This window comes from Schistocerca americana, chromosome 3 (assembly GCF_021461395.2).
Source record: "Schistocerca americana isolate TAMUIC-IGC-003095 chromosome 3, iqSchAmer2.1, whole genome shotgun sequence".
Taxonomy (NCBI): Eukaryota; Metazoa; Arthropoda; class Insecta; order Orthoptera; family Acrididae; genus Schistocerca; species Schistocerca americana.
Window position 1 is genome coordinate 480,643,336 of NC_060121.1, and position 72,089 is coordinate 480,715,424.

Consider the following 72,089-nt stretch of genomic DNA (forward strand, 5'->3'; position numbering starts at 1 on the left):
CATGATTTGTATCTCCCAAGGAGTTCGCCTTCGATCTTGATGGTGCTAAGCTTTGTTATCAGTGTGGCGCGCCATTTTTCATTCTTTGGTCATCATGAAAATCAGTGGTTTGATTTTAATATTTTTTACGTGTCGACGATGTCCATTTTGTGAAGTGTAATACATTCATTCCATAGAACATTGATCTCTGCACCTCCATGACAAATTCTGTCGCCCTCCTGGTGCATATGATGATTCAGCAGCAGCTAACATTTCTCCTGCCATAAATGTTAACACATTTTCAAATAAGCGTTACTCAAGATTGAACTTATGACCTCGTACTCGACGGGTTCCTTTGTCAGCTAGTTGGGATAACAAACGTACTAGTTCGTACTTGCAGTTTGACGAGCCACTGGAGGCTACTCGTCCATCAAAATAGAAAATATGTCTCAACAACCTTCAAAATTTTGGCGTTTGTTCTCGATTTCATCCTGTATAATGTAGATTTTTACAGTAGAAAAATCTTTGCCTCTATGCTGCAGCAATAGTTGTTTCAAGGCAAACGACTGAACATGCTGTACATATTACGTCCACACCTGCAAGGTGGAGCTGTGAAGTAGAGGCTACTGTAATCGGGTCACAGGTTATTAGGTACCACTGTCCTAAGTTATAAAAGACAGACTGTTCCATGCACTGCGTGGTGGGAAGGAAGAGAGCAAGAGGAAGGCGTGTACTCACCGTGACGCTTCAGGGCGTCGGCCGCAGCGGCGTGTGGTCGTAACGCTCGGCTGGCGTGGGTCGCGTTGCTGCTCGGTCTGGGGTCAAGTGTCTCCTGGCAAACACTGTCTTAGAACTCACCGACCTCAAGGACGCGTCGAATTCTCCAGGAATAATGACTCTGTTCTTTGTGATTGTATTTACGTGCCCTCCGATAGGGATGCTCGGTGTGCGAACTCGACCACTAATTACGAAACAGGTTAGCAAAGACGACAGTGGACTGTTCCATGATATCATCTATTGGAATCCGAGGTACAACAAACACTTAACCATAGCACTCACAGTATTACGCAGACTAAACACTCGTAATAAATTTTATCCGTATGACCACTGAACATGAGTATCAGTCAGTTTTATTAAGAAGTAAGCTAAGCTGAGTATGTTGCACACACACAGAAAAAGTGACCGAAGAGCTATAACTAAAACATATAGTTTTTTTACATTATTAGTTGTCCATTTTGGTTAAAAGTACGTAATATCTTACGTAATGCTTATATAGGTGCTATATTTATGTCGTGGCCTAGCAGCTAGTGAACAAAAGTACATGTATGAATTGTTTATAACAGCCGAGGATAGTTGTAACTTTATAGTAAACATACTGAAGTCTAGAAAGATGTGAGCTGCAAATTCTGCCAAAGTCACACCATGCTGGTGGTTGTAAAATGCTTTATATTCAGTTAGAAGTCTTTATTTCTTCACATATTATATATTTTCATTAGATCTAAAACAGTAAGTATGAACTTGTATCTTTCCGTCGCCTTAACGAGCCATGACCGGAGATGTCTGTCTTTACGTCACACGATGGCATCCATAGCAGTAATTAGGAAGTACTGAGTGTAGGAAGGTCTAGGATAATATGTAGTTTACTACGAGAAGAGGCAAGCGTGCTGTCGCCATAGCGAGATCTGTGTACATGGCCTATAATCGAAGCGACGCAAAGATTACTCGTAAGAGCACGCGACGGAACCTGCAAGCAGTCACACGCGACTATTAGGGGGAGAGCCGGACTCGACGCTCCCTCCTGGCGACAGAGGCTGCGTTCGGCCCATCCCGGGCGTGGACTGTACCAGAGGACAAACGTCGGGACGCACTCGACCTGGCCGCACAGTGCGTTCGGGGCGCGGCTGCGCGGCTGGTGGCGGTTGCAGCTGAACTGGTGGAGGCGGCGGCGGCGGCGGCGGCGGCGGCGGAGGCGGCGCTGGACCACCGGTGGCCGGGAGGGGCGCGCCTGCGCACTGCCGCCTGCCAGCGCTGGACCGCCAGTCGCGGCTCCCTGCGCGGCGTCCCGTGTGCGGGCAACGGGGCTCAGCGCCCCCATTCGGTTACTTCTTTACTTGGTTATCTTGCTACTGGCGGCCAACCAGCAGCTGGGTTTTTTACATTTAAAGTCAGCCTCTACAGGCGATCCTGCCTACACCACGGCGGCGGTTACTTGGTATCAATACATTTTCTCCATTTTTATTTATTTATTAATTTATTTCGCACGTGCATGTTCACAAACCACACGCCACAGAACCGTAGCAGGAAGATAGAGGTGCCTAAACATAGTGGCAACTGTCCATCTGCTGTACTGTGGCGTAAGAAGATTTCCTATATGTAAGAGAACGATAGTCATTCAATGCAATATATATATATATATATATATATATATATTGAAGTCCCTTACTCCGTAACAGAGCGTAGGGGACGATGTGTACTAGGCAAGGTCCTAGTGGAAGTAGTTTGCCATTGCCTTCCTCCGACAGTAATGGGGATGAATGATGATGATAAAGACGACACAACACCGAATCATCTCGAGGCAGGTAAAATTCCCAGACCCTTCCGGGAATCAAATCCGGGACCGCGTGCTCGGGAAGCAAGAGCGCTACCGCGAGACCACGAGCTGCGTATTAACTGCTCTACTACAAGTATTCGAGATCATAACTCTGTGGGTGTGAATTTCTAACGGACCAAAATGCTTAGGTCATCGGTTCCTAGACTTACACACTACTTAAACTAACTTAACTAATTAATGCTAAGAACAACTGACACACCAATGCCCGACGGAGAACTCGATGGTCCGGTGGGAGGGGCAGCTCAGTGACATGGCGCTTCTAACAGCGCGGCCACTCCATGAGGCTCGAGATCATAACTAAAACTTTAAGACTTTCCCTCGAATTGTTGTGCATCGACTTGGAGTTTGGTTGGCCATTCAGTTTTACAACGAGAAAATGAAAGATACCAAGATATTTAGCAGAAATCGCCTCCGTTCAAAGTGATGTGTGGGAATTGTGAAGGGCCAAACTTCTGAGGTCATCGGTCCCCAGACTTACACATTACTTGAACTAACTTATGCTAAGAACAACATACACACCCATGCTTGAGGGAGCACTCGAACCTCCGGCGGGAGGGGCCGCGCAATCCGTGACATGGCGTCCCAAACGGCTCGGTTACTCCGCATGGCTCGCCTCCATTATTTCAGTTGTCTTTTAAATTAGTGTAAGCCCCACATCTTATAACACGCTTAGTCATAATTACCTAAATTTAAGAGTTCGTCTTTTCGCGACTCCTGAAACCGATTTTACATTTCCGATACTCTGGCGAATGGTGTACAACTACATCGATACTGAACTGAAAACAAATAAATAAATAAATAAAAATAAAAATTAAGGAAACACAAGTAAAGTATCATAAAAAAATGAACAACTCGGTAGCAATGAATGAGAGTTCGGGAGCATGTTGTCAGAAGTCCGCCAGTCGCTCACGGAAAACTGGACGACATACTGCGTAAGGCACTGTAGCGCCGAATGGTTTTAGTTCCGCAACACGAGTCCGCTGAAGGAAAGAGGAAGACAGGGTGTGTCAATCAACGAGCACCTACGGTGCACTGTGCTGCTGTTCTTCATAGCTACATGGCCCAGAGACAAATTTGGAAGACGTCACGTTGGGAAGAATTTTCGGGATACCTGGAAGAACGGTGAATAGCGTCGAATGTAGCCCAGGAGATTGTTATACTCAAACCATTGTTGCACGTGCGTCAGGAGCGATCCGAAAGAAACGTACTACTGCCCAAGGAGAGGAGGTGATGGACCACGATCAATTACAGCACCAGATAACTGCTACAACCAAGAAGGGACCCACGCCAAACAGCGGCGCACCGTGCGCCCGCGTTAAATTTCGCATAATTCCCGCGGATTTTAAATCATTCTGGCCGCAAGTGCGCATGGAGCGTTACTGTCGTGGGTAGAGGGCAGAACGGAGGAGAATGGAGTTGAGGGCTGCGTCGACCTGGAGAAATGGAAAGTGTGACACGGGTGGCGAAGAGCGCAAGTGAGGCGGCGTGTTGTGGTCAAGCGTCTGCCGTGGCCTGTTGGCAAGACATGTGCCTTTGCTCAGTGCGGGTTTGGCGGGGCCGAGTGGTGGTCACAGCAATGAACATGGGATGCACAGTACTCTGTGTGTCCTCTGCTACGGAAGTTGCAAGCAGTTTGTGTCCATTGTGGTGCCGGGTTAGAGTCCGATCTGACCTTTTCAAGTACTGGACGCGGTGGGGTCTGCTGGATGATATCCGTGTGTTTCTGACTACGAATAATCTTCCTTACATCCTTTTCTCGGCGCTCTCTAGATAAGGGTTTGTCAATGGGTACTGGATTTTGCGAGTAAACACGGTGAGCATCCTATTAGTGTGCACGTCACTTGTTGTCGCGTTGTGGCTGTTTTAACTTCGTATCCTTATTTCCCGTTGTTATATATACATAAATGTGTTACTTATGAGGGTTTTGTGTGGTACTATTTGAGTTGAGTTCTGTCAATGTGTGTGGGCTTGTGGCTGTCACTATTCCAAACTGATTTTATAATCTAAGTTTACATATCGCGGATGTAATTCTTCTGATTTACGAACTGTACTTTATAGTCAGTCAAAATTGTTTAATCTATCTACCTTATTTCTGAGGCATATCTATCCTGTTGGCCATTATCATGAGCTCAAGCTGTTTACTAAACTGTTTGCAACTACTAAAGAAAAAGGAAAAGAACTAAAGGAAAATTTTATGCCTTAATAATCAAGTCAAAGTTTTTCGTAAAACGTTGATACTTTTCTGCATTTGTAGTATGTTTAATTTTTACTAAATAATTAACGGGTCGACTCTGTGTCACAGGATAGGTGATTGTATCTCTTGTTACCTGTGGTCTAGTTAAACATGCCTGTGTACCATGACTGAAATTTTTAATGAAGGTTTCTAATACTGTGGTAGCGGCTGCTGCCGTCCTGTGTTAGTAGCGAAGGAAGAATTATTGCTAGTGGCGTTGCCTCTGCCACTGCCTCTATCATCATGAATTTGAACCACATTTATCAGTCATTTTGGCTATTTCGAAGGCAATGGTGTTTTGATAATTACTGGCAATCGCCGATGGTCGATATTTGTGACATATTAATATGATCATATGTTTTTCTGTATGTAATTTCAATATATTTTTACTTCATTTAGTGTTCTTATTTGAAGGGAAGTGATTTTATACTGTGGCAGTTTTGAGGTGTTTGCTATCAGTTATGTTACTGAAATTTAGTTTTCTCAGTTCTGGAGGCAATTTGTTGATGTTATTCTTGGACTACATCTTTTTAAAAATAATTTCATTGGTATTTTTAGAAACGTTAATGTATTCATTATGCCTCAGTACATTTCCATTCAATACCGGCTCCCTGCCGAATTTCAAGCGGGTTCAACTGCAGCCACATTGAACATGGCTGTAGAGCATGGTATCTCTTGTTCCACAGTGGCACGGTGACTGCATGGAGGTGGTCTCTTTGGCTGGCGACCAGTACACTTTCATTGATTCACACTCACGGGTCAAGAGAACCATTTGCGAAGGTTCCGAGAACACAGCGACTGGACCAAGAAGATGTGGGGTAGCGTGTTCTTCTCGGATAAGAGCAGATTCATTTTGAGGAATGATTCAGGATGTACTCTCGTATGACGAGAGGTGGGAACATGTGATTCACTCTCGAACACTGCCGAGCGTAATAGTTTTGTGCACCACCCGTTACGATGTGTTTAAGCGTAATGCTGCCAAAGGCGTACTGCTCTCAAAATCTATGAACATTGTACACTGTCTGGTCAACTTTGGGCCGTGTGAGGCTTTTCAAGACTGCACTCCGCCTACTTCATTTTTAGAATGAAAGAACGCAATCGCATCGAACAGCACAGATGGAAGCCGTCTTAGAGAGAGCTCATTGAGCGAATGGATTGACCTGCCGTTCCCAAGGCTTCATTCCCATCAAGCACATGGGGCATGCGTAGGGGAAATGTGTTGGAGCACATCCCCACACACCAGTGACCAGGCAGCAGATGTCAACAGCACTGGTGGAGGAATGGAACGCCCTGCCACAGAAACTCGTTACCAATATTGTGGCTAGCATGGGAGCACGTTGGAGAGACTGCACTCCTAACCGTGGTCATCACACACTATTAAGTACCATAATGCACATTTTATAATGTCCAGGGGACAATTATGTGTCTATTTTAATTAGTCAATGAAATATGTAAATTTTTCAGTTTATTTTTCGTATTTAATGACAGTGGCGTCAACTCTGTTTTCATTCTATGAGCAATGCTTCGCATCTGTAGATTCGAGATTTTTCAAACAATGTCTTTAGTAACCGGTATGTTACGCCACAGATTTTCTGAATACAAGCTATGCGATCTATGGTTGTCAGTAGCATTGTCGTTGCCAGTGAGCATTCGGAATGAAGTGAGTGAGTCAGGTGATGGTAATGCTACTAAGTGGTCTGGAAATAGCTAACGTGCATAGAGATACACATGCAGAGGACGTTGAAGTTTGGAAATATGATTTTGTAGAGACTGAAATGAGAAATGTGAAGATTTTTATTTTGTTGCCGTATTACTTTTTCACGCCTAATTTAATATACCAGGTGATCAAAAAGTCAGTATAAATTTGAAAACTGAATAAATCACGGAATAATGTGGATAGAGAGATACAAATTGACACACATGCTTGGAATGACATGGGGTTTTATTAGAACAATATATAAAGTTCAAAAAACGTCCGAGAGATGGCGCTTCATCTGATCAGAATAGCAATAATTAGCATAAAAGAGTAAGACAAAGCAAAGATGATGTTCTTTACAGGAAATGCTCAATATGTTCACCATCATTCCTTAACAATAGCTGTAGTCGAGGAATAATGTTGTGAACACCACTGTAAAGCATGTCCGGAGTTACGGTGAGGCATTGGCGTCGGATGTAGTCATTCAGCATCTCTAGAGATGTCGGTCGATCACTATACACTTGCGACTTAAGGTAACCCCAAAGCCAATAATCGCACGGTCTGAGGTCTGGGGACCTGGGAGGCCAAGCATGTCGAAAATGGCGGCTGAGCACGCGATCATCACCAAACGACGCGCGCAAGATATCTTTCACGCGTCTAGCAATATGGGGTGGAGCGCCATCCTGCATAAACATCGTACGTTCCAGCAGGTGTTTATCAGCCAGGCTGAGGATGATGCGATCCTGTAACATATCGGCGTACCTCTCACCCGTACGGTAACAGTAACAAAACCAGAATCACGCATTTCCTAGAAGAAACAAGGCCCGATAACGGTAGATGTAAATCCAACCCATGTCGTGACTTTCTCGTCGTGCAATAGAGTTTACACGACAGTTCTAGGATTTTCGGTAGCCCAAATTCTGCAGTTGTGGGCGTTGACAGACCTTCGGAGCGTGAAATGAGCTTCGTCGGTCCACAACACGTTACTCAACCAATCGTCATCTTCCGCCATCTTTTCAAACGCTCACACAGCAAATGCCCACCCCTTCACTAAATCGCCAGGTAACAGTTCATGATGCCGATGGATTTTGTACGGATAGCATCGGAGGGTACGCCTCAGTGTCAACCAAACAGTAGTGTATGGAGTGCCGTTTCGCCGTGCGACTGCACGAGCGCTAACATCCCCGTGCATAGACGAACCCGCTACAGTCTCCATTTCTTCCTGAACTCTCTCAGCAGCATTACGCCTTGTGCTCGGTCGGCCACTACGGGGTCTATCGTTTAAACAACCCGTGGCTTCGAACTTCGAAATCATTCTCGCCACAGCTACAGTTGTCAACGGACCTTTGCCCAATCCCCTTCCTATGGTGATAGGATCGTAACGCTGAACTAGCACATTCCCCATTCTGATAATACAGCTTCACTAAATGCGCCTTTTCAGGTAACGTCAACAGGCTGCAACTGCTGGCGCATCCGATTCTCTCTCTCACTACAGCTCCTTTTATACACGATTGTCATGCGCAATCACTGACGTTTTGCTGTCCAGAGCCATCTGTCGGACATTTTGTGAATTTTGTATCTTTTGTTTTTTTTTTTATTTAACCCCATGTCATTCCAAGCATGTGTGTCAATTTTTACCTCTCTATCTATATTATTCCGTGGTTTATTAAGTTTTCAAATTTATACTGACTTTTTGATTACCTGGTATTTTGTGAAAGGCACATTCTCTGATATTTTTCTTTATTGACTATAGGGTGTTAGTTCATTTATCGAGACGCGAGTGAGAAAAATTATCTGTTCACATAGCTTGCTCTCAGAGTTATAGATACACGACCCCTTTACCGTTTCACTAATTGATTTCATGGCAGGGTTTATTTTTGTGAATAAGATGCGTTTTTTGTACAGACGATTCTGAGTGGTAAGAAATCAGAGTTACCGTATAGTTTTTCAGTGCTTGACTGTACCACATTGTTCAGTAAATGCTCTTTCTTCCATGCTAGACTCCTTTTTACATCCTCCTTCCTCCGTAAATCGTAGGTTATTTTGCCGTCTAGGTAGCAGAATTCAATAGCTTCATCTTCGTCGTGATTCCCAGTTGTGATGTTAAGTTGCTAGCTGTTTCCATTTTTGACCTTTCTCGTTACATTCGTATTTCTTCGATATAATTTCAGTCCATAACCTGTGCTCATTAGACTGTTCATTCTTTTCAACGGATCAGGTAATACTTCTTCACTTTCAACGAGGATAGCGCTGTCATTAACGAATCTTATCGCTGACATTCTTTCACCCTGAATTTCAGTTCCACTTTTTAACTTTTCGCTTATTACCATCATCGTTTCTTCGATGTATTAACTGAACGGGAGGGGTGAATGACTAAATCCCTATCTTAGACCCATTTTAAGCCGACCACTTCGTTCTTGGTCTTCCAGTCTTATCGTTCCCTCTCTCCCTATAGCTCATCCTATTTTTCTCAGGATTTCAAACATCTTGCACAATTTTACATTCTTGAACGCCTGTTCCAGGTAGACAAATCCTATGAACATTTCTTCATTTCTTATCAGTGTTGCTTTCGTTATTAGTCACTACATCAGATCAGTCTCTTATGCCTTTAGCTTTCCTACAGCCAAACTGGCTGTCATAGAACAGTCCCCAGTTTTCTTTTCAATCTTCTGCATATTATTCTTTTCAGAAACTTGAGTGTATGAGCTGTTAAGCTGACTGTTTAATAATTCTCACCTGTCGGCTCTTGCTCTCTTCGGAACTGTGGGGATGATGGCATACTGCCAGTCTCATACAATTCACACATCCAAATCCTGATGGAATGTTATCTATCCCTTATGCCTTATTTGATCTTAAGTCGTCCAAAACTGTTTTAAATTCTAGTACTAAATCCCTTTACTCTTCCCTGTATACTCCTGTTTTGTCTTCCATTGAGTCAGCATACAAGGCCTCCTCTTCATAAAGGGACTCAATGTGCTCTTCTACCTACCCGCTTTCTCCTCTGCTCTCCCATTGCACTGTTAATTTTACCGCTGTTGCTTTTTGCTTCACTGAACGCTGAACGCTGCTTTGACTTTCCTATATACTGAGACAGCCCCTCCAATAATCTTTTCTCTTCCGTTCCTTCACATTTATTGTTTAGAAATTTCACCATAGCTCTCTGGACGTCCTATTTCTTTCAATTCTCAGTGACTTGCGTTTTTGTATTCCTGAATTTCCCTGAACGCTTTTGTACTTCCTTCTTTCGTCAACCAACTAAAGTATTTCTTTTGTTTCCCTTCCATATACCTACGTTTTTCTCCAATGTTCTGTCGTAACCCTTTCTAGCAACAGCCATGCTTCTTCAAGTGAATGTGTTACTAAGGTAATCACTATCACAATTAATGCACGTAATTTTGGGCCCACAAACTACCAGGAAACACTGTGAAAAAGAGGCGTTATTTACGAAGATCTCGACTAAGTATTCTTTACATGATTTGGCAGAAATAACTGCGATACCGATTGCATTTAGATGAGTTTACGTGCACCAAAATTAATACACACAGTGGACAAGTCAACTAGCTAGTCAATAGTCACTTAAAATTCATTGGAAGAAAAAACTTTGTCCCAAATCGAGAGAGAGAGTTTAAATGAAATGTTAGAATTCCTTACTGTTTCACTCTCCATAAATAGAATGTCCTCCTTCGAGGGCTCGTAAAATGGGAAAATTGTAATGTACGTAATTTTTTAAAGAAAACGTCCCATGTGTGCAGATAACTATAAAATAGACGTGTATAAATCTATTTCCTCTGCATATAATTTCAGTAATTAATTGATCCCACATCATTTCAACGTAAATTAACCATGGCTGTCAGCTATTCATACAGGTAGGTCAGAAAGAGCCTGAAAAGCTTGTAAAGATGCTGCAGTTTAGGTTGCGTTGAGAAAGAAACAAACGATAAGTTGTTCCGTTTCCGAGTTACTTAGCACTGAAGTTAGACGATCAGGTCGTCACGGGCGCAAATTCAGGCAGTATACCGGAGACACTGTAGTTCAAGCGTGTTCCTCGTTTGGTTTCCTCAGATCGAAGGAACGAAGCTTTTGTCTACCTACCTTGAATTTATCACTGCCTAGAAAGCTACAATTTCACTGATAATTGACACTTGAACTAGTAGCTCACGGGTCGACAGATGTCACGCACTGCTGCATTTTAGTGGGTGAAAATGCTTGAATTTACATTCTCGATTTGTTTTTTACCAATAATTCCTCGTCACAGCTCCCTTGAACACCCTTACAACCTGTACGGACTGTTCCTGAGCAACTTGCATACGTGAAGGACATTGATTTCCGATGACGATGAACCGGACAATAACCCTGAGTTCGGTGTGGGGCTGCATTGAGGTGGGTGGCCTTTTGTGGGGTTGTGAACCACTGACGGCTAAGCCGGGACGAAACCTCTCTGTCGTTTCTAAGTCCCCGGTTTAAAACACTATAATACACAACGTCCTCTGGGTATTTAATATTAATTTTTTAAATTTATTTCTTAAATTTTTTATCAAGTCAGTGTTTGGAGTTTGTTTTATTCCATAAGCTTTATGTATTTAAGCAATCAGTCATCCATCAAATTCGTAACTGTAATAGACCAATATATTAGTGTTGTATTGATTAGTTCCAGGATTACGGAATCTTCATTTGAAACGAATGGACAGATTAGGAATAAACTTTTGAAGACCACTAATAATAGCGAGGGAAATTGTAACCGAGCTCGATGGGAGAACTTCATCAAATGTCTGGTATCCTATATGGACAGTGTGAGCTTATTCTCAAGTGTATGGAGGGTACGTGCTGGTGTCACTGTGATTGGTTGATTTGGAGGAAGGGACCAAACAGCGCGATCATCAGTCCCATCGGACTAGGAAAGGATGGGGGAAGAATGTTTGTCGTGGCGTTTCAAAGGAACCAGCCCGGCATTTGCCTGACGTGATTTACAGAAATAACGGAAAACCTAAATCAGGATGACCGGACGCTGGTTTGAACCGTCGTCCTCCCGTATGCGAGACAGTGTCACTCGGTCACTGTGATTCTGAGATCCACTATAGTATGTGCAATGTAGAACTTAAGTGGTGTGGACTCTTACATACTTTCCTTCAAAAAACTAAAGTATAAATAATTTGCGAGTATCCAGTACACGTACGCAAATTTGTTTTCTATGCCTGGCACAAGCGTAAAAGTATTGTTTCCTACAGTTTAGAATTTACTTTATTCTGTATAACTAACGGATAAAAATCTTTGAAATATGAAAATAATTTTTTCTGCAGTTGACTAAATGGTACCCTGTCAATTGATCTAGTGGAAATAAGTGAATAAAAAATTAATACTTGTATTTAGTCTCTCGAAAATACTGCTAGATTAAAGCTGTGTGCCAGCCCTGGATTCGAATACGTAACGTCCAATGGTGGTACCAACTTAGGTACATGGTCGCGTACCTTCACAGAAGTTTAAAATAAAGCTGGTAACCTACACAGTGGAGATCGGAAACCTATCCGAAAATCAGAATAAAGCGCAGACAGTTGGTAGATGTGCCCCAAGATCCTGTAACATGGGCAGCAACTGTCGCTCATTGCCGCAGAAGAGGAGCAGGAAATTGACGTGGAAGATAAAGAGGGTAGACCACTGCATCGTCTCAGTCCATCAGTCCAAACAAGTCTACATATGGCAAAAATGTGCATTCGAAACAGCAGTGCGTATAATGTTCACTGATGTGACGTCGAAAAATGTGATCGAGTGGTTTTTAAGATAACGAGAAAAATCTTGTCATTACGTTATTAAAGACGGGTTTTGCTGATATGTATAAAACTATCGCACGACTAGTCTGGCAAGTCATACCTGTAAGCTGTCGATCAGAAGTGTAAAAGAAGAAGAAGTTGAGTTTTGTTTCAGGAGTAGACAACTCCCAGAGAAACATATCTGACACTATGCACGCTAATGGGAGGTAGTTCGAATTTAAACTGTACATACAGTGTTTTGTGAACCTAGCGGAAATCTTCCCCAGTGTTATGTGGAATAATAATTCTTAGAAGATAGGACGTTAATTAGAGAATCGGTTGAAAGTAGTACATCTAACGTCCTGCATCTAAGAAAATCGCTGGCCGGAATGGCCGTGCGGTTCTTGGCGCTTCAGTTTGGAACCGCGTGACCGCTACGGTCGCAGGTTCGATTCCTGCCTCGGGCATGGATGTGTGTGATGTCCTTAGGTTAGTTAGGTTTAAGTAGTTCTAAGTTCTAGCGGACTGATGACCTCAGATGTTAAGTCCCATAGTGCTCAGAGTCATTTTTTAAGATAAATCAAACAGGAGTGACGCTGATGTAAGAGCATGGAAGACAATATCGTATTACGGTGGAAGTAGGCAACGTGCAGTTTTACCTCGCTGCTATTTAGCTTGTACGAAGAAGGTTTAAGTAGTTCTAAGTTCTGGGAGACTGATGATCATCGATGTTAAGTCTCATAGTTCTCAGAGCCATTTGAACCATCTGAACTTAATACCGGAACCAGTAGGTGACCATGCTGTTATGTCTGATAACTGTTTCGGCAAAATCAACATTACATACGGATAGAACAGGCGAAGTGGGAACCACACCTCTACAATTAAATAATGACACCCAACTGTTTCTTGCTTTGGATGCAGTTACTTTACGTCTGACTGGGTCACAAAAGGTTGACAGGACACTATGAGGAGGCTCGGTTCACTTCGATACCATGCGTTATTCAGGAAATGAGACAAATATTTAATAGGTAACAGGTTATAGAAGACATCCATACTAAATCACCAGCGAATTTGAAATAATAGGGACTCATGTTCTACAATCGAATCTAGTGATGGAAAAAGCAAAACTAGCGTCTAGGGTAAGGGAATTACTTTGAAGCTTGTACAGACAATTGCAAATGAAAAGGAACTAGTAACCGGCGCTCACGTTACCTGCTGAAAATTCAGACGATATGCACAGAGCCTGGTGCGCTCTCTCTGGAGGAGAGCCCAGCGGAGCGCGGAAGTGGTGAGCCGGAAACCATTCCGACTAAACGCTTACGATCGCTTCCAGATATTCCTAGATATAAGAACACCAAGGGCTGCTGTCCTATCCTCTGCGAACACCCATGTGCGCAGATGGTAGTTGGCCTGAGATTGAGCTAACACAGCTGAATGAACTAAAAGGAAGACAGCTGAATAAAATTAAATTCGTGTTTTTATTATCTCAGCCCCGAAGGAGCCCTCGCTCACCGCCCCCCCCCCCCCCCCCCTCGCTGCGAAGCAAAAACAGCTACCGAACGGCATTAAATGGAATTCTTGTTTTCTTGTCTCTTTTTATGGGGGCACTCGAGGTTAACCCTTTTTATTAAAGTGCATTGATACACAAGATATAGAGGAATGGCCGCGGAGGTATCTCCTTTAAGGGAACTCACACCATTTGTTTCCTTTTTTTATCGGAAATCCTCTAGGAGATACCTCGACTCAAACGTCATTTGGGGTGTCCTAGAAAGAGAAGGATTTCAGGTGGTCTGTCATTAACTCTACAGAAACCCATAAAACAGGTCTCCCGTTCATCAGTGACGTACTGGTAGGGGAGACGACGTTTGAAGTCTTCAAATTGCGAAAGATCTGCCTATTAATTTATATCAATTATTAGTGGAACAGTTAATCAGAAACTTCAAGCAAGTAATGTGGTCTTCCTTTATTTCCCAGTAGAACTGTTAATTTCGAATAACGCTTTGTCCTATGTATTTCTCAGAGACATGAAACTTCACAAAGTGAAAAATAATTTCGGAAGGCGATCAAAATTGCAAGGGGAAAAGATATCAATATAGGGAACGCAGAAGACATGGACTCTGTGGGTAGATGATAGGGAGGCATAGAAAAATTGTTGCAAGGTATAGACAATTGGCTTAACAACAACATTTAGAGCACAGGATATGACCGAAAGACAACCAAATTTAAGTAGCTTAAAATTAGTAGCAAGAAGAATATCGAATTCCTTAACATCAAAATCGGGAAAAGTATAAAGTTAGACGAAAGAGCGTTCTACTATCTACAAATAAGACAACGCATCATCAACGAAGCAAGGAAAGTACCATGAACAGATTAGCACTGACGATGAAAGGGTTCTTTAACAAAAGAGCATTCTGAGTACCAGATATCAACATGCAAATGGAGAAGTGCCTGCGGCCGTTCGTATAGGCCACAGCACGGCATGGAAGTGACGCGTGGACCATCGTAAATACAGGAAAGAAGAAACTGGAAATTTTTGGAATGTTATGCTGCTGCTGTATGAGCTGTTACTTGTAAAAATTAAGAGACTGGGAAACGAAGAAACAAGATAAAGAGTAACCGACAGTAAATTCCTACATATCATAAGAAGGGACCTAAACCACGAGAATTGTAAACAATTAATTTCATTTTGGAAACAACAGCAGAGGGGTACAATAATATAGATAGAGTAAGACTAGAATATGTGTAATACATGATAGTGGAAGTGATGGAGCAGTAATGTTAAGATGGAAAACACTGGCACAAATTAGACGGAACAGGAACGATACAACTGGATCAATTCAGTCAAAATATTGACAAGAGTTGAGCAGATGACATCGCATAAAATTATCTTATCAGGTAGGTTATCACTCAAAGCTGTGTAGAGCAGCGCAATACGCAACATTTCAGAATACAAAGTAAGGGGTGAAGCTTGTTTGGATGGTCAATTTCTCCTGAAACTTCTAAGCGCTTATTAAGGAGAATGGCGAATAAGCAGCTTTTAGTATTAATAGCACTTTAATAACTTCCGTAGACTCAGCGAAGATTCTATTAAATGTATCATACTGATATTTTAAATATAAATTCTCACATGCTAGCCTTCCTTTTTAAACACATGAGTGCTGCTTCTAGGGCATTTTACCATTAAACCTATTACGAAAATCGTAGCAGTCTTAGCAAATACACGTATATAAACATCGGTTTTCAGCTCCGTATGCTTCATTCAAACCAACATACTTTATTTATTGATAAATTTTTTGTATTAATTGTCTCCAACAGACAAAATTTCTTTAAATAATGATTTCTGACAGATTCATTGCTGGTGAGACTGATAACAAAAACCTTCACAGCTGCTATTTTTTAATATGTATTCTTGCTTGCAACGAGCTATCAGAAAGTGGTAGAAAGATGCCACTTTGTAAGATTTAGTTACAGTTGTTTGAATTCCTTAAATACATCTGTCAACTGTATTTTGCAGAATTGTGTATTGCACAAATATCACTGTCTATCTTGCTCTTTCAGTGCCAGTACAAACACAATGGGGAATTTATGCATCTAAACAAGGGCCTCAGGAAAGTATTGGAAAAGTTTATGGCTGCTGATTTATGGAGTGTGGATGCTAAGATAGCTTATTATAATTTATTAATGGCACAAACATTTAATTAGGGCACCTCACTAACAACCGAAAACATCACCTGACAAAATCATAAACCAAACGCCCCTTTTCAGAAGAAAGATGTCCACATGCACTGCTGCTGAGAACTTGACAAACTTAATGAATGCTGCCTAACAATAAAATGAGCACATAGGTTACTCAGCAAACGCACAACTAATTGATGTAGAACAGTAAAGACCAATAATAAAAGGAAGGTATTTGTACAGGCTTAAGAACAGTATTTGTAAACTATAGCAACAACTACAGAGAACTCCTTCAACACCTTAAGTCTATTCTGCAGTCCAAATTCAACTTTACAACAATAACAATTTGAAGAAGTGCAGATAGGACTAACGCGATGCAGGGAAGTGGGGTCGGCGAGAGGTTCAATATCTACAGAAACACTAGATCACATAATAAAGATAAACCACCTAAAATAAACAAGCAATGGGATAACAACACACCCTTGCGGGCTATTTTAGAGAATTTCATGATCGCACAGCTTGAAAAAAAAGTGACACTGACCCTACGACAATCACACACAAACTAAACTGAACGGTACTCTTTCTGGGACAACCTTAAAGACAACCACTGTCCAACACAAAACCGATGATCCCATCGAACGTCACCGGCATGTCTCTCTCTCTCTCTCTCTCTCTCTCTCTCTCTCTCTCTTTCTCTTTCTCTTACCTCTCTCGGTGTGCTGCTGTGCATGTACCCACAGAACCGGTAGAGTTCACTTGTGTACACACAGCCCAGTCTCCACGTCACCAGGCACTGTCCGATTATTTGGCAAGAATTTACCAGCTACTAGCTCAAGCTCAGCCTCCACACAAATGCCCTCCTGCTGGCCACATAAATTGTAGCTTCATCAGTGCTGCCTTCAGCTGCTGCAACAGCTTTGCTAGTTCGCTTCCTTATTCATTAGAGCCCGACAGACCTGGGGCCACCCTCCACCTGATACGTCAGCAAAAACAGGACTACATCGTGGGTCTTGCTTATGCGACGTACAGCAGCAGGAACAGTCCCTGCTGTCCACAGTACCACTCCGACTGGCCACCCCTTGCTCTCACCGGAATAAGGTCCACCACTCGCTAGCGCCGGCGTCGAGCGCACACTAGTGCCCCGTCCAGTCCGTCCGCTGGTCATTCCAAGATTCGTCCGTCTGGTGTGCTCGTCAGCCAGAGAGTCTTCCACTAGGACCCGGGGGGAGGGGGGGGGGGGAAGTGGCGAGAGAGGAAAGGGGGCGGGGGGGTCTAGCCTAGTCCACTGTGGTACTGGCCGCACATCGCACTAGACGACGCTCGGGCCTATTCCAAGCAGGGGCATATTTCTTTCCTAAAGTCCCTTGAGGCCGTACTGTTGTCTAGTCTGGAGGACATTCCAAGCGCCAGTTTTAAATAATCTTTGATAAGCCTTTATATATAGCCACGTTCCTTCAATATCTATCCGCACGTTTAAAACTTTTAGCAGTCGCAGAAATTATCAGCTCCTTCTTTAGCTCAGTCGTGTGTTCCAGATATGTTTCTCTTTCGGATAATCCTCATATTGCGCATTATTGCGCAATGAAGAAGTAAGAGAGTAGAACGTTGTTTAAAGGACTTATTCTGATAACAACCATCACAACAAATAAATTGCCGCCAACAGTCTGAAAAAACCGCCTTACGTTTCATAAAATACGGAAAAGTGTTACTTGTTGAGGCCATAAATAACAGACCTTAAACTAAGGCATGATGGCCACTTTAAGCAAAACAAGAAGCTCTGGACAGTCGTTGACTCTATTTATTAGATTATAACATCACAATTTTACTGGTTGGGAGCAAGGGCGCCAATTTTGAAGCGTACACGTCAACTTCTATTGACACCAATACTAAAGGCAAGGAAACACAATTGTACTTTACAAGTTGACAAGCCATTGTACAACCGTGCAAACTAAGAGATTTCTATAAATCATTTCTGAAGCTTCCTCATGAGTAGGTGTGGCATCGGTAGTCTTCTAGACATGGTCGTGTAGGAGGACTGCAGAACACTCGGCAAGACTCGCGAGTGTTCACCCGAAGTAAGGCCATTTCTCCGTCCAGCAGCGACCACTGGTCTAACCATTCGTCCTATACTTACCGTTTCAGCTCGGTCTCAGGAGTAATTGTATCACTGCAAGTATTCTTAACTAATTCTAAACTTCCCAGCCGGAAAAGGTTGAATGGTGCCGTGTCTATCTATGGACAGACTCCCACCCCCAAAATATCTCCATGGGTGGTAGTGGTGACTGGGCCTTAGAAGCAAAAACTCAAAATTAGTTTCATCTCTGAATACTGAAACAGGTGCAACAAATTATGGAAATAACTTCGCTGAAAGATCTCTATATCACTTGCGGTTACCATGTAGTCATTCCAAATAAGAAGAAACGCTGAAAGCATTTAAATACGCAACGAGCCATGTATGTAGACAGTCAAGAGCTTACAACGGTTAAATTATTTTGACCTCTATCCCTTCCTCTGGTCTGATACAAGGAACACTATCTTCCAAATGATAGCACTTAAATTTTTCTTTCGCCCTAATTTTCTCCATATTTTCCCTTTAACAGTAGGATCTGTGTGGTTTACAATGTCCTAAAACAACATCGAAACTTGGGTGAGTACATATAGTTTCTTATTGAGCGCTTTCTTGAAAGGTCTACCTAATACAGTGTTCTTTATCCTCTTCCCTAAATATACGTCGAAGTCCGTCAGCAATAACATTATACCTTCTGCATATGTGACGCAGTTTAAACTGAATGATGAACATCTGAATTCCCCATGGCAATTAGAGGTGTCCTCGAGTCTTCCTAGAACCCAATTAAGAGCGCGGTTATCCATTCTAAGACTGAATGGAGGATGCTCCAGATATGCTTAGAATTTCTCAAGGGTGAACAGTACTGCCAGCGCTTCCACTAGGTAAACAAAACTTTTGGCATCTAATATTAACATCCTGTGAGAGGCATATGCATCGGACATCTTTTTGATGAGAATTTTTATGAAAGAATGTCAGACACATCCGTCATAGATGAGTAAGTTCGAAACGTAATTTCACTCGAAAATTTTGGACTCGCCAGTACGGGGCTTTTGCTAATATCAAGACTCTCATTGGCGACTTGTATGGGAGAGCCCCACACAAGTATCGTTCCTCTCTCTCTGAATTCAGTCAACTGCCTCCAATTCAGGAGAGTTTTGATATAAATTTCTGAACAAATTTATCAGTCCAATGAATCTTATCTAGGGTTTGAAACTCTTAGGAGGTGAACATTTATGAACTGCCTCAGTTCGTCTCTGATCAATAGTAGTGCACTGGGAAGAAAAAAAATTACATCTGCAACACTACAAATTTCACCTTCCAATGACTATGAGCCCTGCTTCCATTAACTGGCACAGGACCGCCTCATTGTACTGTATTTCATTAAAGAAACGCCCGCTGAAGGCATTCATGTCATCTAGGTGGTGACAGAAAAATTTTAATTTAGTATGTGGAAAGATACTATCTAGCAGACAGGACAACACTGCAGGTGCAGTTTGAGAACTCAAAGCGAAAGTTAAGTTCATACATGTTAAAATCAGTCGCAGATAGTACGGTAGGGTATGAATGGACAACTCAATTTGATAATACCCCTCGTTGAGATCCAGCCTGGTGATTCCATCCTTACATTGTCTGCATCTCGTGGTACAGTCGCTAGCATTGCTGCCTCCGGCTCACGGGCCCCGGGTTCCATTCCCGGCTGGATTGGGATTTTCTCTGCCGGGGGACTGGGTGCTCGTGTTGTCCTTGTGTTGTCGTCATCATTTTATCATCCTCATCATTATTCGCGTAACGGGGTGGTGACAGGAAGTACATCCGGCAATCCCTCAGATTAACCCTGTCCAATCTGACCATAACCATGCCGACCTTGCGACACTATTGGACAAAGGCACCGCAAAAGTAGAAGATGAATCCATATTTAGACTTTCCATCAGTGACTAACTTGAAGTGTTTCGTTATTGGAAGAGAAAACCGGTTTGGTGGTTGCCTGACTGGATTCTCAGAGGCATGTTCGATTTTGTATTCGCCAAATTTTATGGTAACAAAGCATCAGTAAGCATATATGGATATGTCTGACGTACACGGTGCTAATGCAAGGTTTGCTCTGGAAGTAGATGGCTTAAATTAGTAGGCGCTTGTTTATATGTTATTCTGACGCCGAAAGTCTGCTGCGGTGCCCCATGAGAGACTCCCCGAAAATTTTAAGTTCGCCCCCTACCAATTGGAACTAAAATTTCTAATCAAAATGGTTCAAATGGTTCTGAACACTGTGGGACTTGACATCTGAGGTCATCAGTACCCTAGACTTAGAACTACGTAAACCTAACTAACCTAAGGACATCACACACATCCATGCCCGAGACAGGATCGAACCTGCGACCATAGCACCAACGCGGATTCGGACTGAAGCGCCTAGAACCGCTCGACCTCAGCAGACGGCTAAAATTTCTAGTCCCTCTAGCTAATAATAATACTTGCGTGTTGGATAAAGTCAGAGCCAATGATCACATAGACAACTAACATACGCACTACCTTTACCTTAAATACCTATGTCACACCCTGGACCCTCAGATTAATGGTGAATTCTCCCAACAGGTACTGCTTACCTGAGTTAGCCACCCTGCGTCTCTCGAGTTTCGTACTCATTGGGGGAAAACTACAAACTAAATACACTGAAGAGCCAAAGAAACTGGTATACCTGCCCAATATCGTGTAGGGCACCTGCTAGCACGCAAAAGTGTAGCAACACGAGGTGACAAGGCCTCGAATAATGTTTGAAGTAATGCTGGAGGGAACGGACACCATGAATCTTGCAGGTCTGTCCATAAATCCTTAAGAGTACGAAACATTGGAGACCTCTTCTGAACAGCACGTTGCAAGGCATCCCATATATGCTCAATAATGTTCATATCTAAGGAGTTCGGTGGCCAGCAGAAGTGTTTAAACCAAGAAGAGTGTTCCTGAAGCCCCTCTGTAGCAATTATGGATGTGGGGGACGTCGCATTGTCCTGCTGGAATTGCCCAAGTCCTTTGGAATGCATAATGGACAAGAATGGATGCAGGTGACCAGACAGGATGCGAACGTAAGTGTCACCTGTCATAGTCGTATCCAGAAGTATCAGAGGTTCCATATCACTTTAACTGCACACCCCCCGCACCATTAGAGAGCCTATACCAGCTTGAACAGTCCTCTGCTGACATGCAAGTTCCTTGGATTCGTGAGGTTGTCTCCATACCCGTACACGTCCATCCGCTCGATAAAATCCGAGACTCGTCCGACCAGGCAACATCTTTCCAGTCACCAACAGGTGTTGATGGGCCCAGGCGAGGCGTATAGCCTTTTGTCATGGTGTCATCAAGGGTTCAAGAGTGTTTTTTCGGATCCATAGCCCATATCGGTATTGTTTCTTTGAGTGGTTGGGACGCTGAAACTTGTTGATAGCCCGGCACTACAGGAATTTGTGGAATGGTTGCACTTCTGTCAACGATTCTCTTCAGTCGTGGTTGGTCCCGTTCTTGCAGGATCTTTTTCCGGCCGCAGCGATGTCGGAGATTTGATGTTTTACCTGATTCCTGACACTGACGGTACACTCGTGAAATGGTCGTACGGGGAAATACCCACCTCATCGCTACCTCGGAGATGCTGTGCCCCATCGCACATTCGAACTCACTTAAATCTTGATAACTTCCAATTGTAGCTGCAGTAATCGAACTAACAGCTGTGTTACATACTGTTTTATATAGCAGTTGTCGACCACAGCACCGTACTCTGCCTGTTTACATATCTCTACATTTGAATATGCATGTCTATACCAGTTTCTTTGGCGCTTCGGTGTGATACATGAGGTACCGTTGTTCACTCATTAATAATACTACATTTCTCATGTTAAATAGGACACAAACTAGTTCGTCATTCGCACGTATATGTACAATATACGGAACAGGAATTATAGACGTGGCCACTATATTACTACACACTGTGGGCCTCCTCACTCTAGCCTTGTCTTTATTTCCTTGCAGCTATACAATTTCTGCTGTTCTTTGGACAGAACGTTCCAGGATACTCGCGTTTAATATGGGCATGACTCCATAAATAAAACACCTATCCGACGTCACAGTAGCTGTAAGTTAGCGCTGGCTGCTGTCCTTTGGCACCTTCGACTCCCATATTCTTGGCTTCCTTTCGCTTCATGTCCATGTAATTGAAGTTGTCGAGCTGTCATAATAAACATTGTGAATCATTGGACGACGGCTATCTCGATGCAAGATGCAACCGACGCATACCATCTGTATTTATCCTCCGAGAGTACTGCTTTCAACCTCTGTTTCACAATATAGTAAACATGACAGTTTAACTGTGTTCCTGATGTTACAGACATACTGTGTTAATGGCCCTTTGTTTATTGTACTTGTCAATAGTGTATTTGTACTAATTCCGTCAGCTCCAGTGGGGCTGTCGAATCCTCCCACAAATACTGACAGAATTCATAGAGACTACAGTGTGCCACTTCCGCTGTATTAACATAATACATTAACTTGCAGCAGCTGATAAAACTGTTGCTCTCCAGAAACCATAGTTTACACCTTGTTCTTGTAATCATCTAGGAACCATAAGAGGCATTCTATTGACACCAAGGTATCAACAGACAATTTTCTGCATCCTTGTAACAAACGAAGTAAAGGATTTGTTAACTTAGTAGACATATCACCACACTCTTGGACTGTTGTGACCGCTTGATTCCTATCAACAAATCTTCTACTCATTTCACCACAAAATACAGTTTCCCCACGAGAAGATGCCGTCAAATTTTTTCTCCAGATTTGGAGCACACATTTCTTTCATAGTTACCGACAAGGAACGAGCTCTTTCCTGAAACCGGTAAAATTGATAACCACTTGGTCTCTCGCTTTGATGTACTGAATATCACATTACATATTCAAATGAGGCTTGAACCTCATAATGTTCCTGTTCCTGAGATATACTCTCACTTTCATCCAAGCAAATGACGCAGGCCGGCGCAATGCATAAAAAAATTTCCAGCACTGGGATTCATACCTGGGTCTCCTGGTAACTACACACATGTGCTAGCCATTATTTGACAATTGCACTGCAGTTACCACAGCTGCACAGATTAACCTAGTATGTCTTCGTGCCTGATACAGATTCCAACTCGCACCTCAGCCTACTACTATTTCGCTTTTAAAATCGCATCTTTATTGCTGACACTCTCCAATTATGGAACAGAACATTATCAATTAGCGGAATGGGATTACTCCTGCCTGTATTTCAGGTGTAGGCTATCCTGATACATATTGAGTACGTAAGTCGAAATTCATCGATACCGAATTTCACTACTAAATAATATTAATTCACATAGTCAGAAGAGACCCCATTCTGCTACCACTGTGTAACAGCTTGATACGGGAGTGGAATGGCTGGTTGACTTATTGGCTGTTCTTAACAATATATATTTGATTAAACAACCTGGGACAAATTTTCTTAGACATACACATTTCATAAAATTCACCCAGGTGTTATCTCCAGCTTGAACAGCTAAAAAATGATAAAACTGAAGTTGTTAGGCACAAAAGCCACTTGAAGCAAAACAAGAGGGACAGGAGTTGACCCCAATTACCATTCTATAACACTACAGTTTTACTGGGCAAGTTCAACGACCCCATTTTTTGTATTACACCAAACTCCCATTGCCACCAATACTGAAATCACGGAAAAACAATTTGACTTTAAATCTGTTCAGTAAGTGTACATTCATCTGCCGGATGAAAGGAAACACTTCATAAGGCTGCTCATGAGCAGCTTGCGGCTGCGCCAAGGACTCCTGTTGATATGGTCATGTAGAACGTACCTACCACATTTGCAAGGCTTCCTACTTTTCAGCTGAAGTAAGGCTGTTGTTTCGTCCTGAAGCAATCACCAGACCAACTCCTAGACAGTATTTACTATTTCATCTCAGGCAAAGAAAGCATAATGACACCGTATGAGTCCTGCACACGCCCTCTGTCACATTACTGGTGATCGACAGGTCTCCTGCAAGATTTAAAATTATCTAGCTGGTAGTGGTGAAATGGTGTTGTGCCCATCACGACACACTTTCCTATGCAGACAATGGCAAATGGACATATTTACTGGATTCTAAAATGTCGATTACACTACATGTAACTTCAAACATCTGAGGTAGATATATGTGTAGTTCATAAACTGATCTGTGCTTTCAATTTATCAACCGAAACTGCTATTTGAGAAGCAATCTCAGCAGAACATAATGCCATTTGGTATGTATTCAGTCATTATTGTAGACCAGCCCTGAACATTAGTGGGCTGAATGTGTTTATGAACTTGCTTATCTACTGTAATGGTCAATCTGCTCCACCTATTTTAAAATAACTCGTGGTTGTAGTCCAAACTGATTAATCCAGTACGGATATTTCCACAGTGGTTCTGTTATATTGTCACTAAGAAGAAGGTATTATAAGATGAATGATGAACACTAACTTCACTTAACTAAGGTTTATTCAGCACTTGCACATACAAGAGCGCGGAGCGAACTGCTTCCGGCCACAACAAATACGGTATATATACAGTTACAGAACATTCCAGGACAATGAGGCTTGACATTTATGGATACTTCTAGAATGTACTCCAACCGAATATAGAAATTAAAATTGTACAATTCATGTTAGATTTGAACTCACGATCCTCCATCCAATAATCTAGCACCATAACTATTACACCATGGTTAGTGTGATACTCAACTTTTCCTGCGACAATATCTACTGGATGCTTGTAAGTAAAACTGTAAAGTTAAAATGCTGTTATTTATAAACGGGGCCTTGAAGTCGCTGAATGAATAATAGATTCAATTCAAAAGTACTGAAAACTCCCCTAAACATTTACGGATGTAGAAGCACCAAGATACATCTGCTAATGACAACATTGTGTATTCCCTAATTTGTGAGAGGTGAGATACCTTACAAAAAAAATATATAAATAAATAAAATAAAATAACAAACTGTATAACATTTCAGATATAGTCCACTAACAATTATTTTCTTCAGTCATTATTTTCTTCAGTCATTTTAGTAAAATACGTGAAACTACTCTGCGGATGCTACATTTGAAAATTTTAGTTGCTCAAAGTGGAAGGAAACTATGATATTTATCTAATTTAAAAATAACCATACAAAGTGATTTGGTGTAAAACATGGCCATCTTAACTAGGAGGATATATTTAGACATCCCGAACAGAAAAATGTACCATTAGACGAAAACCTTGAAGGTGGATACAAAAATTATATCTCCCGTTAAATTATACTATAGACAATGCTGAAAAATCTAAGTCATATTCTAAATGCCATTAATTATCAAATTTGCAAATTTCACGTCGAACCAGTATTTCATGAAGACTGCAAACCACATGTGTGACACGTTACGTATAGCCATGTGATATTTTTTTCATTTTCTGTAATTTTTCCGTAGTTACTTTATTGTGTATGCAAGCCGTGTGTGCCTGGGAAGAAAGTTTTACGTTTTCCTTTCTATAAAAGTGTGTTCCTATTGTGGTCCCAAGTTCTGTTTTTTCTACAGGAGCTAGTCAACGAGACTCATTTGGAGGGGCGAACATTCTAGAATAATTGTGCAGTTTTTCCTGATACTGGGCCATGGCTTGCACCATGTTTTTGTTGGTAGAACTGGAGCCTGGTCACATTATTGTCAAAGGACGCTGTGTTGCCACTGTTGTCAGCAGAGAATAACTGACCACAGTATTTGTGTCTTTCCTGGCCACCTAATCACTGTGGAAGGTCAGTTGCTTTTGCTCCAAAGTATGTTGTATACAGTCGAATGAGTCTCCCCTGTCACCATGCTGGGTGCTAAACAGCTGACCAATCGAGGCAGCTCTGTGTGTGTGTGTGTGAACGCTCGCGCGCGCGCGTGCGCGCTCTAGCGCGTTTCTCCTTAAACCGATATTCTCGTCCATCACATTGCCAAGAACATTGAATCGTCTCCTACAGAGAGAATTTTTTGGAGAGTGAGCAGTTGACGCTTTCAAATTAAAGTTCTGGGTGATTCTTGTAGCTACCAATTTGTTGTACTGATCAGTGCAGAATTGCTGTTTTTTTGCGAAAATGGAATTTCTGCAATTGCGGTAGCGTAATTTATATTCTGAGCAGCTTGCCACGTACTTACTTTCCAACGTAAAATCTGTTGCTTAATTGGTTATAATTTGTAACCTCCTTTCGTCTCGTTAAATTTAAATCCTCGAGCTGCTCACATAAGCTGATATTGTGTTTTCTTTGTACAGACGTCCACATAATCTCGTTACTCACAGCAGTGTTAGCTCATTACGTAATTTCATTTGAACTTCCAGGTATTTGCTCCACATTAATTTTATGAGCAAATAATCATCAGTTACTCTTATCATTGACGTAGATTTCAAGATCCCCTACTAACATGCAACGCTTCCATAGCTAAGTGGCCGACAAACTAATTAATTTAATTTTCTGTACTCTGAAGCTGTTGATTCTTCTCTGGCGGTTTTTTTTTTTTCATTTTACACATGGAACAGACTCAATCATCAGTTACTTAGCAATCCAGAGAAGGGAACGAACATTACACTTACACTTCTTGTATAATAATAGATTTATTTACTGACCAGAACGAGTGGTTCAGATTTCCCCTTTGTCTACAACTCGACTTTGTGATGTTTCATGATACTACAGCTAACAAATGGAAACACAACGGTCACAACTTTCACCTTATTTAGGTTCATTAAATCCATACACGAGAATAGTACTAGATATACTAGATATCCTCTCTTTCGGTATGTTATACATGTCTGACGATTAAAATATCCTTGGTACATGAACCGCATAGAAAATTCCTCTTATGTAACTACCGTAAGATGACAGTGAAGTGCTTGGTTGTAGCTGTGGATCATCCCCACAGTTGAAAGTAACGAACTATAGGTCCGCACAGAAAACTAAGTTTTCCTTTCCATCTACGTCTACACTCCACAAGCCACCTGATCGTGTGTGGCGGAGGATACTTCCGGTATTACAGTCCGATCCTCCCTTCCGTCTTCCGTTCGCGAATGGTACGTGCGAAGAATAATTGTCGGTAATGCTCTAATTTCTTGGTGTTTCTTGAAGTGGTCATTTCGTGAGACTAGTGTGAGAGGAAATAATGGGTTGCCTGGCATTTTCCGCAACGTACTCTCTCGAAATTTCAGTGGCAAACCTCTCCGTTTTGCTCAATACGCCTCTCACGCCCTCTGACACTGGACACTGTTGAGCAGCACAGTAATCTCTCGAGCCGACTAAATGAACCAGTAGCGAAATTAGTAGCTCTTTGTTGGATCTTATCTCTTCTATCAGCCCAAAATGGTTAGGGTCCCAGCCTGATGCAGTACTCAAGAAACAGAGTAGGAGACGAGATACTGGCAGAAGTAAAGCTGTGAGTACCGGGCGTGAGTCGTGCTTCGATAGCTCAGATGGTAGAGCACTTGCCCGCGAAAGGCAAAGGTCCCGAGTTCGAGTCTCGGTCGGGCACACAGTTTTAATCTGCCAGGAAGTTTCACTCAAGAAACAGTCGAACAGATATTTTGGTGAACTAAAGTTCCTAAAGATACTTTCCATGAGTCCCAGTCAGGTATCTACTTCTCCTACTCTTTTTTTCCGTGGTCTTTACACTTTATTTCACTGAGGATGAAACGTCCCCTTTGAACAATTGTACATGACTGTGCTTAACCTGACACACAATATTTTGTTAGCGCAACGCAATCTGACTTTCAAAATTCTCTACAAAAGAATGGCCCTGACTAACATTAAACTATACCTTTCACAAATCACTTACCTCACAAAAATCTTCGCTGCTCAAGCTACTGCAATACAGCGAGCGCCACTACTGCCAGCTAAATAAAAGATTCAAACTACTGAAGGCACTAACTACTGATAGGGGTAGTTAGCAAATGAAAGATATTAATAGAGAGCAAACAATGTATTTACCTTAATATCATCACAAATCATAATATATATATATCAGTTCATGACAAACTGCAAACCTCCGCCATCTCTCTCCCCACATCCACCACTGCTGGCGGCTCACCTCCAACTGCGCAACGTTACGCGCTGTTCACGGCCAGCTGCCTCTGCCCAACACTACAATGGCAGACAACAATGCAAACTACCCACAGACTGCACACAGCACAGCCAGTGATTTTCATACAGAGGTGGCGTTACCAATAAAAAACCTAAACAGCATACTTACATAGCCCCCATGCTCCCCACAAAAATTTTTACATATTGGATTGGGCAGTGGCCAATACAGATTTGAAAAAAATTTTTCACAATTACAGTAACAAAGATATAAAATGCACACACTTATTGATACAATGTTGGTCAAAAGCTAAAATTTTCTCACAGTCTATAAAGACAGTCTTGATCATTCATCACAGTGAAACTGCCGTTTCTTTTCTCAAAGTCTGAGCAGTAAAAGACAATGCACACAGAAGTAGTGGATTTCCATGCAGTCTTGAAGAAGTAGTGTTGTCCTTCCAACGGAAAGACAGTGCTGACTCTTGACATGCTGACAGGTAATGGGCCACAACAGAGCAAACCCACAGCAGAGTTCATTCGACGTTTTGAAGAATATTGTTAGGTAGGTCATCACAGAGCAGACCCACTGGAGTCCTGGTAGAGATTGTGGTATTGGTGGGCCACCAGAGGTGCAGACCCACTGCAGTCCTTGTAGAAATAATGGCGTTGGTAGGTCATCATAGATGCAGACCCACTGTAGTCCTTGTAGAGATAATGGTATTGGTGGGCCACCAGAGGTGCAGACCCACTGTAGTCCTGGTAGAGACGGCCAGCAGCCATCCGTTGCGACTGTGCAGGTGCACAATCACCATCGAAGATTCTTGCAGAGAATATAGCAAGTCCATAAACCACCACTTGTGCACTCTGAAGGTTTTTCTTTTAATTGTCCTTAGAACCAGCAATGCTGTTATCCAGTCCCTTGCTGAATTATTAACAAACGTGCAAACACTAACAGTCCCTACTTCTCATATATTGTCCACATACTATGACCAACAGAAACGTGTGCAGTGAAATGTAACTAACAAGTTAATAATGTCATGAACTGGTGACAATTACAATTTTATAACATAAGAATACAATTACAAAGGTACAAAATACATCATTAAAAACATAATAATACAGATAACATTTGTAGTACAGGCTTTACAAAAGAATAGAAATAAACATATACATGAGTGTTACAAAAATAGTGACATAAGTACATACATAAAATAATGAGAATAGTTTTCGAAACATTAATTTCACACATGAACATTGAAACAGAACAGAATTGTAAACAACTTTACAAAGAAAATAACATATTATTAATGCAACTTATATTTGAGGATAACAGTATTCCTCCTCATAGTGAATATAGCTTAGTATTAGAAGAGAAAAAAATTCTATGAAACAGTACACAGAGACAGGAAGAAAACAAATACTCAAGGGTACACAAACACATAGTGGGATAACACCAATAGGAAAGGACAGGGTTCGTTTTCAGTGTAACATTTGGTACTGCAGTCCAACCCAAAACTTCATATATCTTTCCTCTTATTTCATCCTTTGTTTCCACCAAAAAAATTCTATCTAAGCATGCTTTCTGTATTTATATGTTCACACATTTCTTACCTCAACATTTATTTCCAAGAAAATCCTACCTAAACCTGTTTCCTCAATGCATTTCTTCCAATTCATCGCAACTCATTCTCTTAGAGGCTACCCCCTCTTAAGCTAACTTAAATCTACTGAGCTCAGATGCTAAACTAATGGACGAGGCAATGCAGCATCACATAACAATTAATATAAACAGCAATTACCAAAAAATTGGAAAATTGCAAAGCAAGCTACCGTAAATCTAAATTAACAGATAAAATGCAAAATTACAACTAATATGAGCCAATGTGCAGCAACATGAAAAATCAATGAGTAGTAAAATTGGCTTAGCAGAGTAACACAAATTAAAGTTCAGTAGCACTATGCCTGGCAAACAGCAGCTTATATCTAAACATGACATAGCTCAAGAAGAAAAAATATTACAGTAAAAACAACAATGCAGATAAGGGAAATGTATATTCACATCTTAATGTCTATGTAATTAAAGTGGTGCACCACAACAACTTATTGTAAAAGAAATATTACCATGTACTTGAAAAGAATATTATGTATGCAGTTACTAGTTCCTTCTTATTGTTCTTTCCTTTCCAAGTGCTCCTTTTTTAAAGAATGTGGATCATAAAATAATTATTTAATAGATCTGTTGACAGAAAGTGTTCACATTAGCAAATGCATTTTATTTTATAAAAGCAATGCTGCAACACAGCTGGAAACCAGATATCAAGTGAAATAAGCAATTACGCAAACCAAAGCATAAAAACATCATTCAATAGTCATGTGGCATTTCGTAAGTCAGTAGCTCTCAACTCTCATAGAAAGACACTTGTCATAATCAGGTGTGCAGATGTACGAATATTTCCCATCAATTCATAAGCATTTCAGCAATTAGCACAAAGTGCGAGTAATCATATGTTTTCAAGTAACGAGGGTGTCGCATTAGCGATGAAAGGCACACCCTAATGGCTTGTTCTCCAGGTGTTTTCCTGTGCTCTGAAAGGCACGCGCTAATGGCTTTTTCTCCAGGCGTCTGACACAGCTGGGTGCCCACGACACATTATGTGTAGGTGGTCCGTTAACTTTCTTACGGAAATATTTACGATTTTGTTAGCGCAACGCAATCTGACTTTCAAAATTCTCTACAAAAGAATGGCCCTGACTAACATTAAACTATACCTTTCACAAATCACTTACCTCACAAAAATCTTCGCTGCTCAAGCTACTGCAATACAGCGAGCGCCACTACTGCCAGCTAAATAAAAGATTCAAACTACTGAAGGCACTAACTACTGATAGGGGTAGTTAGCAAATGAAAGATATTAATAGAGAGCAAACAATGTATTTACCTTAATATCATCACAAATCATAATATATATATATCAGTTCATGACAAACTGCAAACCTCCGCCATCTCTCTCCCCACATCCACCACTGCTGGCGGCTCACCTCCAACTGCGCAACGTTACGCGCTGTTCACAGCCAGCTGCCTCTGCCCAACACTACAATGGCAGACAACAATGCAAACTACCCACAGACTGCACACAGCACAGCCAGTGATTTTCATACAGAGGTGGCGTTACCAATAAAAAACCTAAACAGCATACTTACAAGGATAGTTATTTCTAAATATTTTACGGAGTAAATCTTTCCATCAATCTGTCACCAACAGTCTAATTGTGCAGCAATGAATTTTCTCGCCTATTATTGAGTAATTTGCGTTCCGTAAGTTTCGCAGTATGCATCTGCAGGATGTGAAACATAAATTCGTGCAGTTACGGTCTGACGGACCTCCACTGCAACGGTCAAATTGAACATGGCACTCGGTATTCATAAAACTATGACTGTGTGCATTACGACAGCAACACTCATCTTTGTGATGTCACTGTTTTAAACGCCATTCAAGAAGATATCGACCAGAAACGTTGAATGACCAGCATAGCCTACGTCAACTCCATCGCTTTCTCGGAGATCAAGCATCCCAGTACGTCGTATCATACCCTATTAGGTCAATAATTTTAGCATATGTTCTCATCTCGTAGTATCCTAACTGAGCAAATCAATGAAACACGCATGTCCTCAAACTCCTTCTTCATTGCAGCTTTCTGCCTGTGGAGCAGCCTATCCCACACTCTTCTTACAATTCAGTTACTCCTGCATTTAAGAAAAGTATGAAATACTTCCTTTCATCAATCCAATATCTTTCTCCAAGGTAATTAGCACACATAGTCATTTCGTCAAACAGAGCTTTACTTCTCACTTATTTCCCCATTTATACGAGTCCTACTTTCTCCTCTTGTCTCTCTGACTGTCATATCTACTTATTTCTTCTACTGCTTTGATTAAGCATGTTCTTCTCTGTCCCTTGACTTATGCCCACTGCTGGCAATGCTCATAGACTAAATCTACCTGCCCGAATTTCTCTTTATTATTCTCATTTCACAAACAAATATAATCTATTTATGCTATAACCACTTTTTGTTATTCTCTATATTTTATGTAAGGCGTCTGAAAATATATAAAGACTACATGTGGTATGGACTATGAAGAGAGGGCGTAGATGTATGAGCCATGTAGCCGTAATCGTATAAAGTTACATAATAGGTAAAATTTAAAATAGAAACTCGGTTCTGCTTCTGCAGTGCACCGTTCTGAAGAAGAGTGTAATATGAATTGTGTGTTGGACAGGACACTAAGAGAGATTGGACGCAGCTGTATCATGACTTAGGTAACAAAACATTTATCCAATTGTGACATGATTTGGAGTTTGTGGAATTTGAAGGTACTGAGGATGTACGTTGTAGTATTACGTAAATTGACCAGTGAAAGTCAAATTGTTTCGATGTTGTACCGAACCTTGACTGTAAATTAGTCTTTTCTTTTTTAAACCTTTCCACCGTTGCGAAACACGTAGAAAGTAACGCGGACGTCTGAGTAAATTTAGTTGTGTGAGCGGCAGTTACATCGACGACATGAGATAATAAACACACAAGACGGTCGGAAGAAGACTCTTTTGTGAGTGTACCCAGCAGACTCACCACAAACGTGCTGCCCTAGCTTACTCTGTCATGTAGATAAACTGTTAAGCTGCGTTCAAACACAACCTGTTCAAAGAAATGTGTGAGGCCTTCTTGCGTGTTTCTCAATCGGTAGATGTGAAGTGCAGAAGAGTAAACATCGTGCTTACACTTCACAGTTAATGGCGTCTTTCTTCTGTTAGCAGAACACTAGGACACATACTACAAGTTTTCTGCTAGCAATAACGACGGAAATATACATGTCTTAATGACAGGTGTGGTCGTTGAAGAAAAAATGGGGAAGACAGTGTATACATGGGTTTCATTCCATACTGTCAGGGTCATTATACCACAACACCTTTCCTGGATACCTCTTCCTATATGACATTCACTTACTCGTAACTAAAACATTAGACACTTCTCTTTTCTGTGATAGCAGAGCTCATACTTTATGAAGATTAACAATAATTGTGTATTTTTCCGTGCCAGTATCAAAGTTTTTTACATGACATTTACGATTAAAGTTGATCATCGTCCATCCGCTCATCTAAAAAATTGCGAAACGGTCTTATTCCCATTGTATAGCTGTCGTCAGCGCTGTAACTACAGTGACAGCATGAACTGAGAACTGCAAACAAGAGACGTGAGTTCGACCAGTTGGATGAGAGCAGGCATTGTTGCGTAGCGTGTCATCATTGTTGTCACAGATCACAATGGAGCAACATCAGTAAATCAAGTGTACAAGTTATTATCCAGAACAGTTTGCAGAAGAGAAAAGTATGTACAAAGTTTGTTAATCGCACATTGACTTTGTTCCCCACGCACTGACCCCCGAACAAATACGACATGTGGGCACCTACCACGACTTGATTGACAAACAAAATTCGGACTATTCTGTTTTGAAACAAATCATCTTGATTGAGGACACTTTGTGTAATCAATATGCACTTTTCACAAAATGACAAGGTTCCGAAATGACTTGAAGTATCAGTCTTTGACGACAAAGCCGACATTCAAGCCAATGTGTCGCATGAGTTGAACAACATTCGAAAATATGGCTTGGTGACAGCTTGACTTCGTTGTAAGGACACTATGTGCATTGTAGGCCTCCTCAAGCGGGGCAGACTGCAGAACACTTCAAATATTAAAACCGCCGTCTTTTATGATCCAGTCTCAAAGGTTCTTCCACTGAATGAGTTGTAATTACGCAATTCTGATGCTTAGTTTAAGTGGATGCAAGTAGTTTCTTACGTTACTACAGAGATCTGAAGGTAATCAACCTCGATCGGAAAATAAAATAAAATAAATGTGCAACTGAGACGGAAAAGTAATCGATAAATTTTAAACATGAACAGTGTCGTGAAACCTGTAGCGACAAAGATGTCAGTAATACCTTCTGGGAGTCATATGACGCCTTCTCATATAGGTGAAAACGTGCAACTTGAACATCGTAATTAAAATAAAAACTTTAAAGAGATCAGAAGATTCTGAAGCCTTGGGTTTGGATTATTGACGTTATTATAACTATTAATTATGAATTTATGAGTACATGGTGATTCGATATTGAATTTATTGTGATCCAAAGAAACAAACTCACACTGAATTAAATGACAAAATTATCAGAGAGACCTCATTTTTGTGCTACTCATCTGAATAATCTTCTGTAAACTAACATAAACTTTTGTGAACGTCGCCACATGAATCTCAAATTACTTACTAATATAGCAGGGAGTTATCAAAAGTTTCCTATACAATAGCACCCAGTTAACTTTAAACAACGCAAAAAAGAGATGTCAGAGATAACGTGGAAGTGTGGCATTGAGAAATATAGATTAGTGACGCCAGTCGGTTGCTGTGTGCAAATTTTGCCGTACATAGTACGTCGACAGGAATATTTCTCTGGAGTAATAAAAGAAAATAAATTTAAGAGAATCATATGGGCACGATCATGGAGCCATGTGACAGTAATTTCACCGCTTTTGCAGTTATACTCAAATATCACCCATATGCTGGGATGACACACAATTTGTGAAAGACTATTAAATGCTTAAGTTTATCACTGCCGTCTACTTCTAAACATGTATCTCAAAAAAGAAATATTATATAGAGTTAATGAACTAACACTAAACCATTGTGTCTGTCTAAAGTAGTTACGTAATTCGTAATCAGTCGTTGCTCTCTTCACTGAATACTCATACGAAAATGATACTACACTCTCCAAAAAGTAACACGAATTTAATTCATTTATTTCTTAAAATGAAATCTAGTTGTTGGCATCCTAAACCCACAAAGTAAGAATAGAAGACTTCTCAGTTGACAACAATAAGTTACGTGTTTCAGCGTAGGAGTGATTCGGGCAGCCCACCGCAAACATGGCAGTAACGTTGTACTCAAGGTGTCACGGGGCAGGAATGGACTGCATGAGCTCACATTTTGCAGTCCCACTGTACTGGACTGCCGGCCGCGGTGGCCGAGCGATTCTAGGCCTTACAGTCTGGAACCGCGCGAACGCTACGGTTGCAGGTTGGAATCCTGCCTCGGGTATGGATGCGTGTGATGTCCTTAGGTTAGTTAGGTTTAAGTAGTTCTAAGTTCTAGAGGACTGATGACCTCAGAAGTAAAGTCCCATAGTGCTCAGAGCGATTTGAACCATTTGTTGTGGACGCCCAAAATCACGGCTGCTTGGGAGGTTCCTTCACAATCCACTCTGTGCTACTTCCTTTGTTTTGTGTACACGATGGGATTGAGTCCTGGGTTGCCATTATAACAACACCAACTCGATTGTAACACTTCGTTTCTGAGGGGCTATCTGGATTTTTACAGTTGTTATGTGCAACCTGGGAGTAGGAAACATTGGCTTCCAACAAGACCACACCAGTTCATCGTTGAATATCTAGGACAGACGTCTCGCAGGTTTGATTAAAAATGAAAAATAAACATATCTGTAATTTGGAGTGATAGTGGTGAAAAGAAACTTACGTATTCCAGTTGTCATTGACGGAAATGAGTCACGTAATTTTTCAACACTTTCTGCGTAACAGAAACTACAACAAGATGGTATAAATGAATGTCAGCTGCCATTGGCACTGTTACATTCACCAGTACAACAGTAATAACTAGACTATTTTCATGTAGTGCACCTCAAATTTTTCTGCTTGAACGCTTATTAATCATGTATCGTCCAAAGAAAAAGTGAAGTAAATACTTGTAATAGTTATTTTGTAAAATCTTCTAGCACTACTCTTCAGCGTCAACACCATTTGCGTCTCATTTCGGGGTTAGAGCCTTTTGTAGTATTTATTCCTTCTTCTGCACCCTTAACACTTTCTAGACATTTTAGTTTACCCTACTTATGAGAACCAATGCAGGACATGGGGTTTTTTACGTTAACGCGTTTGTTGTGGAATGTATTTAAAAAGTTGTTCAACATTTAGTTCTTTGAAAAATAGATAAACTGATTCGTCCATCTGGCCCCCAAGTGAGATGTTATGAACAGGAATTATTCTGAAAGTATGTGTCATCAGACGAAAAACAAATATTTTAATGATATCATATTAGCTGTTAGTATCAGACGGACATTGTAAAGCGCCCCTTCATCATGCAACTTGTTTTCAATTTGTGTATGTATCTTCTTGATTACGTCCTCAACGAAAGTTACGCCATGCCTCTATTAATTCTGAATGACATCTCACGTAATTTTTCCTCAGTGGACGCCTGGTCTGGCACTACTTAACTCTGAAATGCCATCTACTGTCTCCTCAACATCCCCATTCACTTTTGACTTTTGACTTAAATTCATTTCGAGAAATAGAAAAACAGTATTCATAGATACTCTATTACTTCTGTCGGTTCATTCCAGTTCGAGAACTTTTTTGTATGTGAAGTCAAGTAGGTCAAGTCGATAAAACGGTAATAAAATTGACACTTCGTGTCAGACTGAAACTGTATGCCCGATTGAGACCTCTGACTTTCGCGGGCACTTTCTCGCGAAAGGTGAAGGTCCCAAGTTCGATTCTCGGTCCGGCACACTGTTTTAATCTGCCAGAAAGTTTCATATCAGCGCACACTCCGCTGCAGAGTGGAAATTTCATTCTGGTAATAAAATTGCTGGCCTGCTGCCTAACTTAGGATGGTCACCAATAGAGCAAAGTTTTCATAGAAAGGGGTATTTTATGAAACGTGGCAGGCAAATCTGCATCCCAGTTTCCTAGAAAATAAGATTGAATCTGCGTTTAGAGGATGATACCAGACTGGCTCTTATAGGGCTTGCGTTCATTTAAATATACACTGCCACACAGAATTCTGAGCTCTATGAAGCCACATTTCCTTTTATTTAATATGGTGCTGAACTTACTTGTTTCTGGATGATTTTGTGAGCCTAGGAGACACTATACGTTGGATTTGAGATAGGAGGGACCGAGAATACAACGAAAAAACGGGTCTTTGGTGAGAGAGCAGGCTGGTGCCTAAAGTATTGACATCACGGAAACGAGTGCGCCGGAAACATTCAGCGGTAGTGGCTATTGTTTATTTCTACTGCCTTGCCTTGCCCAAAGGCCAAAATTGGCCATGGTAGCGACGCTATCAACAGGACTGCGCAGCTTTTTCACGTTTTTGGAGGGCCTTTTTAGATAACCATCTGACGCATCTATAAAGAATACACAGCCTGCAGAAAATAATGGCCTAGTCTTGTGAGCTGCTCTTGGATATCATAGGAGCTATGATGCAAGGCCTAGTTGTTATATTAGTCTCTGACGGATAGGAGATGCCACTAAAGCGGCCGCTTTTTAGTAATAGTAGTAGTCGTTATTGTTGTAGTAGTAGTAGTATTAGCAGGAGTGCGTTTTGTGTGGTGACCGGCATCAGACTGCAACGTGTTGGGGTTTAGTAGGTAGAAATAACCATACTATTAGACCACTGCGTTTTGCATTTTTCACTATTAGTCAGCAGGCAAGCTTTGGTGGGAAAAGGTATCTGGGCGCTAGAATCCGTCAAAAATTTAGATACATCTCAGTGAGACGCAGAGGAGTTCAGTATCTAGCCGTCTTACAGGTAAGTGAAGCTGCACACATCTTGTGCATGAATGCATGAGACATCTTCTCTTTGATTTAACTATTCCATTTGTAAATCCACATTTTGAGATCTATAGCTAGGGACACTAAAATTAGCATTATCCATTTAAGTTGTCCACATTAAGCTAATAGTGCATATCTTATAGTTGTGGCCTGCTTACAATTCGTTTTCTGGATTGGGATAACTTTCCACACTCAATGTTACGCAGTGTAGCACCGAAAGTGTACTGGGTTCAGGATCCTTGGATCAAGGCTGTCGGGACTTTATAGCTGTCCTCCACCTGGGCTTCCAAGCAGAGTTTCCTGTCCATATAGGCAATATTACGAGTTAATCAATGAAATGTGCTACCAACGTCGCACTTCATGCGATGATGGTAGAAATAAGGGACACTTCAGTGAGGTGACTATCTGCTCTCGCAATTTACAGATTAAATATCTGTTTGGTCAATTAATTTCGATATTTAAGCTATAGGTTTCTTAAAAGAGAAAAGAGCTGCTGGTATATTGCACCTGTTTCAGAAACGAAATGTTAGAGCTGCAGCCTACAAGACTCTAGCCAAGTTGAAAGGGTATTGCCGATTTCCTTCCCAATCCTTCCGTAATCCGAGCTTGTGTTCCGTCTCTAATGACCTCGATCTCGGTGGGACGTTAAACACTAATCTCCTCCTCCTCCTCCTTCTTTAGCCAGGCAGACTCCAAAACCAATCATTACCTAACATCATCTTGCAAATAAAAATAAACAGCACAAACTACAAAGACTGTCTTTTGAACACTAGTGTTCATCACACCACATGATTTAAAATGACATTACATACAATGTAATTGTGGGTTCTGATTCATTCAAGTTATAATAATTGGTTGATTACAAGTGAAAACTATGTATCTACGACAAGCTCTCATTAACGTAGCGCCGGCCGCTGTGGCCGAGCTTCTCTAGGTGCTTGAGTCCGGGACGACGCTGCTGCTACGATCGCAGGTTCGAATCCTGCCTCGGGCATGGATGTGTGTGATGTCCTTAGGTTAGTTAGGTTTAAGTACTTCTAAGTCTATGGGACTGACGACCTCAGTCCCATAGTGCTTAGAGCCATTTGAACCATTAACGTAGCTCACACAAAACAAAAATAAAAAGCAGTATTTTTTTACACAAGAAATATCGCTTGTAACTCTAGCGTCGGGGTGTTGCATATTTGTAGCCTACGTCCTCTGAGCATTACATGCTCGAGTCGACGAGAGGAGGTCGCAGCGTGTCCGATGCGACAGCGAAGTGTGTCGACCGCCAGCACGCGCTTTCTCGGAGAGCCAGTCGACCCACTTCTGACAAGGGAACCTCCCCATCGCACCCCCCTCGGATTTAATTATAAGTTGGCACAGTGGATGGGCCTTGAAAAACTGAACACAGATCAATCGAGAAAACGGGAAGAAGTTGTGTGGAACTATGAAAAAAATAAGCAAAATATACAAACTGTGTAGTCCGTGGGCAAGATAGGCAACATCAAGGATAGCGTCAGCTCAGGAGCGCCGTGGTCCCCTGGTTAGCATGAGCAGCTGCGAAACGAGAGGTCCTTGGTTCAAGTCTTCCCTCGAGTGAGAAGTTTACATTCTTTATTTTCGCAAAGTTACGATCTGTCCGATCTTTCATTGACGTCTCTGTTCACTGTAATAAGTTTAGTGTATGTGTTTTGCGACCGCACCGCAAAACCGTGCGATTAGTAGACGAAAGGACGCGCCTCTCCAATGGGAACCGAAAACATTTGATCGCAGGGTCAACCGTTTCCTCACAGGAAAACACGTCTGATATATTCTATACGACACTGGTGACGGCATGTGCGTCACATGACAGGAATATGTTGTCGACCCACCTAACTTGTACACTTGGCGAATGGGTAAAAGGATTCTTCTACCTTGCCCGATTTAGGTTTTCTTGTGGATGTGGTATCACTCACAAAAAAGTGATGAAAACAGAGTTTGTCACATAAACTGCAACAAATGAATGCAGCAGTTTCACAGTCGCACGGGTTTCCCTGTGCTCTGTCAAAACATATGTTTTTAACGTTTTCAAATTTTTCCGTGTGTAGACCGTCTAATCCTACATATGTCCAAACAAATATGAACATGTCCTGGAATTTTTGATAGCGAAGCTGATTATGTATGAGTGCCTGAACTTTGATAATTGTATGAAAATGAAAAATTAAACTTTTCACCCGAGGGTAGACTTCAACCAAGGACCGCTCGTTTTGTAGCTGCTCACACTAACCACGGGACCACGGCGCTCCTGAGCTCAGATTATCCTTGATGTTGCCTATCTTCTTATGGATTACTCAGTTAAAATATTTTTCTTATTTTTTTCTTAGTTCCACACAACTTCTTCCTGTTTTCTCGATTGATCTGTGTTCAGTTTTACAAGGCCTATCCTCTGTGCCAACTTATAACTAAATCCGAGGGGGGTGCGATGGGGAGGTTCCCTTGTCAGTGAGGTCCGCCTGGTCCCGTATTCCACGAACAGCTGTCCTGTTGCTAGTATTTACATTAGTGCTCTTTCAACACATTTGGTTGAAAACTCCACAAGTATGAATAACCCGTCTGACCCCATATACGACGACCACGCCACAATGTAGCAAAAACTGTCGACCTAGTCATTGACTTCCTGTAATAACAGTGAAATTATACATTCCAAACTGTTTGTTGAAATAATCGGCAACCAGTTGTAAAGCACAAAGTTTGTTCCTTTAGCGGTTTCCTTTCCAGAAAATTTTAAGTAACATCATTGCAATCTTCTGATGGAGGGCATTAGTTGCCTGAAGCAGGGTGCTCATTGTTTCGAAAATAGAGCAACGAGTCACAGACATTACCAGAAATATTTCTTCTCAATCGTATATCCATCACATTCACTTAGAGGTGATCCAGACCTACAGTGCGAATGCTCCAGTGAATAAGGGTCTTATAGTGCAACCTTTGTACATAACCTTATTCTGAATGACGAATGGCATCATAGTCTTTGACGGGCTGGTCACGTTTCTGTTACGAGTGGAGACAGAAACAGGTAGTCGACATCGCTTAATTTGGTATTTTACGCTATATATGAGGACATCTGGCAGCCTGGTGTAACTAACGATGTATGAAGTAGCGTCACGGATCGATCATATAATTGATAAGGGAATGTTGTCCTGAAGAAGGACAAAATACTAAATTCATTACTTTAATACGGCAAACAACAACTGCACACCTTGGATTATTACAAAGCTCCCTTCGAAATTACATAATCGATCCGTGGTACTACTTTATGCATCGTTAATTATGCCAGGCTGCCAGATACCTTCATGTATAGCGTAAAATACCAAGTTAAGCGATGTCGGCTGGTCGTTTCTGTCTCCACTGGTAACGGAAACGTCACCAGCCGATCAAAGAGGTCTGCAGCTCGTGGTCTAGTTGCTGCGACTGGATCATGAGGTCACGGGTTTGATTCCCGGCCGGGATGAGGCTTTTCTCTGCCCGGCAACTGGGTGTTTGTATTTTCATCATTCGTGACAGTGACTAGATTGGACTGTGTAAGAAATGGACTGATGACCGCGCAGTTGATCGCCCCACAAACTAAACATCGTCATCTTCCTACCATACAATATGTTGTCGTTCGTCATTCAAAATTAAGTTATGCACAAATGCCGATCCAGAAGGTCCTTACTTTCTGGCGCATTCCGTCTCATTCATTTCTGCTCTGTCTAACACATTCACACCTGTATCTAAAGCGAACAGCACAATTACCATAATTATTTACACATCACGCTTGCAAACATGAACGGGCGCACTCTTCCAAAGGAGGTATCAGAGAGGTATCACAGGGCCCAGTGTCTCACCTTTTTGCTCACCCAAACAAAAGAAAATTAAATACCATCGATAGAGAAGCCCCTGACTTTCCTAGAAATATTTCTTCTCAGTCGTGTGTCTAACGTCTTCTCTTAGAGGTGATCCAAATCTACAGTGAGAATACCAACAGGCGGGTGGGACATTATCTTTGGTACCACGCTAATCTTTTATGGTACGTATTATACAGTGTAGTTAAGCTCCTGCAACATTAATATATAACATGGCCGGCTGGTGTTAAGGTGCCCGCAACTATTCAGAAAAGTCAGTGCCTTTTATGCAGACACTACCGTCACCGGATTGCCGAACACATACTGACCGAACCACTGCCAACAGCTCCTTTTCTATAATTTCATATCAACGTTCACAAGTGCTCAGCATGCGGCTTTTGAAGGCAGTTCGTTTATGTTGCGTGCTCTCACCGTTGCAACCGATGGTGTAAAAGAACCCGTATGTAGCGAGATCAACATGTTCATTTAAGTCAGTGTATTATAAAACAATGTTTTGTGGCAACGAATCCTTAATTGGCTTGAATTCTGACATGTGCTGATTGTTGCAGTAGAAGAGGTTCTTTTCCAGCAGCTCCATCAATCGGTCACTGTTGTCTTCATAGTGTGCCACATATGTAGTGAAAGAATTCTGTAAGCTTGAGGAATGCTCTCTTTGACAAAGAAAAATTTTTTGTCACCTCCAGTTTCTCTTCACCAGGCCTTGCTCTGGTGGGAGTGAGGATATGACAGGAAACGCACCTCTCAACTGGCAAACCTACATTTATTTGGTCTGTGAGTCAATTAAGTGTGGGCCATGAGTTGCAGTACTCAATAATAGTTTCACAGTGTTCCACGAAGCTTCATCGAGGTACAGAGTTACACAACTAGCTATATCTGGACCCATGACTATATCCTGAGCACGTATGAAAACTGGGACACTCCAGTAAAGGCTGAATGGAAGAAATATTCATGCAGTATTCTATACCCTAGGAACATGGTGTTTTGGCTTTCCTGTATACTGAGACACTTCTTCCCACAAACATTTCTATTTTGATTTTTTCACGTTATCCTTTCGATTGTTATTCAATCTTTTTCTCATTATCACCTCTCCCTTGGCAGTTCCGTCCTGGAGAACCGAATGGGAGCTTCTCCGGAATCTTTCAGCAATGGACAGACGATGATGATACTATTCGCATACGCGCTATGTATCTTTAATGTAGTAGTTTCCATTACCTTGTGCATCCTCATATCATTGATCATTGCTGATTCTTCCGGCTTTATGGGCCGTTTTGCTTTTCAAGGACAAGAGAGCGCCTGAACCTCGGTCGGCTTCTCCGAACTCTTTGATAAGGCCGTTGGAAAAATGAGGGTAACTTCTTATGCTGGAAGCCTTCGGCCTCGAGTGCTGATTATTAATCAAAATTTAAGGGGTGGTGAGTTTAGCACCCGGTACCGATGACGTTTTGATTTCTATTGAAAGACGCTACCACCCACGCCCTTTTTCTTTTGGCGAATAGTTTCCTCAAAATCGAATGACAGGGACTTCGAATCCCAAAAACTGTTTTTTTAATGTTTTACGCACAATTTAACAGTTTTACTAAAAAACTGTCGGTAGACAGGCACATAGGATGACTTCGAATTAATGGGAACAGCAGTGCACCACTAGGACAGTCCACCATGCGTCCCTTCGGTGTGCTCTCGGCCCATAAAACCGGACATGGTGTGGGCTACGAACCGATGAGTCACCATTTCGCCATCTCCGTGTGAGTTTCTCCATCTGATAACATGCAGGTGGCGGGAAACACGACCACGTCGACGACACTTCCGCATCACGACGTTTCTGTGTGAATTGGGCCCAGAGCCTAATCAGGTAAGGAGTGAGACGGAAAAAATAGTAAGAAATTGAAGCGATACCCTCGAAGTTATCTGTCATAATGAATAGCTCAGTAGGCAGTGCAGCAGAAGCGGAATGAACGTTTCTAAAAAGGGCGATAAAAGCAGTCTGAAAGGAAAACAAACAAGGTAATTGCGAAGAAACCATGGGTAATTGAAGAAACACTTCAGCTCATCGAAGAAAGTACAAAACTCTTGAGAGAAATTCAGGAATATCGAAATACAAGTCACTGAGGACGGAAATAATTCTTAAGTGCAGGCAAGCTAAACAGAAACTGCTACATGAAAAATGAGAAAAAATCCAAAATAAATTATTGTTGGAAAGACTGAGACAACATATAGAGCAGTGAAAACATTCGGTGAAATGCAAAGGGCGGTAACATTAAGACTACGATGGTAATTCTACTGCTAACTGCAGAGAAGAGTGCGTATAGCTGGAAACAGTACACAAAAGACATCTATGAGAAGAAAGACGTAAACAAACAAAGGTTAGGGTTTAACATTCCGTCAACACCCAGGTCATTACAGCTGGAGTCCAAACTCGGTTGGTTTCAGGGATGGGGCAGGAAATTTGCGGTGTACTTTCCAAGGAATCATCCAGGAATTTCTCTGAGCGACTTACTGAAATCTCGGAGAACTTAAATGTGGATAGTCGGATGCAGATTTGAACCGTTATGCTCCAGAATGCGAGTCCATTTTGATAACCACTGCACCACTTCGCTCGGCGGGGGGACTTGTCTGACGACGTGACAGGAGAAAGAACAGGAGTCGAGAGGGAATAGACAGGAGATTCAGTATCAGAAATGGAATTCGAGAGAGCTTTTGACGATTAAAGTCGTATAACGCAGAAGTGAAAGATAACATACCATCGTAATATTTAACACCAAAGAGTTTGTGGCAATAAAACTTCTATTCACGTTCATGTGTATGCGACTAGCGATATATGAGGGTGGTTTCGTAAAACTGCTAATTACCATGAAAGAATGGAACATTTTGGCTGCTATAGAGGTGTGTTGATAAGCTTGTTTATTCCAAGGATCGAACAAATAAGTTCAACGATGTACAGCGTACAGTTTTTTGTTGACCGATGTCTGAGATGATCACTGTGTCGGCTGCGATCGAAAAAGGAGAAAACCGAGATTTGTGCTGTTATTAAACAGTTCCATTTGAAGGGTAGAACTGCCGCACAAATGAAAATAGAATTTTATGAAGCTCGCGAGGACTGTATCCTACCGTTAAAGACCATTTACTTCTGGATTAATGAGTTTAAACGTGGTCGGGTAAGGAACGAAGACGAAGCGCACTACACATTTGGTGTCACCAGAAAAGAATCCATTAATAAAATGTATTATATGGTTATGTAAGAGCACAGAATAAAATTTTGCGAGATTTTTGAGACTGCGTGAGTGCATAATATCCTGCACAGACAAATGGCTATGAAGAAACTGTATGCGAGGTGAATGCCACTATTGTTCACAGTCTAAAGGCGCATTCGGCACAACATTTCAACACAATGTAGGCGATGATTAATCGCAATCTGTGCGAGACTTTGTGCCGATTTGTGACCGTTGATGAAACCTGGGTCTATCGTTACGCACCAGACTCAAAAGTACAGCCAAAACAATGGACAAAGGTTGGTTAAACCGCAATAGGGAAGGCGAAGACCATTTTATACTGATGGCCATAGTTTTTGGGACTCCAAAGCGTTACAGATTAGTTGGAAAGAGACAGAACCATCACTGGACACTATTACGCTTCATTTTCGCGTCGTTTGAAACTTGCGTTGGCTGAAAAAGGACGAAGGTTGGCCCAAAAATATGCTCTCTCATCAGGATAATGCACCATCTCGTAATGCAGCATCCCACACATAAGCGATAGCAATGGCACAAGTACGTCGACCTGGTTTTGAATTCACCCTAATCAGCATACGTCGCCCCAAGAGACTTTTTCCTATTCCGTAACTTGAAAATTTTCATTAAATGAAGAAGCGATGGTTTCAGTTAACGAGAAATTTGCAAATTTTTACAGAAACTATTCTTCCCATGGGATAAAAAGCTGGAGGATCGCTGGAACAAGTCTATATCCCTCAAAGGACGCTAAGTTGAGAAGTAAAGTGCTTTGATTACATAACAAATATTTTTTCTTGCTTTGTTAGCTGAAATATGAAATCACCCTCGTACTCTCAGACATTCAGGAAAACGTCATCCACATAACTCGGAAAATATCGAGAGCCGACGAGTAAGATAACTATCATACAACAAGGTTAACAGCTCAGGCATTGAAGTTGTTGACAGTAATAATATGAATAATATGCACACGAATGGAAAAGAAAACTGAGGATCTATCAAATGACGATTTGACGTTGCTGTTAATAATGGAAACAAGACGAAAGAAAAATCAAGACATATTCATAGGTTTTGACGACCTGGAAAACGCATTCATCAATGTAAAATAGTGCAAGATGTTCGAATTTATCGGAGAAATAGGGATATATAAAAGAACCAATAAGATTGGAACACCAAAAGGAAGTGCACTGTTAAAATGAGTATAGGACAGATATGTAATCTTTCGCCCCTACCGTTCAATCTTACATCAAAGAAGCAATGACAAAAATCAAATAAAGATTTTAGAGTGGGATTTTAAGTCACGGTGTAATGGTATCAAAGACAATCTTGCTATCTTCAGTGAAAGTGAAGAAGATTTACAGGATCTGTTGAATGGAATGAAGTGAATCATGGTAAGACAATGTAATGAGAAACAGCGAAATGAGAACAGCGAGAAACTTAATACCAGAAGTGGGGACCACAAAGTAGACGAAGTTAAGGAATTCCGCCAACCAGGTAGCAAAATAACCCATGACGTATGGAGCAATGAGGACATAAAAAGTAGACTAGTACTGGAAAAAAGGGCTTTCCTGCCCTGGAGAAGACTGCTAGTATCAAACAATGCCTCAAACTGAGGAAGAAGGTTGTGATAATGTGCGTCTGGAGCACACCATTCTATGGTAGTGAAAACCGGAACAGAAGATATTCGAAGTTATTGACTTGTGGTACTGCAGAAGAATTCGGAAAATTAGAAGCTCTGATAAGCTAAGGAAAGATGTCGTTCTGTATAGAATAGGAGAGGAAATGAACATAAGAAAGTACTGAAAAGAAGAAGGGACAGATGATAGGTCATTTGCTAAGACACTGAGCGAAATCCTCCGTGTTGCTAGAGCGAGCTTTAGAGTGGAGAAACCGTAGGAGGAGAAAGAAATTTGAATGTACCGATCAAATAATTGAGGATGTAGGTTGCAAGTACCCAACCGCACCCGTGGTCTCCTTCATCAGTGATTACAACTTCCTTCGTCCCGGGTTCGAAACCCACAATGTTGATTAGTAATCTGTATTGGCAGCCGAAGACTTCCGGCTCATCCTACCAATGGCCTTGTCAAAGAGGGCGAGTAGCAGACAGAGAATCCCGGTACTCCCCTGTTCTCGGGATGGGAAACTGTCTCTAAAGGTGGAAGACTCAGCAAAGGTCAACGACTGCAAAAGTTAATGGAAATCTCTGCATTAAAGACGCGTAAAGTGGATCCACAGGAAATGTGACCTGAAATTGGAAAAGTGTCGTGATGATCTCTCCACTGACAAAGAATTCCGGTATAGTCCCTCATTCGGATCTCCGAGAGGAGACAGCCAAGCTGGAGATGACAATGAGAAAAACATTGAATAACCAACGAAAGGATAACGTTCTACGAGTCGGGGCTTGGAATCTCCGAAGCTTGAATGTGATAGGGAAGCCAAAACATCTCAAAAGTGAAATGTAAGGGCTCAATCTAGATACAGTAAGGATCAGTGAAGTTAAATGGAAAGAAGGCAAGGATTTCTGGTCAGATGAGTATAGGGTAATATCAACAGCAGCAGAAAATGGTGTAGCGGGAGTAGGATTCGTTATAAATAGAAAGTTAGGGAAATGAGTGTGTAATAGTGAGCAGTTCAGTTATAGTGTTGTTCTTGTCAGAATCGACAGCAAACCAACACCGACTTCAATAATCCTGGTAACATGCCGACGACGAGACCTCAAGAGAGAGAGAAAGTATTTGAGGGCGCAGAAAGGGTAATACAGTAGCTAAAGGGAGGTGAAAATTCTAATAGTCATCGAGGACAGGGATGTTGTTGCAAGGGTAGGACTAGAAGAAAAAGTTACAGGAGAATGTGGGCTTATTAGTAGGAATGAGAGAGGAAAAATCCTAACCGAGTTCTGTAATGAATTAACGTTAGTATTAGTGAATGCTCTGTTCACGAACCATAAGAGGAGCGGCTATAGTTGCGAAAGGAAGGGTGATACGGGAAGATTTCAGATTACGTCATGGTCAGACAGAGATTCCGAAATCAGATACTGTGTTGTAAGGTGCGCCCACGAGCAGATATAGACTCAGATCACAATGCAGTAGTGACGAAGTGTAGGCTGAAGTTTAAGAGATTAGTCGGGAAGAATCAGTACACAAAGAAATTGGATACGGAGGTACTACGGGATGACGAGATACTCTTGAAGTTGAGTAATGCTATAGATAGAGCAATAAGGAATATTTCAGTAGGCAGTGTAGTTGCAGAGGAATGGACATCTCTAAAAAGGGCAATCACAGAAGCTAGAAAGAAAACGTAGTTATAAAGAAGGTAACTGTGAATAAACCACGGGTAACAAGAAATACTTTAGTTGATCGATGAAAGAAGGAAGTGCAATAACGTTCAGTTAAATTCAGCAATACAAAATTACAAGTCACTGAGGAATGAAATAAACTGGAACTTCAGGGAAGCTAAGATGAAATGGCCTTATGAAAAGTGGAAGAAATCGAAAAAGAAATGAGTGTCGGAAGGACTGACTCAGCATATAGGAAAATAAAATTAACCTTCGGTGAAATTAAAAGGAAGTGTTGTAATATTAAGAGTGGAATGGGAATTCCGTTGTTAAATGCATATTAGAAAGCGGATAGGTGGAAGGAGTGCAATGAAGTCCTGTATGATGGGGAATATTTGTCTGGCGTGACAGATGAAGAAACAGGAGTCGATTTAGAAGAGATGGGGAATCCAGTGTTACAGTCCAACATCGTTTACATGTGGAAGTGGCGGTGCTGAAGAGAGAGAATATTCTGGGGTCAATTCTGCCAGCAGGGCGGTGATTGTAGACACTGGTACCGCAGACACTGCGCTGGCACCTTCTGTGTCTTTAAAAGCGTTGCACTATGAGCAAACACTGCAACTGACAATCAACGACAGTGCCAGTAGCAGCAATCGAGTCGACTCGAATTATGAGCCGTCTACTGCTTTGTTGTGTCGCTGTCTTGGAATGATCCTCTTTAATGCTTCTTATTTTTACTTCTGTGACAGACAAAGAAGGAACTTGTTTGTGTGTTGCAAGACAGTGTTGAACAATATTCCAGACACCGCCCTAATGAGCACCCCAGAGTCAATGAACAGAGCTACATTTTCCCATGACACCGCATACTGACATAACGAGTGCAATGTAGTGGTCACATATACTGTTCCCTTCGGACAGCAAATGATCTAGGGGCTTTTGACCACAACTTGAGGTATCTGCAGGGACATGAAGAACTATTGACAGAAGAAAGCCAACTCAACACTAAACACAACACTGTCCTACGTCTGGTATGAACAATTATGTTCTGAAACGATAAGAACATTGCAGGTTGCACCGGGGTCGGATGTATGAGTTTTACGAAGGGGGGCAAACTTAAATTAGCCGCCCCTTCTTTCACTCTCACTCATAAAAATTAAAAATTTTGGAGAGTAATTCGGGTAATGTATTTCGCAATAACTGTCAGTATCTGACAACATTAATTTATTTTTATTAAATGAATTAAGGTCAAAGAAAACAAACATAAACAATTTTAAAATATACAAGAATATACCACAAATCTCATACGATAATGAATTTATAACTTCGATATCCCAGCTTTTCTGACTGAAAAAACGTTTATGATATCATCATGATATATGGAAGCAGCTCGTTTGTGCTCTATGGAGATTATACTCAGATCTGTTAATCTTTGTTGAGCAGTCACGCTCCTCAAATGACTTTTAATTAGTTTCGGCTTACTGAAATTTCTTTCTCCAGAGGGTACAGAAACTGGTATGGCAAGGAATATTCTTAAGGCTGTAGTAATGTTGGGGAGCCCCTCTATCAATTTATTTTTATAAATCAAACTTAACGTGGATGATGGAATTGCATTTTGGAAGTCTCTCTGTATTACCAGGGCATGGTGTTTGAAACTTTAAATTTCAAATATAAATTCTTCCTTGTTTAGATCTACTGCGTAGGTATCAGACAGTTCTGCTGCTTTGGCCTTTAACTCCTCCACTTCCATTTCTTGTATTTGGAGACCACACAGAAAACTAAATTTTGCCCTAATGTTCTCCAGCGCAGGAAGCCTCACAAAGATCATCGGTCATTTTTTCCTTTCTTCTGATCCTTTTTTCTAAGAATACCAGTGATACATTATTATCTTCTGTTAGCACTTTGGCCTCAGAAATAGCTTCAGAGGTATAAGAGTCTCTGGACGTTTTCAGAAAGTTCAAAACGCCTTGAATGTTTCGAAAAGCTTTAACAATTGTAAGGTCTTATCGTTGCAGAAACTGATCAGCATGATCTACTTTATCCAATACTGCATACCAGAAACAAATTAGTTGAGTGTTCTCATATTTTTGAAAATAGAACTGGCCTCTGTTTTGGTTTCTAGTTTTGAGAATTTATAGGTTTCAATTTCTTCCAGAGCCTTTACAACTTTATGAAAATGCTTATAAACTGCTTCAATTGCCTCTACTATTGCAGACCACCTAGTCCTGCTCTGGGGTATTATTGTTCTGGGTACTTGTTTTTTTAACATTTCCCGTCTTGATGTGGAACCCACAAAGAACAGATCCCAACGGTGGACAGTTCGAAAAAACGTTCATGCTTTAACAGATGTGTCGGTTCCCTCTGCTCCTACTAAATTTAAAGAGTGAGCAGCGCATGGTACGCAATAGGCCAGGTTATTCTTCTCAAGTATTCTTGAATGGATCCCTTTGTACTTTACAGCCATGATTGCCCCATTGTCATAATACTAACCTCTGCAGTATTTAATGTTCAACCCATCTTGTTCTATTTTTTCAATATTTCTTTACTAATATCTTCTTCTGCTTTGTCTGTAACTATAAAAAAGTTAGCCGAACTTTCCACAACTTCTATTTGCCATGTCATAGCGAACTACTTTTGTCATCTACTCATTGTGGCTGATATCTGGAGTCTAGTCAAACATCAGTAAAAAGTATGTAGCATCTAAAATATCTTCAATTATGTCTTGTATTATTCTGTCGGCAATCAAGTCAAGGAACTCATCTTCTATATGTTTGGAAAAATAGCTAATCTGCCCTTACTTGTGGCGTTCAATATGCAGACGAAGGGGGACACTATAATGTGATATCAGATCAATTCTATTTAGAAATTTCCCACTCTGTGGATCACAAAAATCACCAACGTCTTTTGTTCCTCTAAATGGAATTCCTTGCTTTGTTAGAAAAACGACTGCGTGAATAATACAGCGCAACGTTGCTCTTCTGTGAATTCCTTTTTTTTTTATCTGGTCTTGCAGCTCTCTGTCAGTGCCTCCGCTTCAGAGAGAAGACTCTAGAGCCTTCCAAGAGCAAAAACAAAGTTTGTGGTTTGGTGAATTTTCATGGGCAGGGAGTGTTTCACTAACCTTTTTCAATTAACAAATCGTTCCTCTGTAGCTAAGAAAGTTTTTGACTCAGAATCTGAGCCTGACAAGATAATCTGCAGGGAATATAATATAAAGGGTTTTTGCTCACACTATAACCTAGTCATGATCTTTTACTTTTTGTCCCAATGTTTAACTGCTTCAGAAACCCTTCTCTATGGCTTATACTGATGTCAAGATCACGTTCGTTTTCCGCTCTCATTTTTACAATGTTACATCTTTCAGAGTCAGAAAACCTCTTAGCCCATGTACCAGGATAGTTAAAATCCAACTGACACTCAAGAGTTTGATCCTTTTGCTGAACACAAGCAGATGTTCGAGGAAGTAGTGTTTCACATTACTTCAAATGGTTCAAATAGCTCTAAGCAGTATGGGACTTAACATCTGAGGTCATCAGTCTCATAGACTTAGAACTATGTGAACTCAACTAACCTAAGGACATCACACACATCCATTCCCGAGGCAGGATTCCAGCCAGCGACCTTATCAGCAGTGTGGTTCCGGACTAAAGGGCCTGGAACCGCTCGGCCACAAGCGCCGGCACATTCCTTCGCAGTGTCGTCTATTACCTTCATACTCGGCCATCTTCGGTTTCACCTGAAACCAAAAAATATATATAATCGATACTCAACTTGAGAGATTTACTGTCTTTGAGTAATTTGTTCTGTGGCCGAGCGGTTCTAGGAGCTTTAGTCCGGAACCGCGCTACTGCTACGATCGCAGGTTCGAATCCTGCCTCAGGCATGGATATGTGTGATGTCCTTAGGTTACTTAGGTTTAAGTAGTTCTAAGTCTAGGGGATTGATGACCTCAGATGCCAAGTCCCACAGTGCTTGGAGACATTTGAACCAGTAATTTGTTTACGACCTTCCCTGTTGTGGGAGTGTTACAGTACTGTAAGGGATTGATTGCTGAGTCAATCCACGTGAAGTGGTACAGAGAGGATTGCTTGGCCATTATTAAATATTTTGATTTTTTATGTGATTACCCTACAATTGAAAAGTTCAAAACAGCTTTAAAAAAATACCTTGCACCGTTAATGAATGGCGGCCATTTTTATTTGTAAGTGCAACACAATTTTCCAGTTTGGCGACGTAAGCGATAATCTGAAGATCTCTGACTGGGATTAAGTTACAACTTTGCAATTGGTCTGCTTGTTTTTAGGAAAGTCTCCTTTACAACATTGTCCATTACACAATATACCCAAAATTCGTTTTGTATTATATAATATTAGCTGATGTTTTGTTTGCCTTACTGACAGCAGGCTTTGTGAAAAAGGAATCCAATATTCGTGTCTGAGATAATACCTCACTTATTTTTTCTTCTTCTCTTCTGCTATTTTTCTGTGCGTCGTCCCACTTCTCCATTTTCGACCACCAATTAGTATACAAGTTATTAAACAAATTTAAATACACAACAGAAAAACAATAGAGATCAATACAACAGAAAACAACGATACGGCATGTAACGCGTCGTGCCCCAACAATAAATGGCGACGGGAGAGGGTAGGCTGCTCGAGCATTATGCATGAGAGCTTTAGTGTGAAACTAATCCCTGTCAGCCGGTGTTGAAATCTTAGCCGATTTTCGTCTGATGCTCGCCGATTTAAGGAATAAAAAGATCGAAAATGTTTCTGTTAGTCGACAGCCGAAATCCTGGCAGTTTTGTTGTATTGCTGTAAATATAATTAAATAATGTAATTTAACTTACTTGATTCACTTAGTTATTAAAATATTTACGTTAAGTAAGAAGCTCCAATAAGTTAATAATGGTATTAATATTTTGTATGGATCTTTAGAACAGATAGCTTAATACATTGTTTGAGTCAGTATTCTGATTACTGCTGCCAACTGCGTGACGTCTGGTGCAATAAGGCTGCAGCGCGACAACAGTGGTTTCTCGAATAACAATCGCACTTCATACGCGCAACCAGGATTTGATTGTGGGACGGTTTTTCAACAAATTATGAATAGCAACAGCGAGACTAGGGAACTACTGTCCAGTTCGTAAGCTGCCTTTAATGTCCTAATACCAAAGACTGCGTTTGGAATGTTGCAGTGACTAGAAGATGTAGACTGCTAACGAAAGCCATCGCATTGTGTGCGGCTGTCAATCCTCGTCCTTCGCTGTCCCAGAATGATCCAGCCAATGTTTTAGTGGGGCGGGGGGGTAGTGTTATTAATCCTGGCATTATGGTATTGGGAGCCGTTGAATAGGAGTTTTGGTAACGGCTCGTAGTAGTACGGCGTCTTTATGTGTTACTTCTCATGCGACAGAATCATGGTGTCATTATTCAACAGAACAGTACTCGTCCACACGTGGAATGTGTCTGTAAGCACTGTCTACCAGATGATGAAGCATACCTGTGATCAGAAAGATTCCCAGATATTTCCCCGTTATAACAAGTGCGGGCGGTGTCTTTCACATCAATTTCGTCCCAATGGCGGTTTATGGAATATCAAGGACAATCACCACTTTCGTTGTGCAGCTTGTCGCAAGAGTGGGTACAGCGGCTTTTGATACCCTTTCCAAACGAATTAGATCATCATGTCCACAGGGGGTGCAACGTCATACTGTAAGTGGGCTCACAATGTCAAAATGCTTAGGAAATCTGATCGATACTGTTACCACATACCGTCTGTCCCTGTTCAGTTTCAATTCGTTTCCTGCTCCCTGTGTGGGTGCTGCAAGTTTTGTGTTAGACTATGTATTTATCGATTTGAAGATGATCGTTAGGAAATGGAAAGCAGTTGTTTTACATAATTTGGAACTGAAACTTCAACGATAAATGTTTTTAAATGGATAGGGGAATTAATATACCGTACAGCAGAAGATGTACGAAGACGTGCTGCGGTAGTGCTATTTAACAGGGTGGACGTGTGGGTGAGACTCGCACCTGGTGCCTTTGCCACCGTGAGTTGACCGCCGCGTCGCGCCCGCCAGACCCGGCGCGCACTCCGCAGATGAGACGCGTCACAAAAGGCCGCCTGCAGGCCCCTGCATGCCCGCCGCTGTTTTCTTTTGTAGCCGGCAACAAAGCCGGGGGCGCGAGGTGGGGCCGCCGCCCACCCGCCGCTCTGCTGACCTTTGTCTGTCGCGCCGTCGCGATTTCCGTCTCCAGGCCCTTCTCCAGGTGCACTGCTTTCCCTTTACTCGACGTCCCGCCCGTCGGCTCTCTGACGTTATGGAACCCCCTCTGCTTCCTCATGCATGGTTGGTCGAGTAGGCAACAGGCATCACAGGCTCCTGCGTTCATTGTTGAGAACTTTTTGAGGTACGAAGAGAATGGTAATGGAATTAGACTTTTTTGCAGAATGTATGAAAATGTGACTAACTTGTTAGCTTTTTTCTTGGCAGAGTGTCGAATCACTCTGTGTAAGAATGGGTGGCAGGGTTACCTTTCGCTCTGTCCATGGGGGAATTATGGCCTCTGTCTTCAGATCTCGCTGTAACTGAGTGTGGTCCTATTTCCAGCGTGGTTCAAATTGATTAATTAAGAAACAGAGGGCCAACAGGGTTACAAAACACAAAGAAAACGTTATCATTAAAACACTCATATACTAGAACCAGAACAGTTCTCAAGATGAAACCCTTGCAGCCAACATTTCGCTGCAGATAATCGTAATCAGTGAAACAGGTATTTCAGTATATTAATAAAGAATTAGTAGTTACAGAGTGGCAAACAATATCCCTCACTATTAATTGTAACGAGGAGATAAATATTTCATTGGGCTATTAATCTGTTTTTAATTAATTTCGCCATTTTCTTTATAATTTAAGCTATCCTGATTGCTCGTGTAGAGGACTTGGCACTTGGTGAGGTTGTCTTCAATTGCAGGGTCACAAACAACGACATTTCACCCGATATCGCTGTAGATTTGTACATCTCTATGAGCTTATGGAGGAGTTAGTATTATTACATTTTCCTGTAAAAGTAGTACAAAGTATTTTTCATAGATTGTATGACTGACCTTCCCCTCCTACACTGCCTATCTCGTAAGAGTGTATAAATGGAATTTTGGATGCCGTACTTTAATCTTTCCTGACATTATGAGTGTTTCATAAGATTCGTATATGGGTACCAAAAGCCTGTAAATTTATCATTGAAGTAAGGTAATAACCGCAAGAACCTTCACCTGGAGAGGTTCAGCCGCCGAGTTGCAGGTCTTTTCAGTTGTTTTCACGCTGGGTTACTTTCGTGTTTCTGATGATGGATGATGATGAGGACAACACAACACCCAATCCAAACTAGAGAAATTCTCCGACACTGCCGGGAATCGAATCCGTGCCAACTGCATGGCAGTCAGACGCGCTGACCACTCAGCTAAGGGGGCGGATTGTCGACGATTCCCTTGAATAGAATAAGGGCTAAATTGGACTTCGGATCAACCTCATCAGACCATAATAAGAGGTGCTGAAATTTGTAGAATTTATGGGCTTCACTGTCAGTTATAAAACTTTTCTATTAGAAATGCCTTAATTTTTGTTACTTTCATTGAAAGATTCACTCTCATCATCATAATCAACTATTCGTAACCCACTTTTGGAGAAGGCATCCTCTAGGATTCTTTGGCTCCATGCATGTACATCCCTTATGCACGTTCTTTTATGTAATGCACCCACAATCCATAACCCTGTTTTCCCAGTCTTTCGTTTTCTGTTGAAAGGGAGAGAACAACTTCCTTTATTCGTTCATTATTGTTGTTCCTGGTCACATAAGTTTTATTTATCTCACACACTTCTTTATTATTTTGAAAACGAGATTTTCCAGGGTTACAGTAATTAAAAAGAATTGGCGCCAAATTTCTAAGCCAACACACACACACACACACACACACACACACACACACCCGCGCGCGCGCGCGCGAGCGCGCTCTTTTCTCTCCGAGACACAATACTTGATCTGTTATTAGAAGGAAAGAGCAAATGAGAAATGGAAGCTACGTGCGTAACCACTCACCCAGCAACTGTTTACAAAATGTAAAAACTGTGTTCGCATATATAAACATATTTGCTATCTTTTAAGGAGTTTCATTTTCAAAGAAAACATGGAAACCTATACATTTATCAATCTGCTCTCTGTATTTCAAAATCTTTTACACAGACTTGACTGCTTCCACTATCTCGTTAAGAAATAAAGTGGTATATACAATGAACATTGGAAAACGAGAGCGTACACTGATGACCCGGAAAGCACGTCACCATCAGCTTAATAGAGTGATGAATAACTTTTAGAGCACAATGCTGCATCGTTTATGTTTGATGTGAAATTCGGCAAGGTATGTAAAACGAGATATCTACACACAGATTACTCATTTCCCGTATATAATGGTCCTGTGGTTTGTGGAAGCAGAGCTGCTGTCAGATAGCAACGCTGATACGCTCCATTGAATCATAAAGTGAGTTGACAAAAATTGTGGGATACCACCTAATATCGTGTCGGACCTCATTTTGCCGACGCAGTGCAGCAACTCGATGTCGCCTGGACTCAACCAGCGGTTGCAAGTCCCCTGCAGATTCACTGAGCCATGCTGCCTCTGTAGCCGTCCATTACTGCAAAACTGTTGCTGGAGCTGGAATTTGTCCACGAACTGATCTCTCAATTATGTCCCATAAATGTTCGATGGAATTCATGTCAGGGGATTTGGATGACCAAATCATTCGCTCGATTTGTCCAGAATGTTCTTCAAACCAGTCGCGAACATTTGTGGCCCGGTGACATAGCACATTGTCAACCACGAAAATTCCATAGTTGTTTGGCAATATGAAGTCCAAGAACGGCTGCAAGTGCTCTCCACGTAATCTAACATAACAAAGACCCAGTCCATTCATGTATACATAAGCCAAACCACTAGTGAGCAATGAGCAGCTTGCAGACTTTTTTACAAATTGGATCCATGGCTGCGTGGTTTCCGCTCCACACTCGAACCCTGCCATCAGTTGTTTCCAACTGAAATCGGGGCTCGTCTTACCGGCCTTTTCCAGTCGTCCAGGGTGGTCACGAGCGCAGCAGAGACGCTGAAGGCGATGTCGTGCTGTTAGGAAAGACACTCGCATCGGACCTCTGCTGCCGTAGCATATTAATGCCCGATATCACAGCACTGTACAGAGGGATACGTTCATTGTACATCCTACACTGATGTGTAAGGCTACATCAAGCAGTGTTGCTTGTCTGTTAGCACTGACGACGCTACGCAGACGCCGCTGCCTTTGGTCGTTAACTAAAGACCGTCGGCCATTGCATTGTTCGTGGTAAGAAGCAATGCCTGGAATATGGTATTTTCGACAGACTCTTGAGAGAATGTCGAATTCCCCAAAGCTTTCCGAAAGTCTCATGCATCTAGCTCCTACTACCATTTCGTGTTTAGAGTCTGTTAATTCCCGCGGTGCGGCCATTATTACGTAGAAATCCATTTTACATAAATCACCTGAGTAGAAACGAGAGGTACGCTAATGCACTGGCCTTTTATACTTTGTGTACGCGAAACTACGGCCCTCTGTATATGTGTCGATCCCTATACCACGACTTATGTCACGTCAGTGTATCACTCGAATTTTATGACAAAAGCATCAACGTGAGTTCACAAAATTGACCCCTAAACCACTGTACAACTAGCCGGCCTTGTGGGACGCACATTTATTCACTAGGGAATACAAAACATAAATTGATGTTAGTGGTTGCAAGTACCCGTGGTCTAGGGGTAGCGTCTTTGTTTCATAATCAAGATGTCTTCGCTCCCGGGTTCGATCCCCGCCACTGCCTAAATTTTGATAAATATCCAGCATTGGCGGCCGAAGACTTTACGGCATAAGAAGTCAGCCTCATTCTGCCAACGGCCCTGTCAAAGAGGGCGGAGGAGCGGATAGAGGTTCAGGGCACTCTCTTGTCCTAGGGGTGGGAAAATGCCCCTAAAGGCGGAAGAATCAGCAATGATCAACGACATGAGGATGCAGAAGGCAATGGAAACCACTGCATTAAAGACACGTAACGTGTATCCACAGGACATGTGGCCGGTAATTGGAGAAGTGTCATGATGATCTCTCCATTGGCAAAAGATTCCGGAATAGTCCCCCATTCGGATCTCCGGGAGGGGACTGCCAAGGGAGAGGCTACCATGAGAAAAAGATCGAATAATCATCGAAGGGATAACGTTCTACGAGTCGGGGCGTAGAATGTCAGAAGCTTGAACGTGGTAGGGAAACTAGAAAATCTGAAAAGGGAAATGCAAAGGCTGAATCTAGATATAGTAGGGGTCAGTGAAGTGAAGTCGAAGGAAGACAAAGATTTCTGGGCAGATGAGTATCGGGTAATATCAACAGCAGCAGAAAATGGTATAACAGGTATAGGATTCGTTATGAATAGGAAGGTAGGGCAGAGGGTGTGTTACTGTGAACAGTTCAATGACCGGGTTGCTCTAATCAGAATCGACAGCAGACCAACACCGACAACGATAGTTCAGGTATACATGCCGACGTCGCAAGCTGAAGATGAACAGATAGAGATCGAATAATCATCGAAGGGATAACGTTCTACGAGTCGGGGCGTAGAATGTCAGAAGGATGAGGATGAGGATATTGAAAGGGTAATGCAGTATGTAAAGGGGGACGAAAATCTAATAATCATGGGCGACTGGAATGCAGTTGTAGGGGAAGGAATAGAAGAAAAGGTTACAGGAGCATATGGGCTTGGGACAAGGAATGAAACAGGAGAAAGACTAATTGAGTTCTGTAACAAGTTTCAGCTAGTAATAGCGAATACCTTTTTTAAGAATTACAAGAGGAGGAGGTATACTTGGAAAAGGCCGGGAGTTACGGGAAGATTCAAGTAGATTACATCATGGTCAGACAGAGATTCCGAAATCAGATACTGGATTGTAAGGCGTACCCAGGAGCAGATATAGACTCAGATCACAATATAGTAGTGATGAAGAGTAGGCTGAAGTTCAAGACATTAGTCAGGAAGAATCAATACGCAAAGAAGTGGGACCGAAGTACTAAGGAATGACGAGATACGTTTGAAGTTCTCTAATGCTATAGATACAGCAAGCGCAGTAGGCAGTACAGTTGAAGAGGAATGGACATTTCTAAAAAGGGCCATCACAGAAGTTGGGAAGGAAAACATAGGTACAAAGAAGGTAGCTGCGAAGAAACCATGGGTAACAGAAGAAATACTTCAGTTGATTGATGAAAGGAGGAAGTACAAACATGTTCCGGGAAAATCAGGAATACAGAAATACAAGTCGCTGAGGAATGAAATAAATAGGAAGTGCAGGGAAGTTAGACGAAATGACTGCAGGACAAATGTGAGTACATCGAAAAAGATATGATTTTCGGAAGGACAGACTCAGCATACAGGAAAGTCGAAACAACCTTTGGTGACATTAAAAGCAACGGTGGTAACATTAAGAGTGCAACGGGAATTCCACTGTTAAATTCAGAGGAGAGAGCAGATAGGTGGAAAGAATACATTGAAGGCTTCTATAAGGGTGAATATTTGTCTGATGTGATAGAAGAAGAAACAGGAGTCGATTTAGAAGAGATAGGGGATCCAGTATTAGAATCGGAATTTAAAAGAGCTTTGGAGGACTTACGGTCAAAAAAGGCAGAAGGGATAGACAACATTCCATCAGAATTTCTAAAATCATTGGGGGAAGTGGCAACAAAACGACTATTCACGTTGGTGTGTAGAATATATGAGTCTGGCGACATACCATCTGACTTTCGGAAAAGCATCATCCACACAATTCCGAAGACGGCAAGAGCTGACAAGTGCGAGAATTATCGCACAATCAGCTTAACAGCTCATGCATCGAAGCTGCTTACAGGAATAATATACAGAAGAATGGAAAAGAAAATTGAGAATGTGCTAGGTGACGATCAGTTTGGCTTCAGGAAAAGTAAAGGGACGAGAGAGGCAATTCTGACGTTACGGCTAATAATGGAAGCAAGGCTAAAGAAAAATCAAGACACTTTCATAGGATTTGTCGATCTGGAAAAATCGTTCGACAATATAAAATTGTGCAAGGTGCTCGAGATTCTGAAAAAAGTAGGGGTAAGCTGTAGGGAGAGACGGGTCATATACAATATGACAACAACCAAGAGGGAATGATAGAAGTGCTCGTATTAAGAAGGGTGTAAGACAAGGCTGTGACCTTTCGCCCCTACTCTTCAATCTGTACATAGAGGAATCAACGATGGAAATAAAAGAAAGGTTCAGGAGTGGAATTAAAATGCAAGGTGAAAGGATATCAAAGATACAATTCGCTGATGACATTGCTATCTTGAGTGAAAGTGAAGAATTGAATGATCTGCTGAACGGAATAAACAGTCTAATGAGTACACAGTATGGTTTGAGAGTAAATCGGAGAAAGACGATGGTAATGAGAAGTAGTAGAAATGAGAACAGTGAGAAACTTAACATCAGGATTGATGGTCACGAAGTCAATGTAGTTAAGGAATTCTGCTACCTAGGCAGTAAAATAACCAATGACGGACGGAGCAAGGACGACATCAAAAGCAGACTTGCTATAGCAAAAAAGGCATTTCTGGCCAAGAGAAGTCTACTAATATCAAATACCGGCCTTAATTTGAGGAAGAAATTTCTGAGGATGGACGTCTGGAGTACAGCATTGTATGGTAGTGAAACATGGACTGTGGGAAAACCGGAACAGAAGAGAATCGAAGCATTTGAGATGTGGTGTTATAGACGAATGTTGAAAATTAGGTGGACTCATAACGTAAGGAATGAGGAGGTTCTACGCAGAATCGGAGAGGAAAGGAATATGTGGAAAACACTGATAAGGGGAAGGGACAGGATGATAGGACATCTGCTAAGACATGAGGGAATGACTTCCATGGTACTAGAGGGAGCTGTAGAGGGCCAAAACTGTAGAGGAAGACAAAGATTGGAATACGTCAAGCATATAATTGAGGACGTAGGTTGCAAGTGCTACTCTGAGATGAAGAGGTTAGCACAGGAAAGGAATTCGTGGCGGGCCGCATCAAACCAGTCAGTAGACTGATGACAAAAAAAAAAAAAAAAAAAAAGTTACAAGTAATGTTCATGTAGTGTACAGCTGTCATTGTGCCTTTGTCTACTAACACAGATTCCGTCGAAGCCCAGGTGCATCCCACGCACAGCGTATTACTGATTGTGGCATCGTGTCCGAGGCAAGGTGCATATTTCGAAGAAATTTCGCCTGGATGTCGACATATCTGGACACGATCGTCGACCTCCTGGAAAAAGAAATGTCATTCATTCGACCATGTAACACATTTACATTGAACCCCTTTGGGTCAACAAGGAACACGTAGAACTCGACTGCTGCGGAGACCCACGTTTAACAATGCATGCGGAAAAGTGTGCTTCGAAACAATTGTGGCAAGGACAGCATTTTACTCCGTCATCAGGTAAGTTACACATCACCACCTGTCTCACTTTTGTGATGAGGCTCTCACGTCCAGATGTCTCACTCGTGTTTTCACCATCCTTCAGTCGCAGCGGGCGGTCATGAGGTGGTGTAACTATTGTTTATTTGCTGCTAAGGTCGTATAATATTTGCCTGGATATTACTCCAAACTTCAGTTTGTGTGAGGATATCTGCTTCCATTAGGACACTTAGGAGCTTTTTACATTAATTATTGGAAGATTTTTCTTGAGGACTGCTTCAATGTGTCTTCTCGTAAGTAACTTGCTTCTATGTGCTACACGAAAACTACCTGTAAATTCTGTGTACTGGAACAACATTAATCGGCAGCCTTAAATATGACAGACGAAAAATTGTTAGTATCTTTTCTGCGCGTTTCCTGACTATTTGCTTGTATGTCTCAGGAAAACTGTCATGCAATGCTGCTACAGATTTCTCAAACATAATCTGCAGTTGATTCAAAGAGTTGCTGCGTTCAAAAAGGGAAATTTGAACATTGTCGAGTCCCAAGCGTGGGTTTCGCAAAGGATTGAGCAACACGGTTCGTGAAAGGGATTTAGCCGGTCGACCTTGGTGAGAGGGAGACTTTGATCTGGCTAAGATGTTGAAATCCCTGGTGTGAAGGTACAAGGCTAGGAGGTGGGTGGAATTAAACTCTTGCGAACGTTACACAAGTTTTAGTTTATTCAGGAAGAATTACAGGTCACCCTAACAGCATAGTGATTGTACCTCCAGAATGTCCATGTCTGTTATAGAGGCGTTGCCTAACTTCACCGTTCCGACTGCCTGATAGAAGCTCTTCAGTACTTTCTATCCACACTATTACCCTACGTCAGAGTCCCGCGGCTATGACGTAAACGCTCATCAGCGACTTCATCCGGCTGCCTGCCTACAGGCCAAGTTGGCTGCTGCTAACCACGCTGACTACTGTCGCTACCGGGAAACTAACCTCGAGTGAGAGAGGAGCGGCGTGCTCCCGAGTTGTGTTAGCTTTCCCCTTCAACCCCGCCAGCGTTTGTCATGACGTAGCGTCGAAGGCTACTTGTCCTTATTTGGTACTTTTTAAGTACGAATTTCATTATTTTTCTCCAGAAGCTGGGTGAAGGGATAGAGGTGCCTCTCCCTGTATGGTCACGCACTGTGTCCTGAGACCTTCAATGGTTCCTCATGACGTTGTGCTGTCCCCAACAAGGACCCTCTTTCTTTCTCTCTCCACTCCCAGACTTCTCTCTCTAACCAGAAGTGCTCTCTGTTGATACTCCTAATTGATTGCTTATCATAGGTCCCCTACACAGAGCTTCTTTTGTTTCTTTATAACTTGGAGTCTGTTTACTTTCATATCACGTGCAGCTGCCCGACAACTTGAACTGCCGCGTCGGCTATCCAGTTACGTCGTGTTTCTTTATGACCCCTCTGCCACGCCCGGCGTCCATCTTTACATTTTGCCTCATTTAATGTTTACGTACTATTTCCGTCGTACTGCCTGAGAACGATTGTAATTAGACTTGGCTTTTTCCTGTGGTTGCAACAACATGTTGAACCCCTGGACATGCAACTAAACCAGGAAAAGCATTTGTCTAGCATATTGTTGAAGTATAGGTAGTACTGCGGAGTAGATTAGTGTTTTACGTCCCACCGACTACGGGTTCACTACATACTGAGCACTAGCTCGGATTATGCAAGGATTGAAAGAAAATCAGCCGCAGCCTTACAAGGGAACCATCCCCGTATTTCGCTGAAGAGCAATGGGAAATGACGGAAGGCCCAAATCAGAACTGTCAGTCGCAAGTTTCAACCGTCGTCCTCCTGAATGCGAGTCCAGTGTGCTAATCATTGCGCCACCTCGCTCAGAGGTAGGACCGCAGCTACGTGATCGAGCTTGGATACCACAAAAGCACTGATGCAATAAGCCATTTGTATTCAATGTAAACTTTGAAGATTTTAACTCCTCAATGACGTTATGACTGTGTTTTCTCCTACCAGCTGAGTTCTAACACTTGCGTGGGATTCGCAGTGATGATTATAACCAAATGGCGTTTTTTGTCAGCTGCTTGGAGCCATCAGTGCCATCGACACTGAGAATACGGTCCCAGGGCCCTTGAAAACAGTTTACCTATTTTGATTTAGTCTCAGCTACATTTTTGACTTTTTTTTTTAGTATGACAGTGGAACTGATTTCATCTTGCTCATCACTTAAAACTAGACTGTGTTCATCTGCATACGTGTATAGTGCAAGATTCACTCCTTATATATCCAACATTTGGTCAGTGCGATCTTCGGGTAGGAGGTTCCGCTGTAATTGAAGGGAGAGAAGCAGACAAAAGACAACCCTGACTTAGGGCCTTCTGCAAAAGAATCTGCTTGCGGTCGATTATCATTGATTTCGATTATGATGAGTGCATGTAGCACACATACATTGCGATGCTGATGTCTTTTTATAAAATTCCATTTTATCCATGACTCTTTCAAGGTTAGGTATCGACAAGTAGTACCAACTCCGCGTATCATTTTGTGGGCAACAGTCGCCTACAGTGACAGCACAGCTTGGTCGTTACCTAGGTAACAATGATGCAGGATGGACGCAAGACTGTATGTAGCTAATTATATAGACATTTACATAATGTCAGAAAGGTTGGAGTGTTCTTTTAGTAGGAATATACACTGCTCAAAAGAAAGAGAGGAACATGAGTTTGGTCGCCTGCCATACTCCATTTAGTAAAAACTGAAGACTGGTTACTTTACCAAATTATACCTCTAACTTCCACGAATGAAGTACACAACAAAACATCACTACGTCCTCGATCGTTTACATAAAAGAAACTAGATTGCCCGACAAGTGTCGAAAATATAGTTGAAGTAACCATTCATCCTGTCATCCTGGGTGCTTTTCAGTGACCTTAAAGAACCTAAGTGACATGTGTAGCCTCCGTGAGCGTTTATCACTGTCTGAAACATGACATGCTCCGTATACGTCTAAAAAGATCACACTGTGGTATCTGTTTCCATTTTTCAACGAGAGACCGTGAGAGTTCTATGAGAGTCTGTCGTGGAACAGGATGACCACGATAACGTCTATCTAGCATTTCCCACATGTGAAACAGATGGGGTTTAGATCGAGACTCACCGCCAGCCATTCTATTCCTCCAATGTTCAGACTTCGCGAGGCCCTTGCTAACGCCCGCCACATAGGTACAGGCATTAGAAGGAATTCAAAGGCACCACATGGTCCAGTAGGACCTCTTCCATGTCTGGCGATAAGGCGACGAAAGAAAATGATAAGATCCGTATGCCTCTCAACACTGAAACCTTCCCACATCAGAGAAAGGCAGTCTGTGGATTCCCTGGACAACACTGGCAGGTAAAGTTCACCACGGGTCACCGTACACGAAGACAGACATTATCTAGCATCACATGGACTCTACTGCGAACAACATGTTTTGCCAGTGACGAAGCTGCCAGTCGAAGTGGAAACTGATGGCGAGCTGCAAGAAGTTCTGTCAAGCGGGGTAATCGAACAGAACGCCTGAGTCACTGTTTCATCGGACACAGCGTCCAGCGGCCTTTCTGAGGTCGTCTTGAAAAGCGCTGGCGGTATCCGTACGACGCCGCAACGCCCAGTTGCCCAGTTATCGGTCTTACTGTGGGGTTATGAAGCGTCGGCGACCTTGTCCAACTCACCTTGTGTAGCATGTCTACAGCCAATGGATTTCAAAGGGAGAGGCATTGGCATCTGTAGGAACACGATCGAAAGTCCATCCTTTCTGGATCAAACAGATCGCTCTTACAGCTTGCACTGTATTAAGATGTCGCATTGCATGTTGTCCACAAATGGCAACTGCCATCTGCGTACCTCACAACAAAAGAATGGGTCACACGTACTCACGTCCTTCTGAGGGATCACCTGGAACTGTAATGCGTAACGCAACCAACATATGAGGAATGTTGTTAATCGTTGCTTACATTAAAAGCGAGGATCTCAAGCCATCTAATGAGGCCATAGATCGATTGTAAGTGACGTCCTTCGAACCAACACGTGGTCGAAGCAAAATCAGCTTTCATAATAAAACACAACAGACTTCCACCCTACCCTTGACACCACTGAAGTTGCAGATGGTGATGGTTTGAGGTCAATGGAATGCACGCTACAGCGCTTTTGACTTCGAGCTGTTCTTGAAGTGAGCGATTTATAACGGTTTTTTGCGTCACTGTCTTGCCAATTGCTGCTCAAATTGCTGCTGCTGATGCACTACGATGCGCCACAGCCATACACTGAACACGATGGCCTTCCCTCTCCGTAGGGCTAGGTAGCCATCTGGAGCCCGGTTTTCTTGCAACCGTAGGTTCCCGTGAACATCGCTGCCAGAAACCAAGCACAGTAGCTACATTCCTTCCAAGCCTTTCCGCAGTACCATAGAAGGAACATGCAGCACCTCGTTGCCTTATTACACGATCTAATTAAAACTCAGTGACGTGATGATGGTAGCGTTTTTGTCGCCTTAAAGGCGTTCTTGACTAACATCAACTCAGCACGTCCAATCTCAACGTCCAATCTCAAAGGTAACTAACGTTCAGACCGTTACAGCGTGTATTTAAAGCACACATGATCTGCATCCTCATAGTGCCGCTACACCCACCAATCTTATGCGTCTGGCGCGAAATAGCAATATACGTCATCTTCCAAACGTAGAAACACGCATTTCAACTTGATGTCGCTCAAATCCTTCTTGGTGTTGCCATCTTTTTCCGTCTATGTATAATTTCGGTTATTACTTTGAATGTTAAGAAAGGTAGGAAAATATTCTTGCTTGGCAAGAGTAACACGATACTAATTGCAAAGTGTCTGTGTAGTCAACATCAAATATTCGATGCTGACGACAGGTTGTGGAGAAAAAATGGAAAAACTTCAAAACCATCGTTCAATATGCCTTAGACACGTACGAGTGTGAGTCAAACGAAAACGTTAAATTTGCAATAACAAACCGGAATTTCGCGCCGTTATCCTGTAAGTTGGTAAGCGTGCTACAAACAGCGTGCAGAATGGCCTGTAGTTGGCTGCATAGTTGAGATGCCCACATACCGTCGCAGTATCAGTAAAAAATGGCCGCCCCACTTGCGACTTGCACCAGGGAAGAAAAGCGTTCTGTTATTCGGTTTTTGCGTAGTGAAGGTGTGAAACCTATTAAAATTCATCGACGAATGAAGGTTCAGTACGGTGATTCATGTTTGACACAGCAGCAAGTCTACGAATGGAGTAGCAACTTCGCAAATCGTGTGACTTCAGTGGAAGATGCTCCTCTTCCAGGTCAGCCACAACGATTTGTGACTCCACAGAACTTTGTAGCAGTTGAAGCTAGCGTGACGGTGAATAACCGAGTGACAATGAATGACATTGCAACATGTTTACAGATTAGTCATGGATCAGCACACCATATTGTGCATGATGTGCTCCAGTTTCACAAAGTGTCTGCAAGATGGATGCCACGGCAGCTGACTCCTGAAATGAGAGAACGACGTGTTCATGCTTGTGAAGAACTTCTTCGGCGCTTTGAATGAGAAGATGATGGCTTCCTTGCAAGAATCGTTAGTGGGGACGAAACCTGGGTTCACTTCCACCAACCACTCACAAGACCTTGCCCCAAGTGATTTGCATATGTTTGGGCCTCTCAAAGACGCAATGGGAGGAAAGAAGTTGCGTTCTGATGAAGAGGTACGCCAGGCGGTGCATAAGTCGTTCGCGGACTACCGAAAGAATTTTTTTCTAAAGGAATTTATGCCCTTTGTCAGCACTGGAGGACTTGCATTGAGCGTGGGGGAGATTATGTTGAAAGTGATACAGCTTTCTACCACTTCGGCTTAATAAATAATATTTAAAAAAATATTTAAAATTCTCACTTGAATCACGCTCGTATGTTCCGAGCAATGGCTTAAGGGATGGAAAAAACCCACCGTTGTTTAACAGCCGTGTTAGGAAACTGCTCCGTAAACAAAGAGAGTGTCATTTCATATTGCAGGAAAATCAGAATCTAGGTGTGAAACAAAAACTGAACGAAACGAAAATGAGCTTAAAGAGAGCAATGAAAGAAGCGTTCAATAACTTTGAAAGTAAAATTGTGTCAACTGATCTGATTAAAAACCCAAAGAGGTTTTAGGATTACGTCAAATCAGTTAATGCTTCGAAATCATCTGTTCGGCCACTCAGTGACCACACAGGCACCGAAAGGAAAGTTAGGAGGAAGGAGGCTGAAATACTGTATTCAATTTTCCGAAATGGTAGTAAGGTTTCTCCTTTGAATGATCGTGTCGAGGTCGAAATCGCAGATACTGAAATAACCGGACCCGCAACATAAAAGGAACTACTATCGCTTGGTAGTAGAAAGACATCACGACCAAATGAGACGCTTGTAAGATTCTACAATTATTATGTGAGAGAACTTGCTTCATTTATATTAGTAATTCATATTAGTGCGTTGGAGCTACAGTGTTTGTTAGAAAGCGCAGGTCATTCCCGTTTTGAAGCAGCGTTGCAGGACAGACGCACATGATCATAAGCCTATATCGTTGACGTTCAAATGGCTCTAACACTATGGGACTTAACATTTGAGGTCGTCAGTCCCCTGGACTTAGAACTACTTAAACCTGACTAACCTAAGGACATCACACACATCCATGAACGAGGCAGGATTCGAACCTGCAACCGTATCAGCAGCACGGTTCCCGACTGAAGTGCCTAAATCGGTCAGTCAAAGCAGCCGCCTATAGTTGACATCAATCCGTTTGACTAAAGAACATGTTTTGGAGCATGAGGATTTCGAAGGCCGAGAACGTCCCCTATAAAAATCAACATGTTTTCGACCAACAGGATCAGCTCGCTCTGTTCTTTGTTTTCGTTTGCTCTGTAGAACACGACGTTAAGGTTGATACCGTGTTCCTTCACTACAGGAAAGCAGATGACACAGTCTGGCACTACCATTCAATGAAAAAATAAGAGCTTACCAAGAATCGGACCAGATTTGCGACTAGACTCAAAGTTTCCGTGCAGGAGGATCTCAACACGTTGCTCTTGACGGGACAAAATCGACAGGTGACATCCTGGGGCGTCGGGTACTCGGCCGGATATCAATGTCAATCCTGAGTGCAAGAGCGACGCTGAATCTGGCAGAATACGCGACACCTGAAGATGTCAAGAGATTACAGGGAAAATCTGAAGAAAATATGTGAAGGTGATTTCCGGAGTACCCCAGGGAGTTTGATAGGACCGTTACTGTTTATGTCATACAGAAATGATCTAGTAGAAAGCGTAGGAAGCTTTTGGAAGTTGATGCGCTTGTCTATAAGGAATTATCAACGTCAGAAGACATCATCGATGTGCGGAACAGCCTCCAGCGGAGTGTTGATAGGTGCATGGCCTGATAGTTGACCCTTCAAGTAAATAAATATAACATATTGCGCTTAAATAAGGAATTATTCATAGCAAGTAACTTTAGGGAATATAACTCATCCATGAAAGAAGTGGCTTAGAAGGCGCTTGTTCGATCGATTCTTGATAATTGTTTATTAATGTGGAATATGTACCAGGTAGGACTGATAGAAAAAGCAGAGAAGATTCAACATGGAGTGTCGCGTTTCGTCACAGGGTTGATGGTGCGAAAGCGTTACAGAGAGATACTCAACAAACTGCAGCGGCGGACGCTACACGAGAGGCTTTCTGCATCAGAAGGAGGATTACTACTGAAATTTCGAGAGAACACGCTCCGGGAAGAGTCAGACAGCTGGTTAATTCCTCCCAAATACATGTTGGGAAATGACCATTATGAGAGAATTCGAGAAATTAGAGTTAGCAAAAAGGTTTACCAACAATCATTCTTCTCAAACGCTATTCGCGAGTGGGGCATGGAAGAGGGGATCAGTTAGTGGTACCAGAAGTACCTTCCAGCTTACACCGTCAGGTAACTTCCGGAGTATTGATGTAGATGCAGAAAGAGGATAATACAGAATATTTGCATCTACCAAAAAGGAACATTACAACAGAAGAAGAAGGACAAAGTGCTCGATTTAAAAAGAGTGCAAGACAAGAAAGCTGCCTTTCTCCCCTGCTGTTCTATTTATACATTGCATAATCAATGATGGAAATAAAAGATAGGTTCAGTAGTTAGACCAAAATTCAGTGTGAAAAAATCAACGATAGTATTCGATGTGACGCCACTATCCTCAGTGGAGTCGAGGAAGGGTTGCTGGAAATCCTGAGAGATATAGTATGTACTAGAGAGTATGAACCGAGAGTAAAACGATAAAAGAAAAAAGAGGAGTAACAAAAAGAACAATAGTGATAAAATCGACCTAAAATTTGTGACCAGGAATGAACTAAAGGGATACTGACGTTTGGAAGCAAACTAACTTGTGATGGCGATACAAGGAGGACGGCTTTCATGGCCCTAATCTTTATTTGCCGGCCGAAGTGGCCGTGCGGTTAAAGGCGCTGCAGTCTGGAACCGCAAGACCGCTACGGTCGCAGGTTCGAATCCGGCCTCGGGCATGGATGTTTGTGATGTCCTTAGGTTAGTTAGGTTTAACTAGTTCTAAGTTCTAGGGGACTAATGACCTCAGCAGTTGAGTCCCATAGTGCTCAGATCCATTTGAACCAATCTTTATTTGTAGAAGAAATTTCTGAAAATGTGCGTCTGGAGCAAGTGGTAGTACGGAAATGAGACATGGACTCTGACGAAAACTGAAGAGAAGAGAATCGAAGTCTTTGACATGTGGTGCTATAGAATAATGCTGAAAATGGGGTAGACTGATAAGAAATGAAGAGGTTCTGCGAAGAATCGACGAGGATAGAAGTATGTGGAAAAGACTGACAATAAGAAGGGACGTGAAGATACGATGTGTGTTAATAAATCATGGAATCCATTATATTAATGAGGGAAGAGCGTGATTGGAATATGTCCAACAAATGATCGAGGGCTTTGGGTATAAATGCTAGAAATGAAGAGGTTGGTACAGTAGAAGAAATCTGGTCAGCCCATAGCAGATACGTCAGATGTAATTGTCACCCCCCCTCCTCCACCCCCCCCCCCCCCCAAGAAAAAGAAGGCAGTGGCTGTGACTCATCTAAGAGATATCAGTGACGCTTTCTTTTAAACAAATGGCATAAGAACTCGTGTTACCGTGCTGTGTTGACAATCAATGATACAGAGGTTGTTAAACTGTGACCAGTTCCATCACATTCTCCATGTCTCTCAGGTATGGAAAATATCTGTTGATGGACTGGCGAGACGGCGACCCGCCACTACTCAATCTCCTATGTAATTGTAATGCCACGCACTGTGGCATACAGAAGAGGAGGCATGAAATAACGTACCTCTGTCTCTCACCCAAACGCAGTTCGACACTATGCCCAGCCGAGTTAGAGACGTTGTTACAGTCACATATGGCAGCCCCGAAAACAGTTACAAATTTGGTCTTTCAGATACAGGAGAGTGTTGTACCTGAAGTGTTGTGTCTAGACAAGACAGCCTAGACACAATGAGAGAAAGCCGAAAAGGCACGCGCTCAGCTAAAGCTGGATGGCGAGAGGTCTGAAACAGGATACGTAATGAATGCTATAAAGAAAAGTACGTAGCTCCTGGAATACTTAACTTTAATCCATCCTTTTGGTACATCTGGAGATTGTGGCGATACAAGTGAGACTCTTTAGATACATGCAATGTTACTAATGGCGCCTTGCTAGGTCGTAGCCATTGACTTAGCTGAAGGCTATTCTAACTATCTGCTCTGCAAATGAGCGAGGCTTCGACAGTGTGCATCGCTAGCTACGTCGTCCGTACAACTGGGGCGAGTACTCGTCAGTCTCTCGAGACCTGCCTTGTAGTGGCGCTCGGTCTGCGATCCCTGACAGTGGCGACACGCGGGTCCGACATGTACTAATGGACCGCGGCCGATTTAAAGCTACCACCTAGCAAGTGTGGTGTCTGGCGGTGACACCACATGAAGGACACTGTAGCTAGGAACACATGATGATTCATTGCCAATGTGTCAGTTTAGTGATGTATTTTAGAATCATATGAAGGAACGCGCACTAAAACACCACAAAAGCAGTTTCTAGCTTTTTCTACAGTTTTGTTACTGTAAGTCATGCGACTTTGTTTTGCGCAGAGTTCATGAGTATTACGAGTTCTGCACATTAGAGCACCGTATAATACAAGGTGTTGTTACGAAACGACACCGTCTACCTTCGAGGGGCTGTAGAGGGTCTTCTGGAACAAATTGAGAATACAGAGCGTCGAAGTTGTAGGCGCTGGCATCTGCCACTAGGCCACCTTTTCGGCAGCAAACGTGGCGCTGTACACAGACTGTCCATAGGTGGAAAGTCT